A 72,089-nucleotide genomic window follows, 5' to 3' on the forward strand; every position below is an offset into this window, starting at 1 on the left:
ATTACATCAATAGAAAGAGAGGAAAAAGTCCAAAAATCATTATATTCAACAATTCCAACTAAGTCGGTATCAAAAAAAACATATCCAACCATATAATAACACCTACCAACTTGGTGAAAAAGAAAAGGGAAAGAACAAAGAAAGCAATAGCCCATCCACAGCAAAAAGACACCCTAGCAGCAGCAAAATTCCCCACCTCCAGTCAACCTTCAATTCAATTACCCCTGCCTGACGATGCCTGACTTGGCTCAGACACCCTACTAATTCATGCACTGGATAAGGCAATTCCTTTAAATGAGGGACCAATGAAATTCAACAAAGGTGCTATTTTAATAATTTAAATTTTCAGTGTATCTTATTTATAAACAAAAGTTAAATTAATTTAATAATTATAACATTTTTATTTTGTTTTGTTTGTCTCTACAAAAATAAATGGTCTATTTTCATTTATTTTTTCATAAATAAACGTGATAAAATAAAAATATTATAATTATCATATCGATCTAATTTTTTTATAGATAACATCTATTGAGAGTCTTATAAAATGAACTGAAATAATAAGAAAGAAAGAGGCACTAAAATTAGGGGTGTTCGCGGATCGGATTTGTGCGGTTTGCGGTTCGGTTTTGACCGGCCCGTACCTATTCGGTTTGGGAAAAAGTCAAACCGCAACCACCAACATTGCGATTTGCGGTTTGTGCAGATAAGGTTTGCAAATGTGCCGGTGGTTTCTGGTTTAGATTTTTTTCCTTAAAAATTAATTTTTTTTATTTTTTTTACCATTTTGTAAATATTTAATTTGGGTCATTTTCTTCCAATTTTCTAAAATGCTTCAACATTAATAATTAATGAATTAAAACTTATAAAATTAAAAACACAACAAAATTAATTCCTAACACAAACAAATCATTAAAAATATTAAAATCATTCAAAATCATTGAAAATCAAATAAATAAAGAGAGAGAGAGAGAGAGATCTTACAACAATTACAAAAAAATAACAATCATTATCATATAAAAAATAAAAAAATAAAAACACATGTGTGCAGATCTCACTCACTCAAATCCAAAGAAAAACACATATGAACCATTTTTTTTTTTTTTAATTTTTATATTACCCTAATCTAATCTCTCAAATTAAAGAAAAAAAATCATTGAATGATTTTAAATCAAATCTCTTAGTTTTTTTGTATTTCATCATTCATCTAATCTCTTAGTTTTTTTTGAAATATTTCATCATCATAACAATCATCATCTCTTAGTTTCAATGATGAAATATTTCAAATCTAATCTCTTAGTTTCAATGTGTCCAGATTAAAAAAATAAATAAATAATAAATAAAAAAAATTAATGCGGACGGATTGGCCGGGTGCGGTTTAAACCTGCAACCCAAAAATCTGCCAAAATCCAAACCACATCCGATCCTAATGTATTTGTGAAACCGCCCATAAGCATGTAGATCGGATCGGGTATGGTGGTTTGGGCGGGTCAGATAACCCTATGCCCAGCCCTAACTAAAACTATGACACTTTATCTTTTCTTTTTCCTTTTTTTTTTCACTAAAATATAGTTCAAATCTAGTTAGTTATGAATTGACAAAACTACCCTATATTATGAATTACATGTTGTCATTGGTCTCCCTTACAAGGATTCTAAGTAAGCCATCAAAAATGTAAAAATAAGAATATTACGCACACAAATTGCACTGATGTTTTGCAAAATTTTCATTATGTGTGCTCACATTCATAATTACAAACATTTCGTGACATATCGGTACATTATGTGTGCAGATCAATGTTGATATAGAAAATAGAGAGGGCTTCCCCACCCGCCCCTCTTCTCTCTCAATCAATCGATCGATCGATTTCCTCCAACCGTGCAACTTTTTTCATCTCCGACGTGCTCGACGGAGCATTTCCCAATCTCGATAGCTAGAGTCGATGGAAGCACTTCCCATTCTCGATCACCGTCTAGAGTTAGGTTAATGCATTTGGCTCTAGTACCCGGAGTTGCAGATGAGGCGAGTACATCAAGCTTCGAGCGCGTACGCATGCCTCGCGGAGAGTCAACAATAGCGGAGCTAATAAAGCGGAGATGGCATGGGGAAAGATGGTATGTACGTAGCTGCGACGGTCGGCGACAGATACGGTGTCAATGTGGTACTGGTACTGGTACTGGTACCAGCAGATTCGACCTGAACTCATCCAAAGCAAGCCACCCAAGGCATGAAAGAAGGTGGTCTGTGCGTAGCTGCGACAGCAGGCGACGAATACGGCGTCAACATGGTATTGGTATTGGTACCAACAGATCCAACCCGAAGTCGTCCAAAGCAAGCCTGGTACTAGCAAATTTGACCCGAATTCGTCCGACGCACAGGCCCGGCCCTGACCATAGACCCACAAGGCTATGGCTTAAGACCCCTCAAAATATGCTCAAAAAAGAGGCCCCTCCTATTATAATTTAATGTAATATACTAGGTATGTTTTAAGTCCAAAAAAATTTTAAAAATGCCCAAGCTAACTTAAAATAAATTGGTTCATTAAAAAATTAAAAGGCCCAACACTGCGGCCCAACAAAGCAGCAATTTGATAGGCCCAACAATTAATCCAATTCTTAATTCCTAACAATTAAGGGCCAACAGTTAAGGCCCACTTTGACAACAGCTTGAAAGGCCTATCTAATTTCTAATCTTACTACCTTCCCTTAATCTAATTTTCCCTACAGCTTGTTTGATAGCACACCAGCAGCCCAAGACAACCAAGCAACAAAGTAGCAACACATGACAGGGTAGAGCAACAACACAAGTATTTTTTTTTTTTCTATTCAATTAATTAAATATTTGTCTTGTCTTTTGCTCAATTAATTGCTATTATAATATTGGTATGTACATCATCAAGAAGAATTTGTTTAAGTTTAATAATTCACATCACATAATTTAAAAGTTTTATGTTTTGTTAAGTGGTGGTGGTGCTCTTATTTTGAATTTTGATCTAAAAAAGTATTTTGATCTCAGCTCATCATGCCTCTTAAAAGAAATTATCAGTTTGGATTCGCAAAAAAAGAAAAAGAAGCAAAGAGTCGAAAAATTAGTTGAGTGTCAAAGAGGAGCTATTATAATGCTAAGTATTTTTTGTGATTTTAATACAAATATTTTGTCCTTTACCATAAAAAAAAAATTTCATTCAATGAAAAAAAAAATGTGAAAGGCTCCAGAAATTTATTAGTTGATTATCGGCTTTGGGCCCCGAAAATCTCAAGACCAAGCTTGCCGACGCAAGCTATCCAACTCCAAGGTGAGGATGCCGACAATAACAATGGGTTTGAAGTTCTCCCTGTTATTGATGGAATCATTCTGGCCATTAGGGTACTGTGGAACCATAGGGGTTGGATAAGGCCATTGCCACCTCCGGTTGATTTTACGAAATGGTCTCTCCACTATGGACAGTGCGTTCTTCAGAGAAGAAGAGAAAGCAGAAAAGGCTCAACAATGATTAACTTGGGATTCAATGAATTGAACCAGTTTGTGAGTCTTTGTGAATACGTCCTTATTTGGATGAAGAACAGAGGTACTGTTGTTGTTGTTGTTGTTAGAGAGGGTTGAGAGAAGAAGAGATGAATAGAGATGGCAACGAGCTGAGGTAGGGCTGGGGATCACACACCCCATTCCCGATCCCTGAGGTAAAAATTTTCCCGTCCCCAGCCTTGATCCCAACAAGGAACCTATCACCGCTTCCACCTCCGCTCCCTAACGAGGATCGGGTTTTCCCGAGCCCAAAAATTCCCCAACCCAAAAAAAAAAACAGTAAATGGAAAATCAGTTAACAACAACAGCAGCAACAGTAAGTTCAAAAAAAAAAAAAAACAATAGCAACAGTCACGTGACCAGCAATAGCGGCAGAGAGAATTGAATAAATTACTAAAATTCATTGCCTCTTATGAGTAAAGCATAATAAATTTTCAAAAAATGAAACCCCAGGTTAATCATAACAATAAAGAATATTAAACGCAACCCCTAATTCCCAAAACATTGATTCTCACCAAATGAAGCTAACTATGTTTGCTGAGACGCTTCCTCAACTTCTTGTACTTGTATTTGTTCATCTTCCTCTTTCTCTTCTTCTTGACGTTATCAGCCTAGATCGTCGGAGTGTCGTAGCAAATGACGTAGCCGGCATTTGACAGCACTGTAATAACCTCGACCTTTGATTAACGTTAATTCATGGTTAAATAAGCCTAAACAGTAATTAAGATGAAATCTAAATTAATTGCATGTATGTGTTGCATTATTGTGCTTATATCTATTTATCATAGAAATATCTGTTTTTGTTTCTATTTCGTTTTGCAAATTGAAGGTCTTATTGGCATCAGATTACGTAGTTGACTTGATATATGTGTTATTTGAAATTTTTAGAATTTTATGATATGTTTAATTAAAAATCAATTCGGAACGATTAAATTAAAATAATTAATGTCCGATTGATTAGCTTAATCAATAACTTAATTAAAGTCCACTAAGCAAGCCTATATAAGGCCTCTATACCACTTAAGACACATCTCATCTTCATCCTTAAAAGCCCAAAACGTAGGTGGGAGAGAGAGAGAATAAGGAGAATTGAATTCAAACTCAAGAATTGTAGAAGGTAGAAGACTTTGAAGCTTTCAGCTTGAAAACTCAAACAATTAACCATCTAGAGCACAATTAAGAGGCTAAGGTAAGAATTCAAGCCTTTGGTCTTGTTCTTGAGTTGGTGAATTCATGAACACAAGTGTATTGGGTGGATTATTATGAGAAGTGAGCTAGAATGAAGAAACATAGATCATACCATGCAAGCATATCCATTTGAGCACAATATGAGTTTGATTTCAAAGAATTCTCTCATGCATGTGTCCATCTTACCTTTATTTTGAGAATTCATCTTGATTAATGTCATTTCATCTCAATTGTTCATGTTTAGAAGCTTTGAAGTCAAGATTAAACTTGCATGTCATGTTTTCAAAGAGTTGAGTTTTGTTTTGCACAATTGGCAAGCTTTTGGAACTTGATTTTGTGAAATGACTTTGAATTCATGATGTTTGACTGGTTTAAACATGTTTTCTCAAGTTTTAGGGCCCAATGGTTGCATTCTAAGGTTTTAAATTCAAGTTTTGGACTTGGGAATGCAATTTGGAAATCCCAGATTCTGCACTTCCGCTCGAGCAGCAGGATTTTTGCTCGAATGACCACTCTGTGCTCTTACACTTCCGCTTGAGCGACCAAAGTCCACTCGAGCGTGAAATGCAAGCTCCCAGAAGTTTCACATTTTTGCAGACCGCTCGAACGACAAGAGTTGCGCTCGAGCGAGGACCTGGGTCTCACGCTCGAGCGTCCGTCGAGAGTAAAAATCACATAACCAGTACTTTTTCAAAGTTTGCAGACCGCTCAAGCAAAGGAAGTTGCGCTCGAGCGGGACCCTTGTTTTCAGCAAGTTTTGTTAAGCGTTTCCAAGTGCATTTTTGGCATCCTCATTACATCCTAGGCATTCCTAGGCCAAGATTAAGACACAATAATGAGAGTATAGAATAGAAACACCCTAAAAACGAAATGAAATGAGTTATGTTCAATCCATGCGTGTGTTTTAACATACGTATCTGTTATGTTGGTGTAGGTCACGCGCCGTGAGCGATTGAGCCATTGGTCTGCCACCAAGCTATTTGTGAAGCTATCTGTGAGTAATAACTTAGTAAAGTTATGTTCGATATGAAATACTTTCTGAACATTATGATATGGTATGAACTGTTTCTAAATGATACAAAAGGTTATTTTGTGATTATATGAATGATGATCTAATTTTTTGAAATGTCTTTGTAGTATCTGTAGCGATCCTGGTTTTGACCCGACCATTGTTATATTCTAGACTCGGGTTCCGTGGTTTAATATTGTATCCATGTCTTGTTTTCCTTTTTTAAGTCTTTGAATTTGAGTTTTGGAATACATTGGGCGTGTTCGGAGCAGGTTAGTTGCTAGTTGTCAAGTTGTTGTCCAGAAAATTGCTTCTTCGCTTGAGCGAGGTTTCTTGCGCTCGAGCGAGCCTTATGAAATTTTCTTCTTCGCTCCAGCGAGACTTCTTACGCTCGAGCGAGCTTTGAGTGCTCTCAGTATTTTTACCCAGATACAGAATTTCTGGGAAGGTTGAGGTCTTTGCTCGAGCGAGGCTTCTTGTGCTTGAGCGAAGGGTGTGTCTGTAAAACTTCTGAAGGTATGTATTCTGCGCTCGAGCGATGCTTTTTGTACTCGAGCGAGGTCATTTGTTGTATCTGGTTGCTCGAGCGACAACTCCTTCGCTCGAGCGAGTCTCGCGTTTATTAATTCGCAACAGCATATTTTTATATCACTTTTTGATGCCTTTTCACTCCAAAACCCTAATCCGACTCTACCTCTCTCTAAAATCCATTCTCTTTCTATATTTTGACCAAGATCCTTTGATCTCTTCACCTAGTGCCTTTGGAAGAAAGGTAGAGCATCTTGAGAACTCCATTTTCATCTGATTGGAAGTTGATTTTGTCACTTTCGAAGTTTCTCCTCTTCTCCTTTGGATTTCTACACTTGAGGTAGGGATATTCTATACCTTAATATGATTTTTAACCTAGGTATTTGTTGTTATGTATAAATGGTGGGATTTGGGAGGGTTTGGGTAAAGTTAGGGTTTGGTTTCAAAATTTAAAGAGGGGTTTTCCATGTTGGTTTTACAAAATGACTATGGGGCTTATATATGAGATTCTCTAGTGTTAAAATAATGAAATTTAGCTTTTGGGTTGATATTTGAAAAGGGGGGAAATTTTCCCTAATATGAGTTAAATAATTATTTTGTATAAATAATGAAATTGATATGGAAAATGTGAAATTGGGAGGATGTATGAATGAATGGTGTAATTGGATTTGTTAAATCACTCACGTATGGAAATTTGACAAATTATCTGTTGTAAAGATTTTATATCTGTCTAGAAATATCTGTTTTGGGCTATCGGTGGAGGATAGCTATGATTGTTATAGAAATCGCATGAGAATTAAGTAAATTGAAACCTATCTTTTAAATTATGTCATTGAATATGACGGTATGATCAAAACATTGAATATGTGTTATGGATAGTCATTGTATATGACGATGTTTTTAATACATTATATATGTATAATTGTTTGGGATGAGAAAGGGGATGTACTTCATTGTTTGAGAGGAGATAGGGGATGGACTCCATTTAAAATTAAGTTGGCCAGAGTGTCCAGGGTGAAAGTCCTAAAATCTTGTGTATATATGGGTGCCGATTCCCTCAGATGAGAATTCCGTAAAATGGCAATATAGAAGTGTTTGAGAAATGGTTGTATTGAATTGTGAACCACTGAGTTGTAGTCTCATTTTGGTTGATTAGATAACAATGAATTTGGTTAACGGATTAACTTGAAATGAATGAATGGAAATGGTTTAAGATGTAGTTATCTATATTGAGTAATCATGGAAATAATGTAAGTTGGTCTTGAATATTTAACATTTATCTGACACTTATATCTTAGTTAAACCTCATATACTGTGTTAGTTTATCTCTACTGAGTTTTGGCTCACCCTACTTGGGAAACCATTTTCAGGTACTAGTCATATGTTTCCTCCAAGGACATAACTTGGGAGGACTGAGGGCTGAAAGCTCTATTTTTTATATATATTTATGTTTAAATGTTTATTCAAGCTGAGGGCTTTACATGTATAGAGCTTAGGACTCTTCCTAACCAAGTAATATCTTAGAAAGATGTAAGCCCGTAGAGCATTTATTTTGTTGTCATTAACTTGAATTACATATTGTAGATTCAGAATGAATGTTTATGAATGTATAATGCATGTAATATCCTTTTTGTAATAGAAACTCTGATGAATGAAGTATATCATTTTATTACGTTCATAGATCTTATGGAATGGATTATTTGTATTATATTTTGGGGGCGTTACAGTATCCTTAGCGGAGGCCGTCGCCCAGGGGAATAATACTGTGGCTTATGGTCGTAAGGCCCTCGCCCAGGGGAATAATACCATGGCTATGCCCTTGCCCGGAGGAATAATACAGTGGCCCATGTATGAGATATGTTACCCGGTACCGGAGGTTCCATCATAGAACTTGATATGCTTGACCAAAATGATATGTTACACTAAAGGAAGTACCACACATGATATGAATATGAATATGACTTTGTTTCTTATACGAATACGATCATGACTATGTTTCTGTTTTGATGAGAGATTTGAAATCTAAATTTGTTACGTTCATCATTCATTAAAACCTTTACTTTGTTATTATTCACTGGACATCAGCTCACTGTAATTATTTATGTATGTAAGTGACAAGACGCGTGATCAGGCCCAGAATTAAAGGCCTAAGTTCTGTTTTGTCAAGCCATCCATCGTGCCTCCCGAGGAGGTTCTCGTGCATAAAAGTCAAGTTTTGTGGACCATGTCAAGAGTTATTTTGTGTATCACGCTAAGAACATTTATGTTTTGTCTTGTTTTGTTTTTCTGTAATCTAGGCTAAGTCCCTTTTATAATGCTTGCACGACTTTGCTAGACTTATATAGACATGGCATTATATGTGTATATTTTATAAGGTTTTAAATTTCTATCCCATGTATGTCTGCACAGCTCTATAGACTATGAATATTTTGTATATTTGTTTCCGCTGCTCGTAGTTATATGTTCTTTTGTTAAGAGGCATTTGGTAATCTAAGGATTACTAGCCGATTACAACGCTAAACTTATAGAGGCGGGTTTGGGTCGCGATAGGCACTGACCCAGTTGAAAAAAGAAGGTTTAAAGAAAATACAAATAGAAAGCTTAGGAAGATCGGAGGCAAATGAGGAGAAACCAAATCCTCTATTGAGAGAGAGATGAGGAGTTACCGCCGTGAGAGAGGGAATGAAATACCACATCGTGACCGTGTAGAAGAGTGGATGATGTCAGTAAGGGAGGAAAACAATACTGGTGAGAGAGTGAGGAGGAGTCGCTGTTAAAGAGAGCATCAGAGAAGAGAGGCAAAAAAAACGATGGAGAAGTAAAGAGTGAGGCCAAAAAAACCCTAAAGACACACACATACACACACACACACACACATATATATACTCGCAGGGATATAATTGTAATTAACCATTCGGAGATGGTTCGGGGTCTGGGTGATGCGGGACTGGGGTAGGGGGAAACCTATCACCGTCCCCGGCCCGAAAATCGTCGGGGATGTAATTTTGAATACTAGCCCCAGCTCGCCGAGGGTATTTTCGAGAAAAAATCATTCTAATCGGGGCCAAGAGACCGGGTCCCCGTCGGGTCGGGTTTAGATTTCCATCCTTAGAGATGAGGGGAGGTGACAGAATAGAGAGAGATTTCCTAGTATTGGTACTTTTGTTGCCAGATAGGGTTGAGAGATGGGGAGGTAAAGAAGGTGAGAGAACAGAAAGAGATCTGTTAGTGCTAGTACTGTTGTTGTTGGAAGAGGTTGAGGGATGGGGAAGTAAGGGAGGTGAGAGAATAGAGAGATCTGATGGTATTGTTGTTGTTGTTAATGGTGGTGGTTGTTGTTGTTTATTCTTTTTGTCTCAATGAAATTTTTCTGAGACAAAATTAGTGAAGTCAGAGAAATTTCACTAAGTTGAATCAGAAAAATTTTATTGACTTTAGCACTCAGTAAAATTTACTAAGATGAAATCAGTTAAGTCGGTGAAATCACTGAGTTGAATCAGAGAAATTTTACTAAATTTCGCACCCACCTGCCACCCACCACCCACCACCGGCCACCAACTTGCCACCGCCACTCACCATCCACCTGTCACCCACCCGCCACCCACCTGCCACCACCCACCACTACTACCACCACCACCCACTCGCTACCACTCGCCACCGTCACCCACCCACCCACCACCACCACTCGCCACCACCCACCACTACCCACCACCTACCACCACCACCCATCACCTACCACCACCACCCGTCACCTACCACCACCACCCGCCACCACCACCCACTTGCTACCATCCATCACTCACCACCGTCACCCATCCACCCACCATCACCACCCATCACCCATCCGCCACCACCCACCACCATCCGTCACCCACCTGCCACCACCACCCACTCGCTACCACCCACCACCCGCCATCGTCACCCACTCACCCATCCACCACCACCACCCGCTACCTACCCGCCGCCACCACCCGCTATCCGCCACCCACCTACCACTCGCCACCACCCACTCGCTACCACCCACCACCCGCCACCGTCACCCACCCACCCGCCCGCCACCACCAGCTACCCACCACCCACCGTCATCACTTTCCACCACCGTCTTCCGCCGCCACTTGCCACCACTTGCTATTTCTCACTCTTTTTATATTTTTAAACATTTTGTCAATTACCAAACGCATTTGCAGTTTATGTTTTTCTAAAAATAAACAAAAATCAGTTTATAAAATTTTTGTAAATATAAACTGAAAACGTAAACGTTACCAAACACGGCGTTATATTTCATTTAGTTATATGAAAAAATTTATAACCCATTAAGTCCTCTGTCATGTGAAATGATACCATTGCTGATTGGGGGATATAGTTGACTCACTAACATAAATGTAGGCAGGATAATTCAATCACCTTCTCTATTTTGTTCGATGATATATTAAACCACATTTATCAATTTGCTAATTATTCCATTATTCAATCACTTTACCTATTTTGTAAAATCCAATAAATCAAAATTAGTTTAAATTAAAAATCAAATTGAATAATGAAATAATAATAAAAAGAGAGTACTAGTGACTCTAATTTTCAAGCCACCCTTTAAATTAGGGGTGCAACTCGGGCAAGCTCAACCCGAGCAACCTGAGCCCAGCCCGAGTTTTTTTAGGGCTTGGGCAACTACATCTTATAATCTGGACGGGCTTGGGCAAATTTTTGATGCCCGAATTGCAATTCGGGCCGAGCTTGGGCAGAACCAATGGCCAACCCGAGCAACCCGAACCCGAATTGAATTTAATATATTATATAATATATATAATATATATAAATTAAGTAAAAGAGTTAGTCTTAATTTTTTTTTTTTTTTGTTAGTCTTCTATTAAGTAAAAGAGTTAGTCTTAATTTTTATTTTTTATTTTTTTTTGGTTAGTCTTCTACCATTAGATTAGCATCTTTTATGTCTACCCTTAGATCTACCCACATGTTTCTGGACTCGGGCAATTCGGGCTAACCCGAGTTCAAAATACAAAGCTCGGGCCGGGCTTGGGCAGCAATGCTCGGGTTCATGGTCAGGCTTGGGCACTGCCAAATACAATTCGGGTCGGGCTTGGGCAGACCCCCAACCTGACCAAACCCGCCCGAGTTGCACCCCTACTTTAAATGAGATTTCATTCCGCCAGACAACCTTTAGATCTTCTCACAATCTTCTTAGTATCAGCTCAACTCTTTTTTTAAAAGGAATGGATTCCCTTTGGCCCGTTTATTTTTCAACGTCTATTTTTTTCATACAAAACTGATTTGATCACATAACTGTCGACATCCGATCAACGTAATTTTTTACGAGCATATAGTACTCGACGAGTTCTACACATTGAAAACGGTTCGCATTATCGAAACAGGAGCTGTGGTGGACATCTACAGACCCAACAGTACTCTCCAATCCATGATTGGACTCGAGAGAAGCCGTTCCCTTTTTTAAAAGCTGAGCCAATTCAATATTTGGCTGACCTTAAAATTGTTCTTTTAGTTTGACCTTCACACTATAAACTGTTTATAATTTTTAAATGTTCAACAATAAAAAAAAATTAAAAGATCAATAAAAACAACTTAATTGGGACAACATGTAGGCCCACATTTTTTTTTTTTTTCTAGCTTAGTAAATTTTTTGTTAAATGTAGATCGACAGGGTCAATCGACAAGAATTCAACAAAAACTTGACTTAACACTCAAAGCAAGACCAAGCAACTGTATTGAGGTTCCTTATCTTGACAGATTCAAGAATTTCTTTGGAATGAATAATGGCTAATAAATGAGACAAAGAATTGAAGAATAATAAAGATTTATTAAACTTCAAAGTAAAGAACAAGTACACTTACATATATAATAACTACTCTTAATTTTAGAATTCTAACAACAATTCCTAAGAAAGAGAAGAAAAATATGGAGTTTGATCCAATTGTGATTGATTTCTACAATACAGCCATGGATGGTTATTTATAAAAAAAAGTGTAGGAAATAACCACCTAGGTAACCACCAATGACTTCCTATTTTCTCCATCTTCTTCGTTGTGTTGACACTTGTTCTCCATGTCTTCCATTTCATTTGTAACTTCTCTTAATCTCTAGTTGGATAAGAGAGTGTCACATGTCCTACATAATAATAATAATAATAATAATAATAATAATAATAATAATAATAATAATAATAGTGTAGTAGTAATAATTTAAATAAAAATAGTAAGTTTAAATCTTTTAAGATGACTCATGGTCTGAATTGATAGGTTGATAGACCACAATTGACAAGAGGGAATAATTTATGATGCCAACAATATGGCATGAATCAACATTTTAAATGTGGCTATAGTTATTATTTTAAGGTAGTTTATGAATCGACAAACTATAATCGACATGATTAAATGTAACCATAGTTGACACAAATCTTGAAAATTGCTCATGGTTGGAATCGACAAATTACAATCGACAAAAAATAATTTATGGTGTAAATCATGATCTTGACTAAAAATGTGTTGACCATTCTAACGGCCAAGGCTTAAGTCCCAATATTTGTAAGTTTTGACAACTTGGGCTCGAATGGCTACCCGATGTATAATGAACAGAATCCACACTTTAAATAAATGGTAATTTATATGGTATATGTGAATATAGATTTCTTTCTTATTTGTTAATAAATTTAAGCATAATTTATACTTCAAATAATAAATATGGCATGACCCTTTCTTTTCTTTTCTTTTTTAAATATTTTATGTGATCCATTTATGATATTATGATTAAATACAACATATAATTAATATAAAGAAACTCTCAAAATAGATGTGAAAAGTTTCAATTAATAAATGAAAAATAAAACTTATAAGTCTCAATTAATAAACAAGAAAATAAAACTCATACATAGGTGAAGATATTTAAACTATTGATCTCCGAGTGAGTTGACATAACCTTATTGATTAAAATATTTTAATTTTAAAATTTTATATGTAATTAAATAATTCCTATAATAAAATTTATGTCACATGTCTTAAAATTTAAAATTTAATATGTTATTTATTTAAATAATTGAAAGTCAAGTGTGGATATATTTTTTATGCCACGTTATGCTGTTTCATTTCCATTTCCAACGCAGAGCATAGAAGGTTTTGTCGTCCACTAATGCGGCGACGTTTTATTATTATTATTATTATTTTCTATGGTTTGATGTTCATTTTTGTTTTAAAATGATTTTACTTTTTTTTTTCTTTTTTCTTTTGTTTTTTTGGACAATATTCGCTAAAGAAAATGTTTACAACCAGAGTTGGCTCTAAATTTTATGAGCCCTAAATGAACCCATTTATATATTTATCAAAAAAGAAAAAGTTAGAGTAAAATGGTAAATAATAATAAAAAATAATAATCAGTGTGTTTGATTTGAATTTTTTGAATTAAATTTTTTAAAAATTGAGTTTTTAGTTTTCGTGTTTTTTTTTTAGTGAATATTTTTAAAATTTTAAACATTTTTTTTAACTTTTTTAGATTAACCTTACTTAGATGTATCTAAAAAGTAAAAAATTTGTGAAAAAACATTTTAAAAAATTAATAAATACATAAAAATACAAATAATGTACTGAATTGTCAGGTTTTTTTTTTTTTTTGGTATTTAGTGAATTTTTAAAAGGTTTTTTTCACAAATGTTTTACTTTTTAGGTATATTTATGTTAGGTATGTCTAAAAATTAAAAAAATTGCAGGAGATATTAAAAAAATTCAGTAAAAATAAAAAAATACGAAAAATAAGAAAGTAAAATTTTTTGAAAAGTATTTTTAGAAAACTCTAATCAAGCAAAGTGATTCATTACTTGTTATTATCCATCCACACAAAGTTTAGTTGCATCATTAAATTATTTACATAGATTAAGATATGAAAAAATCAATACAAAAATTCAAAAAGGCAAAATCTAGTTATGTTATTTTATATTTTAGCAAAATTCAATTTACAACAATAAGATGAAAACTACAATTCCAAATAAAAATTGAATTAATTACAACAAAATATTACCTAAACTTTACTTTTCTCACATTCTTACTTTGCTAAGATGCGCATGGGTCAATTTGATTCGAATCAATACTAATTTTGGAATCAAACCACTCATTTATACACCAGAATCAAACCAAACCAATCCAAGGTAGCTTGGGTAGGAACCATGGTTCAACTACATTAAGAATAAGTGAATAAAATCAACAATTAATGATTAGAATAAATAATTCATAAACATTTTTTAACATAACACAAACAAAGAAGAACAAAATAAATACTTTTAAATTTAATACAAGCCAACAACTACAAATAGTCATTTATATTGTTTTAATAATCAATACAAAATACATTTCATTAATGCGATCCAAAAATATAAAATAAACTACTTGTCTGGATGAAAATGTTGGAACAATCTTCTGTGTAAATAAAATAATTAGAAATAAATTCAAACAAAATAAATAAATAACATACCGGATTTATTTTGTCGAACCAAATAAAAATTACAAGACTAAGTCGAGTGTGTGACACTCTGTCCTTAAGACAGATTCGCTCCGCTACGGTGCTTACGGTTGAGTGGCGTCTATCTCTCAGGATACAATGATCTTCCAAAACTTGTAGTAGCACTCCACACAAATTTTTATGACGAATCAAACCTTGTGTTCTATACTCTCTTAATATTATTCTAAAACTAATAAGTGAAGAATAAATGCAGTAGAACAAATGGACAGCAAAGAGACCAAATTCAGACTGATTTTCGGATTGGAAAACATGTTGGACAGTGCTGGTATATCTAGAGCCGAACAGGTGCAAAAATTTGAACTGAACAGATGGGTATTTGAATTGAACAGGTGCTGTTTGAATTCAAACAGATTTCCAAACCGTTTCAACAGATAAACTGCTGGACAGTTATACCCGAAACTGTTGGGCAGTTTCTGGAAGTTAAATAACTGAAAACCAGTTTAAATTTGTTGAGAGATTTCGGACAGAAGTTGCCTTAAATGTTGGACAAAAAATTAGAATTCAAATTAGATTAGAATTAAATTTTCGCAATATTATTTTGAAAAAATTCAAATGAATTTTGTCCAAAAAATTAATACAAGAATTGACCCACAACCCACACTCGACATGGCGGTGGCAGCATGCGCGTAGTGGTTTGGGCTAAGGTTCACTTTGTCCATAACTCTCCCCTTCTACAAACTTGGGGTGCCCCTTGGGGCCCAACCCAAGTATTGTAAGCTAGAGCTTATAAACTCGGCAAAACTCTCTTCAAGTTTCAATGTGGGACGAGCCTCTCAAGGAAACCCACATTCAAAACTTAAATGTTCAATTCCACGAACCCGAAAACGACATCATGTTCTCATTCACTCATAAATGATTTTGACAAACCGTCTTCACCGTGTAACTTGCCACGTGACAAAGAACACTTCACCTCTTCGGACCCGCTCTAAAAGACGTTCAAGGCCCACTCAATTTTGAGCTCAAAGTCGGCCCAAAATAAGCCTATACAAACCATTTTTTCCAACAGAAGATGGGATATGAATTCCAATTAGTCATAACTTTTTCCTTATGTATGAATTAATCCGGTACAATCAAGTCTACATTAGTATTTGCAACAGATTAATTACATGAAGACATATGAACATAAATAAAATTTTATATAATATATATAGGTTCAGGTCTCGGATTAGTTCAATGTAGGCTGCCTAAATCGGGACACAACTCAATCCTATAGGATTGATGATTTAAGACCCAAAACCCAACCAATATATTGAAAAAATGAATGAACCCAATTCATAGAGATTGAGTTGGTTCAATTCTCAAATTTTCTATGTATTTTATACACCCCTAACTACTATAATGGATAAAAAGAATTTGGGGCCCCTATTTTTTTTTTCAAAAATTGGGAGCCCAAGGCATAGGCTTCTCTTGCCTCTCCTTAGGACGGGGAGTTATTTAAAATGAAAAACATTAAAGATTCTAAATATTTTACTAAACGTTCCACATGTCTCATATGGGTGTAGGACCCACACTGTGTAGATCTCATGTGGATCCGACACCCATGTGAAAATATCTGAGATCTCTAGCATTACTCATTTAAAACTCTTAAAATATTTATTTATAAATGTGGTTCCAATGACATGAATTATTATTACATGTCACTTGTTAATGTGTTTGAAAATCAACCAAGACCAAACCCTTACCATTTCAGGGTGAATATATTTAAAGATGAAATTTTAATGGTCTCTAGTATTATTCATTTGCTAAATGAGTACAACATTAATGTTTATTTATTTGTTAGTTTTCTTCAAAACAACGTAATTTTAGAGTGGTTGTAAAAAAAATTCCAATATAATATATAGTATATAAAATAGAATTTACCCTTATTTTTCTCTCTCTCATAAATAGTACTTATGTGGCACTCTCTATACTCTTATTTTTTTAAAATGCCATGTCATAAGTAGGGATGTTAAAAAAAAAAGGTGGAATTGGCAAATCGATCCAATCCGGTCTAAATTGTTGTTTGGTCCGATTTTTATTAGCTTCGGTTTTGGTTCTGGTTTCGAAAATAGGTGAACCGTTGAAATCGGTCCGGTTCTCGATCTTAACTGAATCGTTAATGGCTCGGTCCCGGATCTAATTTTTCTAGAACCGTTAGGACCAATTCGATTTGTGGTTTACTCTAAAACCGGATCAATCCGATCAATAAGCACTCAGTCATAAGAGAACTAAAAGTTAGCCATTTTTTGATAATGTTGGGACTTCAGTTTCCTATTAAATGTAAAACTAGGAAACACATTATTAGACGACATGAACAATTTTTAGATCATCATTGATTCTTGCTAAATCAATGCATTCATAGAATTTTCTTATTACTAGCAGTCCATCCGTGCTATGCACGGGTTAAATGCACATAATAATGATAATAATATTTATTAATATTGCATGGATTTTTAGATTGTAAAAATATTTTTTTTATGAATTTTGAAATATATGATAAGAATATTTATTGACAATGTAAAAATTCTTCCATTATGTAATTGAGAGGAAAATCTACTTTACCCTATGATATTGATCTGGAGGGGTGCAATTCAAGTGGCCCAACTTTGAGTAACCTAAGTCCAGTCCTTAAAAATGTTATGGCTTGATCAATATAATGTTAAATTTGGTCATGATTTAGGCAAAAATTTACCAATTCGAATTAAATCAGTCAGGATGTAAGTAACCCGAATTATGATGTTAATAATATATAATATATATGAAATATACATTTTTAAAAACTGATTATTTTTCTACTGCTGAATTAAACCATGTTGCAATGCATTACTGAAATGAATTTTCTTTTTCACTTTCATTTTTTGATTTTTTTTTTTTTTTTTTTTTTTAAACTTTCAAAAAGTGCAATACATTAGTACATGATAAGTCAAAGCTCAAGCTCAGTTCCAAAATAATATTCTTGTGTTTGAATTCAGGCTCTCAATCCTAACCTGAACTCCTTGAGATAAACTCGGACTGTGACTGTGTTGCATGGGCATAGGCAAAGGGCAAATCCCTTTCTACTTCCGGTTAAGCTTGGACATACCATCACCCCTTACCCTCTTACATTTATACATAATTTTAAAGTATTAGAGTTGCATTTACCCGTTCAAATTGTTAAAAATTTTGCCAACAGTTAGCCAATGATCGCTGGCTGAAAGTGGCGCTGATGAGGAGAATATAAAAACTTATTTTGAAAACAAGTGAAAATATTTTTTTTTCCCCCCTTAAAAAATTAAAAATTTTAGAATCAATCAAAACGTTATGAAACGACCCTCTGCCTGTCTGGGTAGTCCAAAGCATTTCTTACTTCATCCATTGAAATAATGCAAACAAAAACATTATTTTATTTTATTTTATTTATTAATTATTTTATGTAACATATAGGAGAAAAAAAAGGTAAATCTACATTGTGCTCGATAAGAGTGAACTCATTCACCAGGCTAACATTAGTCCACTGCTATGAATTACTTCATTCACATAAAATTATACAGTTCCATCTTTTCCGAATCCTGCATTTCGGAGTATTTCGCATACAACAATACATAAAATTATACGTTCCATCTTTCTGCACATTGGGCTGCCAAGCATTCTCCACTTAGCACACTACAGGGGGCATGCATGAATAAAAGTGGGAAAGTAAACAATTCTTTGAATTAAGAACATTAGATAGATAACCCTGCTACTAGTATAGTGTGTTATTTTTGGCCAAAAAATCTTTGTCAACTGGTCATAACAGGATTTCAATCAACCTAAGTTCCCAAATTTTAGAAGTTATCTACAAAAACAAACGGAAGACCATCAAACCATAATAAGCATTATCAATATGTCAAAAGAACAAAAACTCACACAATTACTCCTATTAATTCAATGAAAACATTTCCTCCTACACAATAATCTCAAATTGTAGGTGTTGATATTTAACATACAAGTCACTCTTTGTAAATCAACTTTTACCACTGCAAAATCCTTGACCTTCCAAAATGGAGGTATTTCCGCATGAAAAAACAAAAGCTTTAGTCATCACAAGTTCTCAGCTGCAATGCAATACAGAAAAAAAAAATTAAAAAAAAATAAGATGAGAAAGGAACTTCTGAAACGAGTTAATCACAAAACAAACAAGCAGGCTAGCAATCAGCAACCAAAATTTAGTAAGAAGCACTGCTATTCGAATCCTCAGCTCCTTAGGTTCACTGGAAAAAATGAATTAACATATTAGTCAAAAAAAAAAAAAAAATGGTCCAAGAAACCCATTAGAATGAATTCCCTGCATTAAAACTAGCCTGCATTCACACCATTTCACAAAGAAACCTCCACCCAAATAACAGCAGCAATATGACTAAATGTACATTTTGAGCATTAAAATTATTTGTTGGTGCATTTTAATATTTAAATGTATGTACATAGTCATTCATGAGATGCATTGATCACCTACATATTCCAACATTGAAGATAGAGCAATCCTATGCACACAAAAAATGCCTAGAATATTCAATGTATGGTCCAGATTCGTTTAAGATGTGTGTTTCACCATACATGAGTTTAATTTCAACAACAAATTATCTTTATCAACATGTTTGTTTTGGGATTTCAGAGGAGGGGATTAAAATATTAATCTGTGGGGCTTACAAAAATCATGTATGTTTTGGAAAAGTGTCCATAGGACTATGAAGCCCCACCAACGAGGGGATTAGCAATCCCTTCGGGGACTTGGGTTTGGGAATCTAATCCCATGGGATTAGATGTAAAAAGACTTTATTGCCCCTACTTAATAAAAATCATAAAGTTAAACATTTTTATATATGAGCGCTTTTACATAATTTCATAGATTTAATCCCAACTAATTAATGCTTCCACACAAGTGCACAAACAAGCACAATTTATCTTATATCTCCAACCTAATACCACCACACTAGTAATCCACTCACTCAATCCCACCGTACCAATAATTCCATCCAACATAATGTGGCAAACAAACGTGGCCTATGGGCATATTTCTATGCGTGTATAAGCTATCCATCTATTCATTTTCTAGGCATTGAATTTAACCTATGAATGCAGGTAACTCTTCATTTACCACAAGAATCAATGAATTGGATGCATTAATACATATAATTCATGTATTGATTCTTAATTGGGTCATTAATGATGTTGAGGTCTATAAAGACCCATCTACCTACATCAACCCCTAATGTATATCATATATAGTATTGTAAGCATTTATCAACAATTTGATTAAGAGTGGAAGGCCAAGGTTCAAGAAGTGGCCAAAACAATTGGAGTTAAGCCAAGTGAACGGGAAGCAGTGAAAAGAAAAAAGGTAAGGAAGTGTTTATGCTCCAAGGGTGATCTTATTTCTATCCATCCTCCTCCATCAAATGTGTTTGATGTTCTTAGCTTTTGTGTAGATAATGTGTCTTTTTGTGCATGTAGATAATAAGGTGTCTTTTTGTGCAGATCCTAACAGTCTGCCTAATGCTCTCCTTTGGAAGTCCCCTCAAAGAGAGTGAAATGGGGGGTAATCCAAATGAGGGGGTTTCGAAGGAAGATAAAGACATTGAAGGAGATGTGAGTAATCTAAATGGGCTAGCTCTTCGACAATCTTCACGTCCCAAAGGGGCTTCACAAACCCTTTCAGATGGAAAATTTGTTGTTCCATGGACAAACCCATCTTCAAGAAGTGAGAACAAGAAGAAGCTCCTCGAGAGAATTGCAAATATTAAGCTTGATAAAGAGAATGCTAACCTCTATCAAAATCTAGTCATAAGACTAATATAAGATAGTAGGCATTGTTGCATGTTGTTTGTCGCCTTGGCCTAGCTCTTGGGCTGTGAGTTTTTCAGTTTTATTTTTTTAGTGCTAGGCCTTTGCTTTGTATGCTCTACTTTGATGCCTTGCTCAACCATCTTGTCCCTTTTGGGAGTGTATCGAGCCTCACTATAACATTTTATTTTTTTGGTATATCTAAACCGCTTACCTACCCTTTTTTTTTTTTTTTTTTAATAAGAAAATCGAACTTGAACTCAACTCTTGAGAGTTTTCAGGCCTAAGGAAGGCATTAATATGGTGGAGATTTGGACTAATCCACTTGTGCATGGTTAGTTTGAGTCATATGACGAATGGTCAGACAGTTGTATCCTAGGAGACACAAACCAAAATGGAATGATCTAATGCACCAGTCAAAAGGCTTTGCCAATCCCAGAGGCCGACTTGAATCTCCTTAACTAAAATTATCACGCCGTAGTCCGTTATCCACTATTATTTTATTGATAGTGGATTTGCATAAAGGAAGTGTGGAGTGCATAAGCCAAGCCCCCTTAGAGAGAGCGGAGAGAGCGGCAAGTACTGCATGAGCTCGTAAGTCAAATATGAAACGAGCCTTGTCTAACAAAAAAATCGCTAAATGGGAACCATTCGGATATATGGTTTAGCTGGCTGATCTTATCAACCCCGTCATAGGTGAGCCTCTATAAGGAGGTTCAGAAGTAAGCTGAGTTAGCCAAATCCATAAAAATTTGGTATCTTTTTGTGGTTGAGATGTTTGGCTTATTTATATATTTGGTAATCATAATCAAAAGATTCAAGGGTTGAAGCCAACACTCAAGAAGCTCAATAGAAATATGTAGATCTCAAACAAGGCCTTTTGGTACAACAAGAGAAGGGACCTTGATCACATCCTTCTGTGTAAAGGAGGAAGCTTAAAGGCCAATTTATATCCTTGCTATAAAGAGGTATGAATCCATCATTGAGTTAAAACTATTAATTTTCTGCTAATCTCATTTACCCATGATTATCTTTCAATATTTGTTCTATTGAAGACAAAAAAAATGAAATATTTGTCACAATAGGGAAAACCCAATTTAAAAGAACCAAGGTCACCCTTTATAAATTGTTTGTGCCAAGAGTGGGCATATTGCTCAACTTCAGTGGCGACTCTAGAAATATTGCTAAGAGCTTGATTGAAATTTATGCAAAAAAAATTAAATAATAAAAGGCATTTCAAGTTTTTTTTTTTTTTTTTTGTTAAGGATAGTTTTTTTTAGTACTTCGAAAATAAAATGTAGAATTTCGATATTGCTCACACCACATCAACTTTATTTTATGGATATTAACGAGGGTGTTACATTTAGAATTAAAGATCTTTGAGTGAGTATGCATGTGCAATGTTTGGAATGAGTGCGTTGGGTGTTCAAGATTTGTGTGAATTTGTTCAAATTGTTTTGAGTGGATTGATATATAGAAGGGGGAAAAAAGTTAAGCTATTTAATTTAAACATAGTTGGGTAGTCAACCAAAAGTTGGCAGATTCTAGGGTTGCAGTTAGTCTTCCAAAGCCAAGGCCAATTAGCAAAAGAGGCATTAGATTTTTGGTTAGAGAGAGAGTTGATTTGTTAGAGCCGCGTGGAAAAAAAGGATTCATATGGCCAACCCCATTTGATGGGACTTAAGGCTTGGTTTGGTTTAGAGAAAGCTGATTTGCTAGGGAAGTTGCCATCAGGTGTGTATCTCCAACGGATGGAGTCAGGCCAGCAATCAAACCAAGGGATGGGAAATTTCCAAATAGCATTAAGGATCGAGCTGGGGAGGGGATGAGAAATCCTACTGAAATCCCACCAATTGTTGGTCCAACAGTCCTTGACTTTAAGGGAAAGGTTAGCTTGAGGAAGAGGCCTATGGAGTGTGTTCATGATGGGTCCGATATCTAGCCAGTCATCACTCCAAAAGAGTGTTCTCAACGTTCACTGGCGTCTCCACCAAGAAAACCACTCTTTTTGGGTTAATACCCTCTGCTAGTGAATTTTTGGCACGGCAACAGTATTTGCAAAGGAACAACTTTTAATGCCTAGGCTTCCTAGCCTCTGGGCTTGGTGATTGACTCCTAGTTGACAACCTGAAATTTGCATTTGTCTGGAGTGGAGTGGAACCCTGGAGAAAGTCTCTATTGAGCTTGTTGATGGTATTAGAAACTGAGGCAAGGAGGTGAAAACATTGAGAGACATAAGCAAGGATAGCTTCATTGACGACTTTGATAAGAATGAGTCAACCCGCTTGTGAAAGGGTGTTCCTCCCTCCAACTGGTGAGTTTTGATTGTAATTTTTCAATGATGAATTGGAAATCCTGTTTAGAGGGTCTATTGTGCATGATGGGGTAACTAAGGTGTTTACCAAATAGCCTTTGTATCTACGATGTCTTTAATTACAAACACTTGTTTGCAGAACTTCAGTGCTTTTTAGGCACATCCACAATAATAAAAATAAGTTCAAGAAATTTCACTCCATTAAAACAGAGAAAAACTATGCAGGATCTGAATACGAATAGAAGGTCTCCCGCCCCAAAGCGAGGAAGTGAAGACGAGGGGTGATCAAGTACAACCTTGCCGCACGCCAACCACCACCGTCGTAGGATGAATTTTTCTGTGATTGCCATGGATGATTTAAAAAAGTACCCGCTTACAACAAAGCATACTTAACACAGTCATGGAACTTAAACGTAATGATATAAACCAACAGCATATGGCAATAGGTGGGCGTGTTATGAAATTCTATTTCAAACTAGGTGATGAAACTGATGAATACAGCAATGGAAACATTGATTTGCTTACCCAAAAGAACCATGAATATAAATTTCTCAAAAAGCCTTTCACAAGAGTCTCTGAAAGAGTTTGTGGACACGGTTGAACGTTGTTCAAACTTGAACACGCCATTTCTTCTCCCATCGAGATTGACTGTAATTCCATATCCTGACCTTGCCCAGAAAAAATAGTCAATATCAACCTTCGAAATTATTATGACCTACGAGGGTTTTTTAAGGATTTTTATGAAATCTGGTTTCAAAAAAATCCCCAACCTTTGTTTGATACTGAAGAGGAAGGAGTTTCGAGCCTATTTTGGCCTAGGCAAATCAAGAATTTATTGTGCACAATTGAATATGTTCACAATAAGAAGGCGTTTCATGGAAGGTCAAATTGTGTTTCCAACTATGGTATGGTTGGAGATGAAATTCATCTCATCAATCCTGGAATAGATAGATCAAAAGTGCCAGATTACTTTGCAATATGGTTATTTTAAACTTGTTATCTCGAATTGCTAGGTTCATCTCGAATTGTAAGCATGATAGAATTTGCAAACGTTAGGTATGTCTTCGAAATTTAATTTGGACTCTAGATCAACATGTGAATATTAAGCACATTCTATCTTGGCAAGAGGATTTAATTGCTTAAGCAAGATTTTCCGAATTCTATAAATTTATTATTGTGAATTTCAATTTGCAATCATAATTGTACTTATATTGTTGAATTAGATGATGGATTGCTTAGGATGATTTTAGTTATTTGACTATTAGGACTGGGTTCAATTGCCATGTTCTTGTATTTGCCATTCATCTATGTATAAACTTCAATATCTTTTCAAGTTAATTTGCTATTGTTATTGATTGGTTTGTTGTTACCTTATTATATGAATTGGCTTATGCGGGATTCTTGGAAATTGAACTATTATATGGGTGATTCATTCGTTAAAACTTGTGACATACGAGCTAGTTGTGGATATTAAAATTTGATCTTTCCTATTAAATTTGTCAAAATGCTCCCCTGTGATGTTAACTTGCTCTCAACTTTAACAAACTCTACTTGGCATACACCTTTAGTTTCTATTATTTTCTAATTGATCATTTGCATTTTCTTAAGGTTCTTAATTAGATTATTTGAGAAGTGATCGTATACCTATTTAGAAGTGATCATATACTCGTTTAATCGTTTAAGGGCCGACAATTGTGAATGTTATTTAGTATTCCACAAAGGGGATATAGCATTTCATAGGGTTTCTTATTATTTTATAATTCTATTACTTTCTATCACTCTTGCATCCTTATGGATAGGGGTGAGAGATTTCAGTACTATCAAGATTGGTCTAATTATTTCAAATGTTCAACCACAGATGAATGTTTTGGGACGAAATAGATAAACATATACCAATTCTTTTGAAACATTGAGCTTCTTTAATTGAGGAAGATTCAATTTTATATGAGTTTTATACTTCCAACCAAGCAAAACCATATGAGATCACGTCCATTCAGCACCTTCAACGGTTCATACAAAATGTAATTAAACATTTTAAAGAACATGAATCAAAAAGGGTTTAATTACATTTTAAGGACGACGTCCCTTTTTTATTCATGTTCCTTAAAATGTTTAATTACATTTCGTATGAACCGTTGAACGTGCTCAATGGACGTGGTCTCATAGGGTTTTGCTTGGTTGAAAGTATAAACCTCATATAAAATTGAATCTTTCTCAATTAAAGCATCCCAATGTTTCAAAAAAATTGGTTGAACATTTGAAATAATCAGACCAATCTTGATAGTGCTGAAATCTCTCTCCCCTATTCATAAGGATGGTATGTTTTTTAAGATGCCCAATCCTACAAGAGTGATAGAAAGTAATAAAATTATACAATAATAAAAAACCCTATGAAATTCTATATCCCCTTTGTGGAATACTAAATAACATTCACAATTGCCAACCCTTAAACGAGTATATGATCACTTCTAAACAGGTATGCGATCACCTCTCAAATAATCTAATTAAGAACCTTAAGAAAATGCAAGTGATCAATTAGAAAATAATAGAAACTTATGGTGTATGCCAAATAGAGAAGAGTTTGTTGAAGTTGAGAGCAAGTGAACATCACAGGGGAGCATTTTGGCAAATTTAATAGGAAAGATCAAATTTTAATATCCTCAACTAGCTCGTATATCACAAGTTTTAACGAATGAATCACCCATATAATAGTTCAATTTCCAAGAATCCTGCATAAACCAATTCATATAATAAGATAACAACAAACCAATCAACAACAATAGCAAATTAACTTGAAAAGATATTGAAGTTTATACATAGATGAATGGCAAATACAAGAACACGGCAATTTAACCCAGTCCTAATAGCCTAATAACTAAAATCATCCAAGTCAATCCACCATCTAATTCAACAATATGAGTACAATTATGATTGCAAATTGAAATTCACAACAATAAATTTAAAGAATTCGAAAAATCTTTCTTAAGCAATTAAATCCTCTTGCCAAGATAGAATGTGCTTAATATTCACATGTTGATCTAGAGTCCAAATTAAATTTCGAAGACGTATCGTTTGCAAATTCTATCCTGCTTACAATTCGAGATAAACCTAGCAATTCGAGATAACAAGTTTAAAATAACCATATTGCAAAGTAAAAACATAATAAAATTATAACCAATTTGAGGTACTCACCCTTCAAAATCAAATTGGTCCAGGAAGTAAAGGCCAATCAGTGAAGCCATTGGCAGGGTAACCCATGTGGTTGACCAAAAAATCCCTAAATGCCAAGATATCTGTGCGGGTTAAGTTGTTTAGGTCACGATCTGGCACTTTTGATCTATCTATTCCAAGATTGATGAGATGAATTTCATCCCCAACCATACCATAGTTGGAAACACAATTTGACCTTCCATGAAACGCCTTCTTATTGTGGACATATTCAATTGTGCACAATAAATTCTTGATTTGCCTAGGCCAAAATAGGCTCGAAACTCCCTCCTCTTCAGTATCAAACAAAGGTTGGGGATTTTTTTGAAACCAAATTTCATAAAAATCCTTAAAACCATCGTAGGTCACAATAATTTCGAAGGTTGATATTGACTATTTTTCCTGGGCAAGGTTAGGATATGGAATTACAGTCAATCTCGATGGGAGAAGAAATGGCGTGTTCAAGTTTGAACAACGTTCAACCATGTCCACAAACTCTTTCAGAGACTTTTGTGAAAGACTTTCTGAGAAATTTATATTCATGGTTTTTTTGGGTAAGCAAATCAATGTTCTCATTGTTGTATTCATCAGCTTCATCACCTAGTTTGAAATAGAATTTCATAACACGCCCACCTATTACCATATGTTGTTGGTTTATAGCATCACTTTTAAGTTCCATGACTGTGTTAAGTACGCTTTGTTGTAAGCGGGTACTTTTTTAAATCGTCCATGGCAATCATAGAAAAATTCATCCTACAACCAAAAAAATAGACGCAAATTAAACAAATTTCAAAAAAAAAAAAAACAAGGAGTGGAGAAAGGGAACATGAACAGTGGAGGTGCAGGGAAGAGAGAGAAGTTGGAGGGGCATGGGCAGTGAGGGATAACAAGGCAAGAGATGGAAGAGTCGGTGGTCACTGGTGAGCAGAGATGGATGAGGCTAAGAAAGAACACCTACAACGATGGTGGTCGGCGTGCAGTAGGGTTGTGCCTGATCGCCCCTCCTCTTCACGCCCTCACTCTGGGGCGGGAGACCACCTATTCGTGTTCAGATCCTCCAAAATCCTTTGTGATCTTGGAGTGGATGTTTATAATGTTTAGTTGCAAACATTCGTCTCCCCTGCTCCCTTCTTGCTTCTCTGCAACGCTTCACTTCAATACTGTTTCGAAGCCCTGTCTCTTAGGTCTAACACGTGTTGGGCTGGGAACATTTCACTCTTCATGGGACCTTCTTCTCTCTTTGGTCTTCTTCTATCTTTCTCTCTCCTCTATTCAAACCCCACACCCAACTCACCCCCTCCTCCACATTCCCACCACCCACCATGAACGAGACATTCACAAAAACACAACCACGTCGCAGACAAGTAAGGAAATTAAATGAAACTTACGGCAGCCATGTTTTCTATTCTCCTTACTTTGTTTTCACTCAGAATACCAACCCGATCGGATTTTCCCTAGAGGCTCCTCCATTGACGGTGATCGACCGATACCTAACAAAGACGACGATCCTCTTCTAGTAGCTCCAGTGTGACATAGCGTTCGATTATAAAAGGAAATCTAACTTAGTTCACATTGGCTTCCTTCTATTTTCCTCACATTCATACAAACTTCATTCACATTTTTTTACAAAAAAAAAAACCAAAAAATCTTTCTAAACAAATAGAAAATTGAGGAAAACCAGAAAAATTGCCAAAAAGAAAAGAACAGAAAATCAGAAAAATTAAATGGAGTGTATTGAGCAGACCCAGATTTTCACTTTTACAAACAAATCTTTGATAATGGAGAAGTTTATTGAAGGCAAACTAAGAAGATAACTTTGGAGGGTGTATATTGCAGGATGGTGGGGCTTCGAGTCTACAACCGCCACTGTTGCTAGATATACTCTGCCAACAGTAAGATTGACGTCGATGGGATGTAGGAAATACGAAAGTGAAGAGAGCCGTTTAGGGAAGAGGAGTAAGATGTGATTATGGGACGCCGATGTTTGTTAATCTCAGCCAGCGTCGCTGTCACTCCGTTCTTCTATTTTTTTCCTTCGGTCGTCGATGGAGATTTTGGTGCAAAAGCTTGAGTTTGTTTGCCTCTGTTATGTGAGAAAACTTCTTTTCGTCCAACACTGAACTTAGTTCTCTCTCCATGATGTGGTAGCTTCTAACCCATTGGATCTGTTTTCTCCACATGTTACCATCCTATTCACGTGTTACCATCATTCTAGCTATTCGAGGTCTGTAACGACATTTTTTCCTATAATCAAGCTGAAGATTGGATTGAGATTACATTACAATCCAAAGAACAACTAAAATCATTATATTAGGACCAAATGGGAGTACAAGTACCACATATAAGATTTATGGGTAAAAACCCAAAGAACACCGAATATCATAATTTCAATATTGATTGTAATTAAAACTTTTGTTGTTTGCACCCCCAAAAAAAAATTAGTCATTTTTTTAAACCATTATATTCAAATATATAAAAGATAAACATATTAGAAGTCAATTATTGCAATATATTTTAAATAAAATTTCACTCCATCAATTTGGACTTTAAATTTACAAATTAACCAAAAAAAATGTTAGATAAGCACATAAGATTTATATATATACTAGCGAATAACCCGTGTCTAAAGGCACTACCAACACAATTTGATTGCAAACCACCCTCTGTCATTGACGAACATAATTTTTTTGAAAGAAACTCTAATTTGACAACAAAATGAACTCATCTCGGTAATAAAAACAACCAGAAGAACAATAAGATAAGTATGAATAGCTTACTATAATATCATTGAATTAGATGATTTTATGGTTTGAATCTGAACACCACCAAAAAAACTCAAACCTATGTTTAAGAGCGATAATTGCATGTTTCACAATTTTCTGCAATGACGTTGTCATAGCAACAAATGATCTTATTCCAGTTTGTTTTGTAACTAATCAATTTGTTCTGACCCCATCATTGGCTGAAACACATGAAAAATAGCATTAAGCGAAGATTCCAAATATGAATGTGAGAGAGAAGATTACACTGGTTTTACATAGTGAAACCAAACAATAAAATGATAACTCTTGTAAAGAAGTCTTCCAACTTGAATCAGGGAGCAAATTTCAACACCAGCAACAATACAAATTATGCAAACCTCTCCAAACACTTTGATCTAGATAGTAAATTACCACAATGAAGCAAACATAGAACACACATTGATGAACTTGCCATTTCTCCAATTATCTAAGCTTTGTAAATGGATCAAATAATTAAAATTAAAAAGTCCTTAAAAAAACACAAACAATTCATTGCAAAATTCAAGAAAAAATCAAAATTGTGTCACGACTATTAGATTAGTCCAAAAGACAATATTTTTAATCATTGAAAGACATGAAGAGGCCAAAATCGTACATTCCTAGCAATGCATGAAGCAACACATAACAAATTAATTGAGAAAAAGAAATAGAGATGATATGAAATGCATAGCATGTATTGGCCACAATAAACACTAAAACTAATTTGGAAACAAAAATGAATCTAAACACTAATCTTGCAAGCAAAAATCAGTTTTTTACTCTGATATAAAGGACCCAACCAATCATCACTTCACATATAAAATCAAACGTACACAGTGCTTCATATACAAATTGTAAGAATCAACAACATAACTGTAAATAAAGCAATTAAATTGGATATGGTTTCCTCCTTTGAAGCACTCTTTTTACAATTGAAACCTTCTTAGATACACATAAAAATCAATACCAAAACAATTGAAGAATCTAACACCAAATTTAACTATACTAGCATATGCCCATGCCTGAAGGCACGGTGCAAATAATATTAGGATTAAGATATAATTGTAATGTATACGTATTATGTTTAAATTTATGAAAGTTGTAGCATTTTTTTATAAAGATCATGAAAAAATATATAAAATATTATTCTTCTTAAAGAATTTGTAACAATTTTACTTGTACCACATGATCTACAAAACTTAAATAAAATAATAACTTCCCCTAGTGTATGCCTCCCATGCCTAAGGCACGGTGTAAATAATAATGAGATCAAAATGTAATTAAATATAATTTCTGAAATTTGTTACTAAAATTTAATAGAACCGATTTTTTTTTAATGACGTTAGGTTTCTCAATAAATATATGAATAACCAAAGCTGCTTGATATTTTTTATTTTTTTAATAAAAAAATAAATTATCAATATTTCAACAATCCTGTACAATTATTTAAACAATCATGTGCAATTATTTAACGAAAGCTACTTTTTCTTCTCTTCTTCCACTTCTTTTTGCTTTTGTTCTTTTTTGAGCAAAGAGTTTTGTCTCTCTTTTTCCTCTACGTCTCTCTCTTCCTATTTGAACTCCATTGTTGCTCACGTTTGAGCTTCGAATGAGAATCATAACCCAGTTAATGAAACATTAAAACACATTAAAATCACAAACCCAAACCCAAATCTTAGAAACACAAACCAAACATAATGAAACCTTTCAAAAATCAAAGCACATTTTAAAATGAAACCCATTCGAAGCAGATCAGAGAGAAATTTAAAATTCCTGGTAACTTCAAAACAAATTATAAAATCATTATTATTAAAATTTATAATAATTGATCCGTGTGTCTACATGGATATCAAAATGCTTTAGACATGGAACAAACATGCATTATGGTCCAAGAATTTTTTTATTTTTTTTTCTATTCAAATAGTAGGGAGTGAATACACCAATTTATAGAAAATTCTGAAAATTTATAGAAACAGAGCATTGAAATTGATAGAAAAATTCAACCAAAAAGTCAACAAACCCTATACCAACACTTCAAACAACAAAAGCATGAGATTGAACAAAGAAAATCAGCGAACTTGAATTACTCAATTACTCAAAGGGGTCAGTGAACCCTATACCAACACTTCAAACAGCAAAATCATGAGATTGAACAAAGAAAATCAACAAAGTTGAATTCCTCAATTACTCAAAGGGAGAAAGGGAGAGAAAGAGAAATCAAATTATCTTCGAACAGTGGTACAGCGATGATGTGGTTATGGCTAGAACAAAGAAACCTAGAAAAGGAGAGCCATGAAAATCATACACATACAAATGTATAAGTATTCTAAATAAAACAGGAAATAAAACCCCAAATTCAATTGCCTCGTATCCATTTTAAACCCAGATAAGCAATCAAACCTTGAAGCCTCAGGTTTGGTGTTGAACGATTATACACAATTGACGAATTGCGCGCGCGCGCGTGTGTGAGAGAGAGAGAGAGAACTTAAGTACCTCTGTTTTGGGATTTGAACAAACACAGCCACAAAGAACAGGCACTATATTAGTAACCCAAATAAACTCCAAATGTAGAAAATATAATATACAGATTTATATGGGAATCCAACCGCTAACCATACCTACTGTTTTCAATGGAGGTTAGTGGACAAAGCTGTAGTGGTGCATTGGCAGTGAAAAGACACGGGTAGTGTCTACATGGATAACAGAATGCTACAAATTGCACAAATAATATACCACCAAGAGAAAGATACTTGGAAGTATAAAGCAGCAGATACAATAGATAATAATTAGTTTCCATGTAACTCTTCCTTGTATTAGGGTTGTGCCCTTAAAGAAGAGGACTTCCAAATATTGTAGAAGGCATTTTTGTTTCTTTAGCACGCCTAACAATGCCCAATATTGTATATTGGTCCTGAAGAATTAAATCACCTTTTCCATCTTACACCATGTTCATCATCTACTAAAATTTTTCTTCCATTTCAAAATTTGACTTCCATAAGGCACGTTAACTGGTATCCTAGCCAAGTGGCAACTTACCATTATGGAGTGAACAACATGATTTAAACACCACTATAAAAATAGTAAAAGCATTAAGGCAATTCAAAATGAAGTAATACAGTACCTACAATAAATGTGATTGCAACCTGCTGGTAGTTCAACCACATGGCTGCAATTCACACACTGGCACCACAGATTCCTCTTTGCAAGAGTTTTCAGCTTCTTATCTTCTGCACATGGATGAGGATTTAAAATTTTGAAATTATTGCAACTCACGGTACTATGCCAAGGGGCTTTGCAGTTCATACAGAACAATCCTTGAACAAACATGCATTATGGTCAAAGAATATTTTTTTCTTTTCTTTTCTTTTCAAAGAGTAGGGAGTGAATACACCAATTCATAGAAAATTTATAGAAACAGAGCATTGAAATTTATAGAAACATTCAACTAAGAAGTCAACGAACCCTATACCAACACTTCAAACAGCAAAATCATGAGATTGAACAAAGAAAATCAGCGAACTTGAATTACTCAATTACTCAGAAGGAGAAAGAGAGAGAGAGAAATCAAAGAAATCTGGAACAAAGAGGGAATAAAACCCTCTTTGTTGGGATTAGTCTTATGGCCTCAAAGAACATCAATTTAAACCATAGAAAGAAAGAGAGAGAGAGGGAGAGAGGTACCGCTGGGGGTTGAGAAAGGGAGAGAGAAATCAAAGAAATCTGGAACAAAGCGGGAATAAAACCCCAAATTCAATCGCCTCAGGTTTGGTGTTGGGATTAATCTTCTGTTTTGGGGTTTGAACAGACAGCCACAAAAACATAAATTTAAACCATTATAGACTTGAAGCATAGAGAGAAAGAGAGAGAGGGAGAGAGGTACCGAAGGGGGTTCGAAGCAGAGAGAGAAAGAGAAGACGGCGGCGTCGATGTAGAAGACGGCGACGTTGATGATGATGACGGTGGCTGTGGTGGTGGTGAAGCCAATCGAAGCACAGTGGGAGGGTTGCGACTTGAAACCACTGAGGAACCAACTCGGTGAGCCAATCGAAGCACAGCAGCAAATGGAAGGGTTGCGACTTGAAGCCACTGGGAGAGAAGGGGGGAAAGGGGTAGAGGCAGAAATCGAGACCGAGTTCGAGAGGTAGGGTAGGAAAGAACAGAGGGAGAGAGAGAGAGATAAAGAGGGAATGGGGGGCCAATTTCCCTTACTGACATTTTGAATATTTTAGTCTCACTCTAGGGTATGTTTTCTACTTTATTCCCAATATAGGGTGAAACGGTTTTGCCAAATTCATTTTTTTTAAAACGGCTTTCCCAATGTCGTTTTTGATGAATAAAACAATAATAAAATTTTCCTTCGTAAAAACGGTTTTCTGAAGTCATTTTTACTTAACGTCTAATTAATTTTTAGATTATATAAAACAATTTTTGTAAAACCGTTTTTATTTTTATTTTATTTTTTTCCCAATTTTTCAACATAATATAAATAGGAATGACAACGGGGCGGGGCGGGGCGGGGCAGGGACTACACTCCCCGTCCCCGATCCCCGAAAGTGATATATTCCCCGTCCCCGTCCCCGATCCCCGACGGGGACCCCTCGCTCGGCCCCATCCCCGCCCCCGATCGGGGATCCTGACCCCGAAAAATCCCCTATTCTTTTTCTTTTTTTTTTTCTGTAAAAATCTGTAAACATCCTAATCTATTTGTTAACATATTTGCAAATTAAAAAAAATCTATAAACATCCAATTCAAACACATTTGTCCACATATTTTCAAGTTAAAAAAATCTGTAAACATCCAATTCAAACATATAAATGCTTCTAATGTCCCAATTCAAATCTGTAATATTATCTTCCATTTCTGTGTGCAGATAATATTTTAACAGATCAATAACAATAAAAACAGATAATAACGGATAACATTTTCCATATTTTAACAATAATAAAATATAATATATATATATATACACATATTTAACAGATCAAGAACTCAGAGATCAAAATCCCTCGAAACAGAGGTCAAAATCCCTTGACAGATCAAGAGAGAAAAAAAAAAAAAAAAAAAGAGGTCGAAATCCCTTGACTATTCATGTATATATAACAGAGGTCGAAAAAAACAGATATATATATATATATGTATGTATCTAAACCCTATATCGAAATCCCGAGAGAGAGAGAGAGAGAGAGTGATACCCTTTGAAAATCGGCGGTGACGGAGGATCGCCGGTGAGGGAGGAGTGGCGGTGAGGGGCGGCCAGCCGTCGTGACTCGTGTGTGAGAGACAGAGAGGGAGGCTAGCGGCCGTGAGGGAGGAGGATCTGTGAGGTACGAGCGGCGGTGAGGGAGGATCGGGGGTGAGGGAGGATCGGGGGTGAGGGAGGATCGGCGGTGACGATCGGCGCCGTCGTTGTGTGAAAGAGAGAGAGGAAGGCAAAACCCTAGATAGAGAGAGAGAGAGAGAGAGAGAGCGCGAGAGCAGACGGCTCTGCGTTGTGTGTTCAGTGTGTGAAACAAAACCCTACACGCGCACACACACATATATGTTATATATATAAGCAGGGGCCAAAGGGTAATTTCACGTCGGGGCAGCCGGGCCGGGGCCGGGGCCGGGGCTGAGCTGAAACATGTTCCGTCCCCGGCCCGAATATAATTGGGGATTTAATTTTTAATATCATTCCCGACCCATAGGGGGTATTTTTCGAGAAATAACCGCTCAATTCGGGATCGGAGGATCGGGTCCCTGTCGGGCCGGATTCCGATTGCCATCTCTAAATATAAATTGCCACAAATAATGTAATTCAGAAAATGGGTTTACTAAAACCGTTTTCTAATACGGCTTTCCTAAAACCGTTTTCATGGATTTTTTTTTTTCTTGTGTTGTCTTTGTTTTGGTGAAAATGTAATTCAGAAAACAGGTTTACTAAAACCGTTTTTTAATACGGCTTTCCTAAAACCGTTTTCATGTAATTTTTTTTTTCTGTTGTCTTTGTTTTGGGTTAGAAGGTGTAATTCAAAAAAAAAAATTCACTTTACTAAAGTCGTTTTCATGTATTTTTTTTTTTCTTTTGTCTTTGTTTTGGGTTAGAAGGTGTAATTCAAAAAAAAAAAATCACTTTACTAAAGCCTTTTTTATGTAAATTTTTTTTGTTTTTCCTTTTGTCTTTGTTTTGAGTTAAAATGTGTACTTCAGAATTTTTTTCACTTTATTAAAGACGTTTTTATGTAAAATTTTTTGTTTCTTCTTTTGTCTTTATTTTGGGTTAGAAGATGTAATTCAGAAATTTTTTTTTTTTTTGCTTTACTAAAGCCGTTTTCATTTAAAAAAAAAAATTTCTTTTGTCTTTGTTTTGTGTTAAAAGGTGATAATGTAATTCAGAAAACCGATTTAATAAAACTGTTTTCTAACCGTTTTCATTAATTTTTTTATCTTTCATCTTTCTTTTGTGTTAGAAGGTGATATACATGCTTTACAGTCCGAAGCACACCCACACACTCTGCACTTTGATGAACAACGACGAAGGATGCGACGCAAAGAGCACCGTGGAGGAGGCCAAGAATTACATGTTAACAACAAAGGATGCGACCCATTAATATAGACATGCATTGATATACAAAGCTTCACATTCTTCTATTCATCAGAGTATTTCATTACAAAAGTATTACATGTTAACAACAAAAGTAAATGCCCTACGGGCTTACAGCTTTCCAAGTTAACACTTGGTTACAAAAGAGAGTACTAACTCAATTACATATTAAGCCCTTGGCTTGAATTTACATGTAATACATCAAAAGAAATAAGACAACAAAAGTGTGTCCGCCTTTAGCCTCCCAAGCTAAATCCTTGGAGGTGGCATGCTACCTGTACCTGAAAATGATATTCCCATAAAGGGTGAGCCACAGCCCAGTAGAAATACACTAAACCAAATATGGACAATGACTAAAAGATTAGCAATTGATAGATTGGTCAACACTGATACTTTTCCTTATCACACTTTACAGTTTCATGACATACAAGTCCATGTTACAATCCATTTTCCAATTCCTTTCAATTCTCAATTTATAACCATGGCTCAGAACCTGGCCAAACAACTTATATGAGACAATAACTCATATTAAGCACTTTCCCATTTCACAATAGATAAGCATACTAGCTATATCACACATCAACAGATAAGCATACAAGCTATATCATCACTTCCACAGATATGCATAAAAGCACTATCACACTTCCAATGACAAGCATATGAGCTCTGTCAACACATTATTAGATAAGCATATAAGCTCTATCTATGGAGTCCATCCCCTATCTCCTCCCAACAACATCCGGTTTAGAGGTCCATTCCCTATCTTCCCCTAAACCGTGGAGTACATCCCCTATCTCCTCCAACACACACAATGCATATAAACAATAATTATACACATCACCACACAATACATAAATTTAATGTATTTTTTCAACTGTCATACTCAATGACATATTCCAGTGATTAGTTTCAGTTTGCCTAATCATCATGCGTTGTCTACAACAATCAAGACTATCCTCCACCGATAGCCCAAAGCAGTTATTTTTATACAGAAAATAAATGCAACAATGGATATATAATCAACATTTCAACTAGGTGAGTGATAAATAATCCAACCACACCCTTTAATCCCATATCTTTCCAAACCAATTTTTCATTTCCCATAATTAATTATGCAAATTAATTAACCAATGTAATTAGGGCATTTTTCATAATTAACATTACAACCCTTAGGTTTCATTTTCATTAATGTTTTAACATTAATTTCACTTTTTCCATGCCAAACATGCATCTAGGTTTTATATAGCCAAAACCCCAACTGTTGTAAAAATTTACACCAAGGCCCCCAAACTTTCACAAAATCACCAAACCAACCCCAACATCTCAAAACACTAAAATTTAAAGACAAAGCTCATAAAGAGGAGTAGGATATCCCTACCTCGAAGTTAGAGCTCGGATGGAGAAGAGACCAAAACCAAAAAGCTCCAAAGACCAAGATTCTCGGATCAAAATAACGCCCTCGACGATCCACACAACTTTTACAAAAGCCGAAGAGAAGGAAGACACTCTAACTAGATCAAACCCTATAGAGAAGGGAGTTTCTAGAGAGAGAGGCTCTCAAAAAAGGTTTTGGAAAAAGTAGGAGAGAGAAAGAAAAGCAAAAAGTGATTTAAAATCACCCAGCGGATAACTCATATACGTATGACCCGCTCGAGCGGAGAACACAACGCTCGAGCGCCAAGAACAAAAATCTGGACACGCTCGAGCGCAATAAGGCTTGCTCGAGCGCCAAGACACAAGAATAAAGCACTTCCGCTCGAGCGCGAAAACCAATCCGCTCGAGCGTAGATTTCCACCTCCTAGAATTTATACCCAGAAAGTACTACCCGCTCGAGCGCAACCAAACCCGCTCGAGCTCCACCGCTCGAGCTTAAACAAACCCGCTCAAGCGTAAAAATCACATCTGCAGAAGTTTTGCAGGAACACGAAATACTGGAGGTGTGCAATCCCCGCTCGAGCGCAAGAAGACCCGCTAGAGCGGACCACCTAAAAACTGAACAATAAGGAATTGAAACCAAGGCCTAACCAACCTGTAACAACCCTGCTCAAAACATCCTAAAACTCAATGAAGTGGAATTAAAGGACGACAACAAGATAGATACCACTACCAACTTCACGAAACCGAGTCCGGAATACAACAGAACAGTAAAGGGACAACCGGGATCGCTATAATTTTTAACATACGAATTGTACTTTTTTCGTTTTTTGCTGTGTATGTAACTTGTATGTAATTTGGTGTCTGATTATGAACAGGAACTTATGTAATGTAAATATTGGGTTGGAGTTGATGTTATTGTGATTCAATTGGTTTCGCTTATTTCATATGACTAATGTTGTGCAATGAATGAATGAATGGAAAGGTTGTTTGTTTTATTCAATTGGTAGTGTATTTTTTGTAAGAATAAGAACGTTATTTATTATATTCAATGAATAATGGTTACATTTTTGGGTTGTCACGATTGAAAAGATGAACAAGTTGAGAAAATGTGTATTTCCCCTTAAATAAAATTTTGTCAACATTTTTGTAATAAAACTTAATACATAATATACGAAGTCATTAATTTACTAAATACTCATACGGGCATGAAAACAACAAAACTGAAGTTGCAAATGTAATGGCTTTAGGAAAGCCGTTGTCACAACCCAAACCCACCCTTATAGGTTTAGCGTCGTACCCGACCAGTAATCCGTAGATTACCTACGCCTCAAAGACAAAATTTCAAAATATTTAATTTTACCGAGGCCTGAAGCGGAAGCAAAATAAAAATGATGATGTCCAACGAGCTGTGCGTACATGATCCACTGCAGTAATTACAATATTTTTACATACTTTCATATATACATGTACGAAGGCATACTTTATATCATATCTCACACACTACGTAAAGGACTTCTAGCCAAGTACAAATATTATCCCAAGCTTGACAAAACAAAACAGAATAAAGCCTCTACATAGAGGCACTCTTGGATGGCTTGACAAAGAGGCAAGCTCCCGGGCAAACTCTAATGTTGATCCTCCAATTGCTCACCTACACTTATATATATGTAAATAAGGAGTGAGCTAATGCCTAGTGAATAATACCAAAGTAAATAGATTATATGAAGGAGATCCGTAATTAAGTAAATCACATTAATACATATTACAAATAAATCAAAATCAAAATGATCTCAAGACCAATCTATCATGCTCAAGGTGTGTCAGAGGGGCATAACGACCTCGAGTCCAAGTTTGCATTTACACAGAACGACCTCGGGTCCAAAATACTTGTCCAATGATATTACAGAACAACCTCGGCCCAATCATAATACAGAACGACCTCAGGTCCATCATTTCCATATTCATATCTATGCGCATGTTTATACTGAACAACCTCAGGTCCAATACTCATTCGTAGACCAACTTTAGATCCAATGGATCCATGTACCAAGGACCACCGATCCTCCTCATCATATTACAAAACGACCTTGGGTCCACCATTCTTATATTCATAATTATGTGCATATGATTGTGATCATATCCATACTCACATTTAAAACGACCTTTGGTCCAATCAATTCTTTATTTAAAACGACCTTTGGTCCAATTTGTATATAAGATGACCTTTAGTCTATCTTGCTAAGCATTCCAAATGGCCTTGGGCCCAATCTGTGTCCTCGTCATACATGCCAAACGGCCTTAGGCCCATTTCTTACGCATATATAAATCCCTTTACATACTTTATTACAAATCAAATGAATAGAATACTCATTCATAGCGCAAATTCATTGAGTCAGAAATTTACTACATAGGTAATATTTAGAAAACAATGCATACATAAAAATATCTTTACTAAGATTTTGCTCACAGTGCTCTGGTGCTTGATTCGTCCTTGTGCTTGACCCTACATAATTCATAACACATTCGTTCATATTACAATTCATTCCGTTCTTTAACTTATTTAACATTCTTAGGCTTCTTTCATGTTCTTTGATTCATTTACAATGTTTAATGCATGCCTAAGAGTGCTTTGAAATGAAAGAAGGTAGGAAACGAAGTATAGAACAATCTTTTTAAAATTTCTGAAACAGAGCTCTCCGCTCGAGCGCAGCTACGGCCGCCCGAGCGGACCCCTTTGGTCTGTAAAAGTGCTGGTTTCTTGTATTTTACGCTTGAGCGAGACTTTCGATGCTCGAGCGAGAAGCCTTGCAAAATAGGATTCGCTCGAGTGTACACTTTGTCGTTCGAGCGACAATACAAATTTCTGCAAAACTTCTAGGAGACGCTCGAGCGGCTCTTTCCACGCTCAAGCGGACAAATCGAATTATGGGTTTTCCAGAATTCTGTTTGAAGATCGAACTTGATGTTCAACGGTCCAAAGCTTGCAAGTTGATGCCAAAAACATGGCAAAACATTGTATAACATGAAATCACCCTCAATCTGAAACTAATTGTTCAAAATCATGAACTATTGTCCCAAAATCAAGTTCAATTCATTCGATTCTATGTTCATAACTTTGAGACTCATGCATGTATGACCTTACATGCATTCATCATCCTTAAAACATGCAGTCAGACCTCATAATCTCATTATTCATGTGTGCATGTCTCAATGACTACCAATTCAACTTGTTTAACATGTCTTACACTCAAACATGGAGACTTATAGCAATTTGTTACATGCATGTACAATTTAATCACAATTTCATCATTTCCAACTCAAATCTTGTTCTTAACTTCATATCCTCTTTGAATTTACTTGGCTATGAATTTAAACTCGTGAATGTGAGTTCAATTACTCACCTAGAGGTTTCAACCTCTCAAACTTTAGCTTGATTTTCAAATATAAATTATAATTTATTTCCATATTTGTCCGAATTTAAATTTAATTCATATTCTTTATATCAAGCCTTATTTTAAACCCACAAATTCTAAAACATGAATTGAACTTCCAAAATATAATTTCAAGACTTGGGTTCATACATGGCTTGTCTAAAAACACATCAACTCTTAATTAGTCAAGAAAATATGATCAATTTTAAATCATTTATATCAAAACTCCTTTAATTTAAAATTTAGGCTCATTTGTTCACAAACTCATAATTTGCCAAAGCTTATTTCTTATTTCGTCAAAACATAAAATCAATTCTAAGAAATCTATTATGCATGATATATGTAAATATAGACTTAAATACTCATAGAATTCCCCCATGCATGTAGCAATAGAGCTTGATTTCATGCAAGATTATAAAAATCAATCTCAAAATAATTACTTTCTAAATCAATTTTCATAATCATGAATCTAATTTAATTTCATCATCTTCTTGCTAATTTCCTTTTAATTACATGAAATTGAACCCAATTATTTCTTAAATTAAATTTTTACATGGATTTCTTGCAAGAATTAAGCTTAGATTCCTTACCTAAAACTTTAATTTGTTGAATCTCTCGAGTTCTTTCTTCAATTTTCCAGCACAAACTTAGATGATTCTTCTTCCCTCCTTGATCTCTCTTTCCCCCTCGCAGTTCTCCTTTTGAGCTTCTCCAGCAAAAAGAAATGAGTTCAACCTCACTCTCTCATTTACACATAACACATATGCACACCTCTCCATTCAACACGTGCACTCACCTCAGATATTGAGGCTACAGCGCAACACTTCACTAGGCACATACATACACAGATTTCTTAGTACACCCACCCAAATTTCTCAGCGCACCCACACCCACACCCACAATTCTAATTTGTTCCATAATGTAATTTGTGGTTAGGATTAATGTAATTAAGTAACACTTAATCTTAATAAATCTTAGTTAATACATAATTAATTAATCATAACTAATTACAAATCCCATATAATTTAACTAGTCTTATTGACTTCTATTAGAGCCCAATTAATTATATTTAATTTTTTTCAATCCGAATCAGATTTTTAATCAAGCTCCCAAAAAGCTCCAAATATCAAATTGAACTTATCACTATCCTCCATTTTACTTCCTCGAATCATCTATGTTTTCAATTTCAGATCAGACTCAAAATTTCCGTTAATGACTTACATATACAAATTGGATACCTCATAAATAGATTTAATCCATAATAATCACAATTTCTCAAATCTTATAACATAATTAATTTAATTAACTCCAATTTGGACCCAATTAATCAATTTTTGATTTTACTAAATTGAACCAAATATTAATTAAACTCCCAAATGGGTTCATATTTAAAATTCAATTGATACAATTCATTAATTTCACCTCCTTAAGCCATTTGGGCCTTTAATGTCTAATTCCAAAATAAATCCTTATTAAAATCAAATACGAATCAAACTCCAAAATTCTCATAAATCCCAAATTACCTTAAAGTAACAACTAATTAGAATCCAATTCTCCTTAATTAATTAAACATAAAATCACAATATAACTCACATAATTAAACATACAAATTCATATCAAACACATAATCACATGCATAATTAGGTATATTATGGATTGGGTTATCACAGCCGTATTAGAAAATGATTTTAGCAAACCCGTTTTCTGAATTACATTATTTGTGACAATTTATATTATGTTGAAAAATTGGGAAAAAAATAAAATAAAAATAAAAACGGTTTTACAAAAACCGTTTTATATAATCTGCAAATTAATTAGACGTTAAGTAAAAACGGCTTTAGAAAAACCGTTTTTACGAAAGAAAATTTTATTATTTTTTTATTCATAAAAAACGGCATTGGGAAAGCTATTTTAAAGAAAACGGGATTGGCAAAACCGTTTCAGCCTATATTGGGAATAAAGTAGAAAACACACCCAGGAGTGGGACTAAAATATTCAAAATGTCACAGTCAGGGAAATTGGCCGGAATGGGGAGGGAGCATAGAGTGTTTGGGCGGGAATCAAACATCATCCGAACCATTGTAGTTTATGAGAATTGATCTGAGTCTTTAAAATTAAATGTGTCTGATACATTTTATATATTTTCAAAATTCGTTCTTTATTATATAAATATTTATCTCTATACAAAAAATAACACATAAAAATTCAAATTAGATGTATTGGGCATCCGGCCACGTGCACTAGTTTTATATATATTAGGGAATGGATGGAGGGAGTCGTGAGTCTCATTACTAATCCTATTTTAAATTAAGTGTACGGGGAGGAAATAATTCTCCTCGTATAATCCTGTTGACCAAGTCCACGCTCCTCCGTACGACGTCGCTTTATCACCTGAAAACACAAACGTGAGCTAGCCGGCGGGTGTGTGTCGGAAACCTCTCCGATGCCTAAGTCAGTAAGCTTGACAAATAGACAAAGTTTTATGCTCTCAGAAAAAATTATGTTCAATTACCTCCTCCAAGGTGGTGCTTGTGAGCTTTTATAGGTTTCGAGTGGCATAATCCTAGTAGGACTTTTATTTCTCCATACAGAGTCCTCCTAGGATTCATACTCCTAAGGATAATGCTTATCCTTTTACACCCTCCCCCACTGCTTAAACCAAGTGGGATGGTTTCCTCCATGGCCGAACTACCATTTGACCGAAATAAAACTGGCTATGCAGAGCTACAGAGAAGGCCAAACTGTCCTTAGCTCGGTCTTCTCCTCCAACTCCTTATCTCGGCTTTCCCCTGTTCAACCATGGTGTGTTTAGATCAATCTTCCAAGTAGCAAGTTCTGACCGACCTAACCATAATATGTCACGACCGGACTAAATGCAAGGCCGGACTCACTTCAAACTGCCACCGGACCGGAGTTGCTTTACACATTCTTGAACCGGAGTAACCACACCTCTCCTGGGCCGGAATAACTTCACTTCTCCTGGCCGGAGTATCTATACCTCTACTGGGCCGAAATAACATTACGGCTTCTTACCGATTCCTTCACTCTTTGGGCCGCAGAGCCCAACTCTCAGCTCGGCCCAATTCTTTTCCAAAAATTACCCTCTCAATTGCCCCTTAATTTCATCTGCATAGCATGATTGAGATTACAAATCCTTCAACCGAGCTGAAGTTCTACAAGCCTTTCCAGCCGAGATAAAAACCCTTCAGTGTATCCAGCCGAGCTAGTTTTACTCCGAACTCTGCTTTATCCGGTCAAAACGTCTCTTCAATCACGACTGTAACGCTTCCCTTTCCCTTGCCACGTGGCGGGCCCTGATAGGCCGTGAGCTGTTATCACGCCGCCTTCGTACTTCGAACTTTTTGAACAGTCCCGCCCCTTTTTGCCGCCTTTTTCTCTCTCCTTTTTCACAAAACAACCTTTCTTTTTCTTGAATTATTCACCTTCCATTCTTCATCTCCTCTCTCTGTGTTCTTGCCGTTCGTGTTCTTTCTTCACTTTTGAGAACTGATTTTGCTGCCACTTTCCCATCATCAGATCCCTCTTTTTCCACCTAGTAAGTAGACTCACTCTGCTTCCTTTATTTTTGCTTTCGCATCTGTATATCTTGTTTTGTATGTTTTTTGCAAACATTTTCTTTCATTTGTCGCTTCGCCTCTGTACTTTTAGGGAAAAATAATAGCAGAATTCATACGTGCATGAACTTCTGTAAAAAACTTGCCTTAGATCCAAAACTAGGTAGCAACCGAACTAGAATCCTGTTTGCATTAAATAGGTAGATCACTGTAGTCAATAACCGAATTAGAACTTGAAAGTTTCAAAGGGTTACCAGAGCCTGACTCACTTTAGCCGAAATAAGATTACCGAGTTTTGAATATATCAAACTAGGAACCTCGGTTTTCAACCGAACTAAGCTTTTGGGGCCAAGCCGGCTTTCTTAGTTCCTAAACCGAACTCAAAAAGCCGCCCCTAGAGGCTTAACCGAAGTAACTTTATTCACACTGCAACCGATTTAGGCCTTGGGGCTAAACCAGCTTTCTTAGTTTTTTAGACCGAACTCAGAAAGCTGCCCCTAGACGTTAAACCGGTCTACCGAGCAAACTGCTCAAACCGAGCTACCAAACCTTTTGATGAACCGAGATAGAACCAGTTTTTCTTGAGGCCGAAGTAGGGCTCTTATACCTTGCTTTTAAATTGTAGCACGGTCCAATGATCAGTGCTTTAACCCCCCTCTGTTTTCTACTTTGCAGACTTAGGTTACCCAGGCACTCCTGCGTGCGCTCAACCGAGCTACTGAGCACGATTTTTGCACCGATATAAGTTATAAGTAAATTATACATCAGATGGGTAAGTATAGGTATCTAGTTGAGACCCCTGGTGGTATGGCCGAATTTAGGAAAGATTACCAAATTCCTGATGACGTCCATCTGATGTTGGCCAAAAAAGATGTTATTCCTTGGGAAAAAGAAGGCTTCGTCCCTTTTACCCTTCAATCCATAATAGAAACCGGACTACGGTTTCCTGTCCAACCGTTGATCTGCGAATTTCTTAGGCAGACTAGATTATGCCCCACCCAACTGTCCACTAATACATATCGCATTATAATGGGAATAGCCGCACTGAACCACCAAACCGGACTAAACCTCGGCCTGGCCGAAATTTTCTATCAATACTCCATCGGCTCAAAAGATGCTGGGTGGGTCTATTACCTTAGAATTCGCCGCCGCCGAGAGAAGATAGTTAAACACACACCGGACAAAGATCTTAACGACGATGATTTTTTCTGGGTCTCTGGGAACTTTGAGGATTTTCAAGCCCAAATTCCTGGCCGACCTATAAATTGGAAAAAGGGAGAGCCCAGTAATTTAACTTCGGTCTTCTTCCTTGTATGTTATTTTGGTTTTTTTAGTCTATTAACCGAACTAACACTTCTCTTTTTTCAGATTTCGCCCACCTCCGTTCCCTATATAGCTATCCCAACCTTGCGATTTTGCGAGCCGCACTACGGTGTAAAGAAAGGAGTTGGGCCAAGCTTTTAAACTTTGAACCGACCTACCGATATAGCGGTCGTCGAAAGGCTCGAGTGACCGATCTCCTTCTAGAGGAAGCACCTGAACCGGACCCAAACTTGCCCGAAATACGACTTGTCCCATTAACAGCTGAAGAAGAGATGGCGAAGAAAAGCAGAGTGAGGGCCCTTCTGACCGCAACAACCAGGGCCGAAGTGCAACCATCCTTGGAAACGCAGCCTGCCGTTGTGGCCCTCCCTTCTTAGCAGCCTTCTTCATCTCGTCCTTCCAAACGTGCCCGATCTACATCGACCGAACAGCAACTTGTCGATGAGGTTGAATCCATCCCCCAAAGTCCCCAACCTACCCTCCAACCGGAGCAAACTGACCGAGCTGAATCTCCGAAATGGGCTCCGTCGCTGACCTTCAACGACCGAGACATCAAAGCTACTGACTCGGTTGTGGCTGAAAAAGATCACCAATTGGCCTTTAACCTGGCCAAAAGTGTGTGCCTCCCCAAGGACATGGAGCACCACTTAAAGCAATTAAACACCGAAATGAAGTCAATTCGGTCCACATCGAAGTCCATGATCTTGGTAAGTAGCTCTGTCCGTTTCTTTTGTTTAATTTCCAACTTTTACTTCGGCTTAAGAGAAGTCTTTGTTTTGTCAGGCCTTACAGAAGAACAACATTACTTACAAGAAAGTCCAAGAACTCAGAAAAACCACAAGGCAGGCAATGGCTGAAGCCGAAGCAAAAGCAGCCGAGCTAGAAGAAGCCGAAAAGAAAATGGCCGAGCTACAAGCGAAGAACGGCCGTCTTGCCGATCTGGTTAGTTCGGCCGAGGCAGAAAGGCAGAAAGCGGCCATTGCTATGAAGGACAAATATTTACGGGAGTTGGTGAAGCTTGAGAAGAGAAAAGACACCGAAATAAACGAACTAAAAAAGAGCGTGGAGGCGGCCGAAAAGCAGGGTTACAAGGAGGGTTACAAGAAGGCGGAGGAAGCTTATGTGAAACAGTGCGATGCTGCCAAGGAGTTGTTCTTCAAGTGCGGTTGGAGGGCGGCCGTTGAGAAGCTCGGTCTTGATCCACAGACCGAGGTTTTCAACCCTCCAGCCTATTTTATACCGAGCTCTCTTGCGGACTACGCCAATTTTCTGCAACAAGAGTTTCTAGAGGAGTCAGAATCTGATGACTCCGCTTCTGAAGATACTCCGGTCGATAATGTGGGCTAGCCAGTCCGGTCGGTGCCCACTGTGGAAGACCTAACAGTTGATCTTCCCAGTGAAACCGTGATTCCAGCCGAAGTGACTCTCCCCATTGTGAATGAGCTCCCTCAAGAAACCGGTCTTCAAGTTGATGGTGAAGCAGCTTTTGATGCTGATATTGAAGAACTTTTTTCCTGGTTTTTTCTCCTTTTTTTTGTTGCTTTTTGCCGTTGTAACCGAACTATGAACCTCCTTTGTAATAGTTTCAATGAATGAAAAATTTTGCTTCAACTCTTGTTCCGGTTCTGATATGTATGCCTGTACTTTGTAATGCTTCAGTTACTCCAACTGTTATTTCGATTTTAGGTGGTTAAACTATACTTGCCAGCCAACCACTCCTTAGCCGATATGTTTACTTCGGCTGAGGAGTACAAAGTATTTAATCCAGCCAATCCAATTTCAGCCAAACCCTTACTTCGGCTGAAGAGTAACAAGTGTTGGTTTATTCCGGCCAACCACTCTTCAGCCTTGCACTTACTTCAGCTGAAGAGTAACAAGTGTTGGTTTATTCCAGCCAACCACTCTTCAGCCTTGCACTTACTTCGGCTGAAGAGTAACAAGTGTTGGTTTATTCCAGCCAACCACTCTTCAGCCTTGCACTTACTTCGGCTGAAGAGTAACAAGTGTTGGTTTATTCCAGCCAACCACTCTTCAGCCTTGCACTTACTTCGGCTGAAGAGTAATAAGTGTTGGTTTATTCCAACCAACCACTCTTCAGCCTTGCACTTACTTCGGCTGAAGAGTAACAAGAGTTGGTTTATTCGAGCCAACCACTCTCCAGCCTTGCACTTACTTCGGCTGAAGAGTAACAAGAGTTGGTTTATTCCAGCCAACCACTCTTCAGCCTTACCCTTGCTTTAGCTGAAGAGTAACAAGTGTTGGTTTATACCAGCCAACCATTGAAGTTAGTTTTTCCAGCTAACATATAGTATTTGGTTATTTCGACCAAATGTCCTGCAGCCTGGATCCTTATCCTGGGCTTAGGAAGGGTGTTGGTTTATTCCAGCCAACCTCTAAGTTAGTTTTTCCGGCTAACTTAGAACAATGTTTGGTTATCCCGACCAAAACGACCTGCAGCCTGGATCCTTATCCTGGGCTTAGGAAGGGTGTTGGTTTAATCCAGCCAACCTCTAAGTTAGTTTTTCCAGCTAACTTAGAATAGAATGCTTGCAATATACTTAATCTTTACTAAAGCTAACTTTTACAAGGAATAATTTGTGCTAAAAAGAATTTCTCATTTTATTGAAGGAAGAAAAAATTACATATGTTTGAGAAAGAAAAGCTAAAAGTAAAATAACTTGAGATTGGCCGTATTCCATGGCCTAGGGATTGCCTTGCCATCCTTGTCTTCTAGGTGGTATGCCCCTTTGCCTGCTAACCCAACCACCTTATAAGGACCTTCCCAATTTGGGCCTAACTTGCCGTCTCCTGGGATCAAGGTGTTTCCCATTACTTTGCGTAGTACCCAATCCCCAATCTTGAATTGTCTTGGATGCACCTTTTTGCTGTATTTTCTGATTAACTCTCGTTGGTATGAGGCGATGTGGACTAGTGCTCTTTCTCTTCTTTCTTCTGCAAGGTCGAGTTCTAAGGCTATGGCTTCTCCATTTAAGTCTGGATCAAAATTTTCGCTTCGAATTGTGGGGAGGCCGACTTCTAGTGAGATCACTGCTTCCATTCCATAGGCCAAGGAGAATGGTGTTTCTCCAGTTGATCGCCGAGGCGTGGTGCGGTAAGCCCATAAGACGTGAGGAAGTTCATCTGCCCACTTGCCTTTTGCTTTCTCTAGCCTTTTCTTTAGTCCATCCAAGACGACTTTATTTGATGCTTCAGCCTGCCCATTTGCTTGAGGATATGCCGGTGTAGAATTGTAGAACTCTATCTTGTATTCTTCACAAAAGCTTCTAAAGATTCTGCCGTCGAACTGAGTTCCATTGTCTGAGATCAGTGCTTTTGGTATACCAAACCGAGTGATGATATTCTGCCAAACAAACTTCTTCACGTCTTTTTCTTTGATTGACGCCAATGCTGCTGCTTCCACCCACTTTGTGAAGTAGTCTGTTGCGAGAAAGAATTTTCTGCCCCCGGGCGCTGCTGGAAGTGGTCCTACTATGTCCAAGCCCCACATTGCGAAAGGCCATGGGCTAGTTAATGGTAGGAGTTCTCTTGCTGGTTGATGTCTTTGGTGCGCGAATTTTTGGCATTTCTCACACTTCTTTACATATTTTTCTGAGTCTGCTTGCATATATGGCCACCAATATCCTTGCGAAATAGCCCTGTAAGCGAGCGACCTTCCCCCTTGATGACTTCCACACACCCCTTCGTGTATTTCGAACAAGAATGCTTCTACTTTGCTGGGATGAACGCACTTGAGGTAAGGCCCAGAGAATGACTTCTTGTATAATGCCAAAGATGGAGATAGCCAAAATCGCTACGACTTTGCCCTTATTTTGTTGGCTTCTTTTTTCTCTTCTGGTAGGATGCCGTCTCTTAGGAACAGGATGATGGGATCCATCCAAGAAGGGCCTAATTCTGCGCAACATACTTCTTCTGCTTCGGGGTCTTCTATGCTTGGTCTTGGTAAGAAGTCGATGAGTAATGGATGAGGGATTGATGTATCTGCCATTGAGGCAAGGCCTGCTAGTTCGTCCGCTCGACAGTTTTCCTCTCTGCCAATTTGTTCTATTCTTACTACATCAAACTTCTTGATCTCTGTTCTGACTAACTCTTGGTACTTGGCCATTCTGTCATCCTTTGCTTCGTATTCGCCAGAAATTTGGTTTACCACCAGCAGAGAGTCACTGTATACCATTAGTTCGGTTGCCTTCATGAAGTGTACTGACTTGAGTCCTGCGAGAAGCGCCTCATACTCCGCTTCATTGTTGGATGCTGGGAAGCCAAGGTTGATTGCTTGCTCTATAACCAGGCCGTTTGGAGAGATGAGGACTATGCCAAGCCCTGCACCATGTCGGTTGGATGCTCCATCCACAAAGAGCTTCCACATCTCTCCAACGAATAGTTTCCAGCAAGTGGAAGGATCAGATGATGTCGTGAGGTCAAGAGTGGTGTTTTCTTCAAGGTCCATGTTGGCTGTCTGCCCTTCGTCTTCTGCTTGAACTGCTGGTGAGCCTTTGTTTGTCTCCTTCTTGTTGTCTTTAGTATAGTCTGTCTTGGTGCTTGATTGACTACCTTCTGCTAGGGGTTGCGCTATTCCGGCGTCAACTTCTGTCCCTAGTTCGGTTGTGTCAGTTAGGTCGACTGGGCAGATATGATGACTTTTAGGAGTAAACTCTGCGACGAAGTCTGCCAAAGATTGGGCTTTTATTGCGGTTTTGGGTTGGAACTTGATGTCGAATTGTCCCAACTCCACTGCCCACTTCAAAATTCGCCCACTAAAGTTCGCCATTTCAAACAGAGCTTTTAGTGGAAAGGCTGTGAGGACGACTATGGTGTGGGCGTGAAAGTAGTGCGCCAATTTTCTGGATGCCATCATTAATGCTAATGCTAGTTTCTCCAAGGGCAAGTACCTTGTTTCGGCTCCCAACAATGTCTTGCTGACATAAAAGATGGGCAAGTGTTATATTCCTTCTGCACGGACCAACACTGCGCTGACTGCGTGCTGAGAGACTGCCAGGTACAAAAAGAGTTCTTCACCAGGTACTGGAGTAACAAGTAGTGGTGGGGAAGACATGTACTCCTTCAAGCTTTCCAGAGCTCGGTCGCATTCTTCATCCCACTCAAATTTGGCTTTTAAAGATTGGAAGAACGGTCGTAGTCTGTCTGATGACCTGCTTATGAACCGGTTGAGCGCAGCTGCCATACTAGTGAGATGCTGTACTTCTTTGATTGAGTTTGGTCTCTCCAACTCCTGAATTGCTTTAATCTGAGAGGGGTCTGCTTCTATACCTCGGTTGGTCACCAGGAAGCCCAAGAATTTTCCAGATCCAACTTCGAATGCGCATTTGGACGCATTGAGGCGCAACTTGTGTTTCTTCAGGATCTGGAACATCTCGCCTAGATCTTTAAGATGGTCATTCTCATCCTTGCTTTTGACCACCATGTCGTCGATGTAAGCCTCCATTGTTCTGCCTAACAATGGTTCAAACATCTTGGTGACCATCCTTTGGAATGTCGCCCCTGCGTTCTTTAGGCCAAAGGGCATGACCTTGTAGCAATATAACCCCCTTGGTGTTGTGAAGGATGTGACCTCCTGGTCTGGTTCATGCATGGCGATCTGGTGGTAGCCTCTGTATGCATCCAGAAAGCTAAGTCGGTTATGCCCTGCCGTCAGGTCCACCAGTTGATCTATCCTTGGTAGAGGAAAGCTATCTTTTGGGCACGCCTTGTTGACTGTTTTGTAGTCGACGCAGACACGCCATTTACCATTCTTTTTTGGCACTACAACTGTGTTGGAGATCCATCTTGGGTAGTGCACTTCTCTTATTGCTCCTGCCTCCAGCAGGTTGCCTACCTCTTCTGCCACTATTTCGGCGTGGTGGAGTGCCGATCTGCGTGTGTGTTGGATGACTGGTCTGGCGGATGGGTGGACATTGAGTTGGTGACTGATGAAGTTTGGGTCAATACCTGGCATGTCGTAGGGGGTCCAGGCAAACACTTCGATATTAGAGGTCAAGAATTCCAAGACCTCTAATCTCTCAGTGCTGGACAACGATGACCCAAGCAAGAAGAACTTATCCGGGTTCTTCTCATCTATTTTTACCTCCACCAAGTCCTCCACCGCTTTCTGATCAGCCTCTTTGCCGACGTCCACGAATAGTTCATTACTTTCTGGTTCTTCCACCGAATGAACGTATCCTTTGGCAGCTCGGCTTCCATTCGCTGTGGCGAAGCATTGTTTTGACATGATCTGATCGCCATAGACTTCTTCAATTATGCCGGTGTCGTTGGGGAACCGCATTACCTGATGGTATGATGACGCTACCGAACGCATGGCATGTAGCCATGTTCTGCCCAAGATGATGTTGTATGTGGAGGGGACCTTCAATACCCAGAACTCCACTTGTTTTGTTACACTCCCTGCTCTGACTGGAAGGATTATTTTGCCGACAGGCCACTCTGGCATGGAGTTGAATCCAATCAGGGGAGAAACTGCAGGCGCCAAGTCTTTGTCTTGCAGCTTCAGTTGCTTGAATGTGTCGTAGTACATGATCTCACATGAACTACCCTGGTCAATCAGAATCCGCTTGACGTCAAAATCCTTGACTCGGAGAGTGACGACCAGCGCATCATTGTGAGGACAGTATATTCGATCCAAGTCCTTATCCGAAAAGGACATGACATTTGTTGCCTCTGTCTTCCCCTTCTTGGTGGCAGGTTGGGTACTTAACACTTCCCTAAAGTGCTCAGCCTTCTTGATTGATCCCCTGAGCTCGCATACACACTCAGGTTCAAAGACTCCATGTATTACATTGATGATGCCTTGTGGTGGGGCGTCGATTGGGATTCTGTTGGGATGGTCATTATGATCTTGGGGGGCCGGTTGCGTCCCTCCTTCAATGTATTTGTCCAAGTGGCCAGCTGCCACCAATTCTTCCAAGTGCTGTCTCAGTGGCGTGCAATTCTCAGTTCGGTGCCCCTTTTCTTTGTGGAAGGTGCACCGTGATCTGTCGTCGTAATTTTTCTGAGCTTCCCCTAGCTTGGCTGGCCACTTGACAAAAGGCTTGTCTTTTATTTCGCTCAGAATCCGATATATTGGTTTTTTGAACACCGTTGTTATGGCAGTGCGGATTCTCAACCATCTTTTGTCTGGGTCTTCTCCGTTATCTCATCTGCCACGCCTGTTTTTATTCTGCCGATCTACTGCATTGACCTTTGCTGAGGTCTTCTTTTCTGGTACTGCGGTTGCACCAGATTTTGCTTTGGCACGTGCGCCATTGTAACAGCGCCCGCGTGGGCCTCATGCTACAGTTCGGACTCGATTTTGTGTCACGGTTCTTAATCTGAACCAAAGAGTCCAAATCTGGCAAATCGTTTTGAGAAACAGATTTTTGAAAAAAGTAGTGCCAAACATGGACTGCTTTGCCAGATACAGAGTCGCCACCTAAATATTTTAAAATGGGGGAATTTAGGAAACCCTGACTCGGTGCCGAAGGCCACATGTCCGTCATCACCGGAGTTGTCTCGGCTCGGGAGCTTGGGTACGATCGGGGAAGGTCAGCTATGAGCACCCCCTTTCGCCCGGTCCGAAGACCGGCCTCTACTAACCGTGATATCCATTTTTGAAAACTTTATGTGTTCTTATTCCAATTATTAGCCTAGAATTACTATGTTATGCGTGCAGCAAACAAGTATAGACTAGATTGCCTAATTTGGAAATAAACATTGCATATCCGTTCGGTTTAAAAATGCTTTGGAATTTGCTACTCGCAAGTAGGCTAAAATACGGATTTCAACGAGTTTTTCCAACTCAAACAATCCAACCTTCACCCACAGGCATTCGAAACAGTTTAACACATAAGCATCTAGCCACATGTTAAGCATGCTGTTATGGCAACATTCACACTCGTGCGATATGCTAAAGCGGAAATACTTACATAGTACTCCGTGCCAAAACAAAGAACTTGTTAGCAATCATGCATGATCCAAGTCCATGTGAAGTGCCTAATGCGTCGCATACAAAATGTCGCTAAGATAGGCTCGGCTAATCCTAGACATGTCATGTGAAAATGCACGATTATCACGTATTCAGTTTGAAAATTGAAGTATTGATACAATTAGCGTGATGTACCGAGCCTAATGCATGCAATACAAATGCATGGATGCACACATGCATAGCATAAGGTATGCTAAATTAGACGTGACCTAATACTAACCATCAAAGCAGGTAAGTAAAAGGGAAGAAAGAAGTGGGGATTGGAAGACATTCACACACCCACACACACTTATTACAGATTTGCCCTCGCTCGGAGGGACCGAATAAATATTACAAATTAACTAACTACGCAAGCTAATTAATATTACAAATTAACTAATTTAATTAAAAAAATTAAATTAAATTAATTAAAGCAGGAAAGCGTCTCGGGAAACGCGCCACCATGCACAAGCTGCCTCTGTTTTCCTTCCTTTCCTCCTCTGGAGGCTGTCAAAGCCTCAGGACTACATCCTTGGACAGAGGGGATCACCACCGGCTAGATGAAACTTCCACCGGCAGTGTAGTATGGCCATCGGCACAAAATAGGGTCTGTCGGCAGAGAAAATTGTGCCGGTCGGCACATTACACTGCCGGTCGGCAGAGTATTCCTGCAGAACCTGCAACTCACAGCAACAAAGGGCAAAACAAGGCATGGCAGCATATTTCAAGGTATGTATGCATCAACCATGTCTCTTATCATTGTAATGACTCAAAGGGACATGTGTCTCGGTTCTCGGACCACCAATCACGCATTTCCATGCATGATGGCCCAAAGAACCAAGTATGCAACTTTGGTTTCAAATGCAATGCACACCAATCAAACAAATTAGGCCCAATTCCTATCACCAATTCAAGGAACAAGGCGTGCATGCAAGATGCAATGCAACCTAGGCATACAAGCTAAGGATGCAACATGGCATGGCAAAACACTTATGCAAGCATACAAGCATACATAGGGCAATGCAAATGGATGGCAAGATGGACTTATACATGAATTAGGCAGCTCTAATAAGGCCTAAAACAGTGGCCATAATGACCAAAACAAGAAGCCAAAACACATGCACACATACACATGATGGAAGGCCTACACTTGGACACAATTTAAACAACCCTCAAGCACACTTAAAAGGGACAAACGAGAGCAACTAGCATGCAACCTAAGCATTGAAATCATGTCATAAAATGATGTCAAATCATATTAAGCAAGACAAGCAAATGCATGTAAGCATGGTCCAAGCACTTGAAGCAAGTCATGAAGTTTTGAAGCATGTTTATCATAACAAACATGGCATGCATTGAACAACCTAAAACAGGTTTTTAGCTCATAACATGAGGCCCAAAAGACCACTTAGATTGCGTCTAGATGGCTCAAAGACAAAGGCATGCAAAGGCACCAAAACATGGAACATTGCAACATATGCTTTCAAAGCATTAAAGAGGCATGCAAGGCAATCAAACAAGCATGGAAATGGGACTGAAATGACATATAGAATGATCCCAAATCACCAAAACAATGCAAAGATGGCATGCTACACATGCACATACTCAAGGCCAACAAGCCCAAATGCAAAGGAGCCATATAATGCATGCTAAAATCGACCCAAACGACTATGGACAGATCTAAAACATGGCAAAATAAGCATATAATCTTCACAAATACAAGCCTAAAACATGCTCCAACGAAGGCTAACAACCTAGACATGTTAAGGCACAAATATGGCATTACAAGGCAACTATGCTAAGCATGCATGAGGTTCCAAAACCAACTTGAAATCATGTTATATCATGGATATATAAGCATGAAAAACAAACCAAACATGCTCAACACACACTCAAGCATAGGCTTCTTTAAGAGGCCAAAATGTGCCCTTTTCAAGGACAACAAGGAGAGGGGGTGGCCCTCTCCTTCTTGGGACTTCAAAGCATCATCTTCACCACTGAAATCCCTCAAGATTTCAGTGGTGAAGAGACCTCAACACCAAAATCCCGGAGTTAACACAAAATGGCTTAAAATGAGGCCTTTTGAGGCCTAAGGGTGGTCAACACCCCTCAAACAACAAAACACTCTTAATAAACAATAAAGAGGGCTTAAAAATAGAACTTTTTTATGTTATACAATAATCACAAAAACAGCTCTAAGATAGGTATAAAATTGATGCAAGAATGGGGAATAAAGGTGTAAGTTTCTTACCCTTGTAGTCCTCTTCAACAAGGATGCTCCAATGGCCTCCTTTGGCTCCAAATCAGTCAAGAAACTCAAGAACAACCCCTTAGAACTCTAATCTCAAGAGGAAGGTGAAACACTAGGTGTTTGTGTGCAATAGTAAGGCACAAAACACCTAGTGTGCAAAATGGGAGGGAAAGAGAGATAGATTGTGTATGTCTAACCCTAACCCTAGAAAACCAGAGCTCTCCTCTGTCTTTTCTCTCTCAAAAATGTCTAAGCCTCTCTCTTTTTGCCTTAGAGAGGGCTTCTCTCTATAAGCCTCTTGTAAAGCTTACCAAACAAGCTTTGCAAGAGGGAGATCCCTCCATACACGTGTATGGAGGGGAACAAAAGTTATACAGCTGTCCAAAAATATCTGCAAAAGCAGATGAACAGCAATCGGCCGGCAAAAAATGCCATCTTGGCCAAACAAAGTGCCGACCGGCACAAAAAAGTGCTGACCGGCAACAAATAGTGCCGACCGGCAAACTATTTTGCCGGTGGCAGCAAAAACCAGCCGGTGGCATCTAGCCACTGCCGGTGAAGGGTGGGGATGGTCTACAAGCCCCACCCTGCCTCTCAAAGGCAAGATGCAAGTGTTTGGTGCAAAACCAGACACTAAACGGTCGAGTTCGGAGATCCTGAGGTAAGGCACGCGAGCCGAGGCTTCCGGGAACTCCAAACGAACACAAACATGGATAATCACCGAGTGTTCAAACGGTGACGTCCAAGTCTTGAGGACGGTCAAAAATGGGGTGTCTACAGTTGCCCCTCTTTGACAGAACTCGAAAGTCACAACAATGACGGGAGTGAATGTCAAAGCCCAGAGACGACCCATTTTTGACAAGGCCGAAGACTTAGACAAACATGCAATACAAATAAGATATGCGCCCGGAGGCAGGGGCAAAATGCAAGACAATGCACGGAGCCGAGCATAACTTATGATCATGCAAAGAAAGCTGTAATGAAGCAAACATGCGACAATTTTAAGCTAGCATACCAAACTACACTACAATGCAGAAAGGATGTAAGAGAATTATGGAATTCTCAAAATGTCTCACTCGGGAGATACAATACCTGTCCGGTTCGTCTGGTCGCACCAGCTCCAAATGAACCGTACATACAATATCGTGCCTGAAAAGAAAACAAACTTAACAGGTACAATATTGTTAGCAACATGCATGACAATGCAAAATGGATGCAAGACGATATGCAATATATACAAAACAATGTATAAACAATGCAAATGAAGATGCAATGTAATTGAAACAATGCAAGCTACATGCAAAGCATTTGGATCGTGATCCAATCACGAGCGGTTCGGAACCACACCTATGTCAAATAGATTGATGGAGGTAACAAGTCTGTCTACCATAGAACGGTCAACTGAACTATGAGTATTGTAGACAGACGCAAGAACAAGTATTGGGTGGAATGACACAAGTGGGGAAACAACCCGCTGGAGGAAGGACTACGATCCTAATGCCGGATGCAAAAATTACACTACAATGTAATGGGTGGATATGGCACGCAGGCCAAACCAAATCTTGCCTAGGAAAGGCATGTATACATACAAGCCATGTGTAACACAGAAAAGGTGCTGCAACCCTCAACCAACATATCAACGTGGAATCGGCGCGATACACATACAGAACTGTGTTCTAACATGAAAAGTAAGGGCACATACCAGACCAAGCTCAACATGGAAAGGCGCAAGCCAAAGGCGGAAGGTGATGCAATGAATGCATGCAATCTACAATGCAATATCTACAAATATGCAATGGAATGGATACAATGGATATGGCATACAAGCCAAACCAAATCTTGCCTAGGAAAGGCATGCACACATACGAGCCATGTGTAACACAGAAAAGGTGCCGCAACCCTCAACCAACATATCAACGTGGAATCGGCGCGATACACATACAGAACTGTGTTCTAACATGAAATGTAAGGACACATACCAGACCAAGCTCAACCTGGAAAGGCGCAAGCCATAGGCGGAAGGCGATGCAATGAATGCATGCAAACTACAATGCAAATGCATGACAATGCACTATGATGCAAAGACTATGATTGCAACTTTCCCTATCTTACCAACAGGGTGATATACTAGGTTGGTTCAGTATCCAGAACTGAGGCGTAGACATGCCGCCTCAACCTATGGAGCTTCCATACAGATTTCAAGCCGAGGGTAAACCCCTGGGTATTTAAACCAGACTTTAGTCTCGGAACTCCCGAACCTTTGCGTTCTAGGCATAAGCCGTTTGAACTCTAGTTTCTACCGTCCCAGTTGGTCTTCTAGGAACTCATCGCAAACATAGGCAGGTGGCTTTACTAGACCACCGAAAGTCGTTCGGGCACGACGAACACCAAAGGAATTGCACCTTTAGAGGATTTAAGGTCTCCTAGACCGGGATGCAAAATGTATGCATGACAATGCATGTTTTTTTTTTGTTTTGTTTTTTTTGAAATACAAATGATGCAAGTGATGCATGTTGCATGAAATGCGCGACAACACGCGGCTTTCGAAGTGCACGATAATGCGAACACTAAAGGTCTTACACCTTCCAAGGATTTAAGGTCTCCTAGACCGTACGTGTTTAAGGTCTCGCCAGACCATGCGTGTTTAAGGTCTCGCCAGACCGTGCGTGTTTAAGGTCTCGCCAGACCGTGGGGTATTGCACGACGGCATGATGCGCAAAATAGCGCAATGCGTTAGGTAACGCGAGTGCACAGGACAGTGCGATGGAATGCATGCAAAATGCAATGAGATGCGCAAAACAGCGCGAAATTGAAATGCACAAAACAGTGCAGTGCGCAAAATAGCGCAAAGAAAATACAATGCACTAACAAGTGCAAGTAAGGTGCGCAAGATAGCGCGAACAAAATGCAATGCACAAAATAGTGCGATGCGCAAAATAGCACGAAGGAAATGTAATGCACAAAACAGTGCGATGCGCAAAATAGCGCGAACAAATGCAATGCACTAACAAGTGCAATTGAGGTGCGCAAGATAGCGCGAACAAATGCAATGCACAAAATAGTGCGATGCGCAAAATAGCGCGAAGGAAATGTGATGCACAAAACAGTACGATGCGCAAAATAGCGCGAAGAAAATACAATGCACTAACAAGTGCAAGTAAGGTGCGCAAGATAGCGCGAACAAATGCAATGCACAAAATAGTGCGATGCGCAAAATAGCGCGAAGGAAATGTAATGCACAAAATAGTGCGATGCGCAAAATAGCGCGAACAAAATGTAATGCACTAACAAGTGCGATGGAGGTGCGCAAGATAGCGCGAACAAATGCAATGCACAAAATAGTGCGATGCGCAAAATAGCGCGAAGGAAATGTGATGCACAAAACAGTGCGATGCGCAAAATAGCGCGAAGAAAATACAATGCACTAACAAGTGCAAGTAAGGTGCGCAAGATAGCGCGAACAAATGCAATGCACAAAATAGTGCGATGCGCAAAATAGCGCGAAGGAAATGTAATGCACAAAATAGTGCGATGCGCAAAATAGCGCGAACAAAATGTAATGCACTAACAAGTGCGATGCGCAAAATAGCGCGAACAAAATACAATGCACTAACAAGTGCAAGTAAGGTGCGCATGATAGCGCGAGTGAATGCATGTTCTATGCAAATGAGGTGCATTTTCTATGCAAGTATGGAAGAGTGCATTTTCTATGCAAAAGATACGAGCATTTTCTATGTAAGAAACAGGAGCATACTCTATGCAATATTGAAAGCAAATTCTATGCAGAATCGAAAGCAAGCATATTCTATGCATAAATCATAACAATGCACGGCACGCATGAAAGTGCACATTCTATGCAATGGAAGGGCATCAAATATGTACTCTAGTGCCTCCGATTTACCTTTCGGAGGACTTGGTAATACGCTCAGCTCAAAAGGGGACACCCTGTTTATGTTGGCGAGAGATAACATCTGTTGCTGCTTTAATTGCCATTCTGACTTGAAGCAGGCTTACACTTGGGGTCGAGATACACTCATACTCCAGAGAAATGGCGAGGTCTGGGAAGGTGCACCTGAAATGCAGTCTCGGATCTTGCCAAAGCTGGAACACCCTAAGATGCTCCAAATTTTCTTTTTCTTTTGCTTTGCAGTCTGGAACCTACATAGCTTCAGATAGGCCCTTGTTCTACTGTTCACACTTATCGGGGGTGGACCCTGCAGTTTTATGAAAGAACGAATACTGTTTTGCACAAATGTGGAGAATGGCACAGCACTCTGAGCACAAGATGATTTTTTTTGGAAATTGAGAAATGAGTTCTTAACCAGGTATTGAGCCGACGACTGAACACAGCGAGAAAGACTCAACAACGGAAAACAAAAGGTAAACAACCTAAACACGTCGAGACACGCTCGGAACGACTCAAAACGAGAATCGAGACAGACAAAATAAAATACAAGACTCAAATGTGCACATGGAGCCTGTTTCCCCGGGTATTGTTTCCCACCCTTTCTCATTTGTGATTCTCGCATCGCTCGGCCCTCAGGCTCTGTTTTTCTGAAAAATCCCTTTTCTCACTTTTTCTCTCATCGCACATCTCTCTATTCTTCAATCTCTCATTTTTCATCCCTCCCCAGGGTGGTTGATGAATAAACAGGAAGTTGCGGGCTCTTGCCCCTGGTATTTTACCAGACTCTTGTTCACAACAGTAAGTTTCTCCCACAGAGGGGTTGTGCTACAACTGGGTGTGTAGCAAATCTGCAGCTAACATCGATTGATGATGCCCTGCTGGGGAGTTTGGACGTGGTTAGATCTGTCCAGATGAGGGAATGGAATATCTCGCCCCATTCCAGTTCGTGCTTCGTACTTGACTTGATTCCTCGTTGCTTGGAGGATGAGAGAGCTTTCTGCCCTTTTGCGGTCAGCTTCAGAGGTGCCCTTTTTCTGGCAGGTGCCCCTTCTTGGCAAGTATGTTGGAAATGGGGAAAAGACAAGAAGCCTGACTCAATTGTGCCCCTAGTTCATCATTTTGACCATTTTTTTATTTTGTTTTCTACGAAAACAATTTTTGACCAATATGAGAGTTAGATTAACACACTTGTTTGATTTTTGATTTGAAATCATGCAAGTCAGGCTATGAGCACTGAAAATTTTCCTTTTTGGGTCCAAGAAATGGTCCAGTTTTTGGAAAAGATGGAACAATTTTTGAGAAAAGTAGTCAGCTTCAGTAAAAATTCTCAAAAACTATTTTTGCAAACGGCCAATGCTTAACAAGCACGGAACCCACTCTTGAGATGCACAACCTCGGATTTGGAGGAAAATTGGCCCCTTTCTCGAAGAGAGCTACATGGCAACGGAAAGTTGCCCCTTGTTTGCACGGCACCGCAGCGCGTTGAATGGCAACGGAAAGTTGCCCCTTGTTTGAATGGCCCCGTAGCGCATTGTAATCAGTCCTCAGAGCGATGATTGCAACCGAACTCCCGGATACAGAAAAGACAAAGATGACTAGAACCATCACATGGACACAGTTGATTTTGAAGTGTTTCAGGGCTGGACTTCAGAATGAAGTTGCCTACGTATCCCAAAGATGGGAATCAAGCCTTACGTAGTTCGGGGTTAAGGTACACTCGGGTATTTAACCTCTCCTTTTTAGGCTCTAACTTTTTCCAAGGCGCCCGATGCGGGTTTTCGACCTTGCGAGCTTTGTTTTTCTTCTCTTTTTTTTTTCAATTCTTTTCATTTCTTTTCTTTTAATTTCTTTTCATTTCATTTCTTTTTTTTGATTTTCTTTTTTGTTCTTTTCTTTGCATTTTTTTCTTTTTTGTATTTTTCTCTTGCTCTAACTTTTGCCTGGGTCGCCCTTCCGGGTTTTCGGCCCAGCGAGCCTCTCAAAGGGTAAAAGTGTCACAAATCCATGCCAAATGGTTTTAGGGTTTTGAAGCCATCCGTATCCAGGAGAGTGGCTATTGATTTGCAAGAGGACTCATCTTCGGCTCTTCGAGCACGTCTGACATCTTTGCCCCTAGTTTGAAGGAGGGCTTCTGATCTAGCTTTACAAGCTTCCTTTGATCTGATCTTCTTGATCTGACTTTCTTGCCTCTTGTCCGAGGGCTGCTTCGAATCTGGCCACACAGGCCTCACGTTGTGGTTGACCGTTGAACGTTCTGAACTCAGGTTCAAGGTTTGAAAGTGAGGGGTCGAATCTCGAGGCTGAGAGCGATCCTAAGCTGCACAATCTCAAGAGTGATCCCACACAAGTCTTCGCAGGACTGCGCAAAGTATTTTTTGAAAATTTTTTAAGAAAAGCGACAAATCGCTCGCGCCGAAGACAGTGTAGAACCAATCTGGATCAAGCCAGGGTCCTTCTCAGTACTCACATTAACAAGCATGATCTCAATCATTAAGGGCTTAGCATGCCTCTCTTTCTCTCAAATGATCAAAATTTTGCAAATCCCGAGGAATTCCTTCCTCTTCGCTTTCGTCGCAGTGTTCAAAAAAAGTTTTGAAAAAAAACTTAGGTCGATATAATGATTTCAAGGCACAGAAAAGGCAGGCGAAGAGCACTGTCATTCCATTCAATACTTCCGGCACAACTGGCACACGGCAGAAGCAAACACAAGAGTGTGAAAATCATCGCTGTTCCATTCAAATCTGTTGGCATAACTGGCTCCAAGGCGGAAACAGACTCAAAAGAAAGCAAAAAGACAAACACAAAACAAAATAGTGATGCCCGAGGTAACACCCCCGGAATCACCCGACTTCTGCACAACAAGACTGACTCGATACAACAAGACAGACTCAACAGGACTGACTCGACACAACGAGACAGACTCAGAACAAAACCACAAAACTGACTCAACACCAAAGTCAGAAACTACAAAAACCAACATTCGCAAATGCTCAAAACAGTGCGTGCCACACGCCACATCTGGAGTAAACTGAGTGCCGCCCACATGTGGTCCAACCTCTGATCACACATCCGTACTATCCCCCGAGTTCACTGATCCAGTGGTGATAGACTTTTCTGAGTTGGTGCAACGATGACCTCATTGTCAATCAGATCTTGTATTTCGTGGCGAAGACGGAAACACCTATCAGTGACATGGCCAACTTGCTGATGAAAGGCACAGTACTTGGCCGGATCATGGGAGGAAGGAAGTCTATCTGGCAGTGATCGCGGCTCCAGGGGTTTCAGATCCCCCTCTTTAATCAGGACGCTCAAGGCCGCTGATAGAGACATGTACAGTGGTGCGAACACCCTCTGGCCTCGAGGTGGGTGTTTTGAGGTTTGTGGAGTTTTGCTGGATGCACCAGCAAAGGGATTAGCAGGCATTGACTGGGTTTGCTGATCGTTTCCGAGCACGGGATTAGGGCTGAAGGGAACATTCCTGGTACAAAGGCCCTTCTCCCGGCTTGCCCCTTGATTCAGAGTGCTCTCATTCTGAGTGGCGAAAGTGTCATCCACAGTTTTTGTGACAACCGCAAGGACTTGCTCTTTGTTCAGTCCCTCAGCTTTCAAAGCCTCAATGTCCCACTGAAGGTGTTCATGGGGACCAATGCCTGCTCCTGCCTTGTTCTTACCAGTCGCTTCCACTTTGTCAAAAGATTGGCCTTCTTCCAATGCAACCCGTCCCAAAGTTGGGGAGCCTTTAGACATGAACTCCCTGGTACGTGATATGGTTGATGATGGGGCCAAAACCCCAAAGGCCAGATCTGCCACAGTTCTCTGAAGATCTTCGATCATCCTCATCAGTTCAAATGTAGTAGGCTCACGAGCCTGGTATAGCTGGGAGGCCCAGACCGGGTGCGCAACAGGCAACCTGGGCGAATGTGGTGCACCACCATCGATCTCGCCCTGCAAACTGATTCCTTGACCTAATGTGGCTGTCATAACCACAGTCTCTTCTGAATTCTGCGCCATCATAAGTCCTGCCTCGGCAAAGGGGAGACACTGGCTATTCTGTATCAACTTTGCGACTCTCTGAACCTTGAAAGGAAAAACAGGCAGCATTTCAGCCCAAAACGGATCAAACACGGGTGTAGCCGAACAACTATACCCTACTGCTGATCACTGTTCCCAAAAATCACTGTTCCCAAAATACTGAATCTGATACCCGCAGATAACTGATTCTCAATTACTGATCCCTAACAATACTGATTCTGGTGCCCTCGGGCCTGATACTCAAATGTGCAAACTGGTATATGCATTCCTGTAGAGATACACTCTAAAAGCACATAGCAAGTAAGAGAGAGCCAAAACACCCCTATGTTGGGGTAGGGTTTCCCTGTCCTATTTTGTCAGGAGCTAGGGTTTCACTACGCACACAGCGGTTTCAAACAACTTAGCATCGGGTAAGCAACCTGTCCTACTTTGGAATGGTCACTATGGATTCCGAATATGCACTAGGTCGAATGGTCAAAAGGGTGCCCCGGTAAACCGGGGTTTGTGTTCCCATGCTGTCAGAGCCCATAGCCGGTCAGCCTTATGGACATGTCTTGACAAGACAAGCCTCCGGCAAACCGTTCAGGAATGGCAGATGGCAAACACTGTGTTCCTAGGCGCACCAATGCACATGCAATGCAAAGAAACACATAAATGAGATCAAAACAGGATATCACGAGTTCAAGTCAAGCTCTCTAAAATCCCCAGTGGAGTCGCCAGAAACTGTAACGGCGCCCGCGTGGGCCTCGTGCTACAGTTCGGACTCGATTTTGTGTCACGGTTCTTAATCTGAACCAAAGAGTCCAAATCTGGCAAATCGTTTTGAGAAACAGATTTTTGAAAAAAGTAGTGCCAAACATGGACTGCTTTGCCAGATACAGAGTCGCCACCTAAATATTTTAAAATGGGGGAATTTAGGAAACCCTGACTCGGTGCCGAAGGCCACATGTCCGTCATCACCGGAGTTGTCTCGGCTCGGGAGCTTGGATACGATCGGGGAAGGTCAGCTATGAGCACCCCCTTTCGCCCGGTCCGAAGACCGGCCTCTACTAACCGTGATATCCATTTTTGAAAACTTTATGTGTTCTTATTCCAATTATTAGCCTAGAATTACTATGTTATGCGTGCAGCAAACAAGTATAGACTAGATTGCCTAATTTGGAAATAAACATTGCATATCCGTTCGGTTTAAAAATGCTTTGGAATTTGCTACTCGCAAGTAGGCTAAAATACGGATTTCAACGAGTTTTTCCAACTCAAACAATCCAACCTTCACCCACAGGCATTCGAAACAGTTTAACACATAAGCATCTAGCCACATGTTAAGCATGCTGTTATGGCAACATTCACACTCGTGCGATATGCTAAAGCGGAAATACTTACATAGTACTCCGTGCCAAAACAAAGAACTTGTTAGCAATCATGCATGATCCAAGTCCATGTGAAGTGCCTAATGCGTCGCATACAAAATGTCGCTAAGATAGGCTCGGCTAATCCTAGACATGTCATGTGAAAATGCACGATTATCACGTATTCAGTTTGAAAATTGAAGTATTGATACAATTAGCGTGATGTACCGAGCCTAATGCATGCAATACAAATGCATGGATGCACACATGCATAGCATAAGGTATGCTAAATTAGACGTGACCTAATACTAACCATCAAAGCAGGTAAGTAAAAGGGAAGAAAGAAGTGGGGATTGGAAGACATTCACACACCCACACACACTTATTACAGATTTGCCCTCGCTCGGAGGGACCGAATAAATATTACAAATTAACTAACTACGCAAGCTAATTAATATTACAAATTAACTAATTTAATTAAAAAAATTAAATTAAATTAATTAAAGCAGGAAAGCGTCTCGGGAAACGCGCCACCATGCACAAGCTGCCTCTGTTTTCCTTCCTTTCCTCCTCTGGAGGCTGTCAAAGCCTCAGGACTACATCCTTGGACAGAGGGGATCACCACCGGCTAGATGAAACTTCCACCGGCAGTGTAGTATGGCCATCGGCACAAAATAGGGTCTGTCGGCAGAGAAAATTGTGCCGGTCGGCACATTACACTGCCGGTCGGCAGAGTATTCCTGCAGAACCTGCAACTCACAGCAACAAAGGGCAAAACAAGGCATGGCAGCATATTTCAAGGTATGTATGCATCAACCATGTCTCTTATCATTGTAATGACTCAAAGGGACATGTGTCTCGGTTCTCGGACCACCAATCACGCATTTCCATGCATGATGGCCCAAAGAACCAAGTATGCAACTTTGGTTTCAAATGCAATGCACACCAATCAAACAAATTAGGCCCAATTCCTATCACCAATTCAAGGAACAAGGCGTGCATGCAAGATGCAATGCAACCTAGGCATACAAGCTAAGGATGCAACATGGCATGGCAAAACACTTATGCAAGCATACAAGCATACATAGGGCAATGCAAATGGATGGCAAGATGGACTTATACATGAATTAGGCAGCTCTAATAAGGCCTAAAACAGTGGCCATAATGACCAAAACAAGAAGCCAAAACACATGCACACATACACATGATGGAAGGCCTACACTTGGACACAATTTAAACAACCCTCAAGCACACTTAAAAGGGACAAACGAGAGCAACTAGCATGCAACCTAAGCATTGAAATCATGTCATAAAATGATGTCAAATCATATTAAGCAAGACAAGCAAATGCATGTAAGCATGGTCCAAGCACTTGAAGCAAGTCATGAAGTTTTGAAGCATGTTTATCATAACAAACATGGCATGCATTGAACAACCTAAAACAGGTTTTTAGCTCATAACATGAGGCCCAAAAGACCACTTAGATTGCGTCTAGATGGCTCAAAGACAAAGGCATGCAAAGGCACCAAAACATGGAACATTGCAACATATGCTTTCAAAGCATTAAAGAGGCATGCAAGGCAATCAAACAAGCATGGAAATGGGACTGAAATGACATATAGAATGATCCCAAATCACCAAAACAATGCAAAGATGGCATGCTACACATGCACATACTCAAGGCCAACAAGCCCAAATGCAAAGGAGCCATATAATGCATGCTAAAATCGACCCAAACGACTATGGACAGATCTAAAACATGGCAAAATAAGCATATAATCTTCACAAATACAAGCCTAAAACATGCTCCAACGAAGGCTAACAACCTAGACATGTTAAGGCACAAATATGGCATTACAAGGCAACTATGCTAAGCATGCATGAGGTTCCAAAACCAACTTGAAATCATGTTATATCATGGATATATAAGCATGAAAAACAAACCAAACATGCTCAACACACACTCAAGCATAGGCTTCTTTAAGAGGCCAAAATGTGCCCTTTTCAAGGACAACAAGGAGAGGGGGTGGCCCTCTCCTTCTTGGGACTTCAAAGCATCATCTTCACCACTGAAATCCCTCAAGATTTCAGTGGTGAAGAGACCTCAACACCAAAATCCCGGAGTTAACACAAAATGGCTTAAAATGAGGCCTTTTGAGGCCTAAGGGTGGTCAACACCCCTCAAACAACAAAACACTCTTAATAAACAATAAAGAGGGCTTAAAAATAGAACTTTTTTATGTTATACAATAATCACAAAAACAGCTCTAAGATAGGTATAAAATTGATGCAAGAATGGGGAATAAAGGTGTAAGTTTCTTACCCTTGTAGTCCTCTTCAACAAGGATGCTCCAATGGCCTCCTTTGGCTCCAAATCAGTCAAGAAACTCAAGAACAACCCCTTAGAACTCTAATCTCAAGAGGAAGGTGAAACACTAGGTGTTTGTGTGCAATAGTAAGGCACAAAACACCTAGTGTGCAAAATGGGAGGGAAAGAGAGATAGATTGTGTATGTCTAACCCTAACCCTAGAAAACCAGAGCTCTCCTCTGTCTTTTCTCTCTCAAAAATGTCTAAGCCTCTCTCTTTTTGCCTTAGAGAGGGCTTCTCTCTATAAGCCTCTTGTAAAGCTTACCAAACAAGCTTTGCAAGAGGGAGATCCCTCCATACACGTGTATGGAGGGGAACAAAAGTTATACAGCTGTCCAAAAATATCTGCAAAAGCAGATGAACAGCAATCGGCCGGCAAAAAATGCCATCTTGGCCAAACAAAGTGCCGACCGGCACAAAAAAGTGCTGACCGGCAACAAATAGTGCCGACCGGCAAACTATTTTGCCGGTGGCAGCAAAAACCAGCCGGTGGCATCTAGCCACTGCCGGTGAAGGGTGGGGATGGTCTACAAGCCCCACCCTGCCTCTCAAAGGCAAGATGCAAGTGTTTGGTGCAAAACCAGACACTAAACGGTCGAGTTCGGAGATCCTGAGGCAAGGCACGCGAGCCGAGGCTTCCGGGAACTCCAAACGAACACAAACATGGATAATCACCGAGTGTTCAAACGGTGACGTCCAAGTCTTGAGGACGGTCAAAAATGGGGTGTCTACAGCCATCCTCTTCTACCCTGATGTGCTGATGCACTCTCTCCATCAGGGCTTCCATGGTAAGGGGTGGCGTCATGGTGATCGAGTCCCTTAGTCTGTTTCCGACTGGAAGGCCTCTTTTATACTGCGCAATGGCTAGATTGGTGGGGCAGTCTCCAATCTGGTTGAATGTCTCCCAGTAGCGACTGTTGTAAGATCTGAGGGTCTCTTTTTCACCCATGTCGATGGAGAGTAACTGGTCTATCTCCACCGGTGTTTTAGTGTTTGTTCGAAACCTCGTTACGAACGCTTCTGCCAATTGGGCCCAGGAGGCTATGCTGCCCTCTGGGAGCTTCTCGAACCAAGTCAAGCCGAGGTCGCCAAGGCTTGATGGGAAGAGTATGCACATTAAAGCCTCGTTTCGCCTGTACACAGCCATGACTTGGCGAAAGTGGCTCAGGTGTGAATACGGGTCCGTCTTCCCTTCATATGTAGTGAATTTCGGCTGAAGGAAGCCTGATGGTAGGGGCGCGTTTTCGATTGCTGGAACAAACGGCGAAGTCTGTAGTCTTGCCAATGCCTTGTCCGTTGGTTCGTAGGCCAGTCGCGGTATTGGCATTCCAACCTCGACGCTTCCATGCATCCGAGGAGCCAACTGTTGTAAGGCCGAAACTTGGTGTGGATCCTTTGCCCTGGCATCCTCCTTGCATCGTGCTTTTTCTTCGAGCACGGTTCGTAAGTCGGATGACCTGGGCAGCTCTGTTTGTCTAGATCTGGTTTGGTGTGAATGTGAAGGCCAATACGTGCTTCCTTCAGTGTATGATCTTTCGGATCTTGTCCTCTCAGACCTGGAGTGACGAGTCCTGGAAGATAAGGAATGAGTGTCGCCTGTCCTGAGGCTTCTGCTCTCTCCTTGGGAAGGTGTAGTATTCCTACTACGATTCTCTGAGTGGCGAGGGGGCGTCTTGTGCTTGCGCCCCTCTCCTGTCGCCACATCCTTAGTCTTCATCTGGCGTTTTAATGCTTCCATGTCCGCCGCCATCTTCCGAATTAGTTCATCTTGTTCCTTCACGCGATCTTCCAGGGCTTGAGGATTAATCCTCCTCCTTTGCCTGTCAGGACTTTGAGAGTGACGAGGGCTGCTATTCCGCCTTCCCCTGCCACTTCTCCTGGAGTTATGTTGTTGGGGCTCCAGATCTGCCATAGGAGGGACAGAGGGTAATCCTTCTCGCCTTGCGCCCCCGTCTGGAGTTAGCCCGTCGACGGCGGACTGCGGTAGTTCTTCAATGTGTGCCATTGATTTGAGAAAAAGGAGAAGCTTAGTCAAGAGGTTTTTGTTCTTGTCTGTTCTTCCCACAGACGGCGCCAATTGTACGGGGAGGAAATAATTCTCCTCGTATAATCCTGTTGACCAAGTCCACGCTCCTCCGTACGACGTCGCTTTATCACCTGAAAACACAAACGTGAGCTAGCCGGCGGGTGTGTGCTGGAAACCTCTCCGATGCCTAAGTCAGTAAGCTTGACAAATAGACAAAGTTTTATGCTCTCAGAAAGAATTATGTTCAATTACCTCCTCCAAGGTGGTGCTTGTGAGCTTTTATAGGTTTCGAGTGGCATAATCCTAGTAGGACTTTTATTTCTCCATACAGAGTCCTCCTAGGATTCATACTCCTAAGGATAATGCTTATCCTTTTACACCCTCCCCCACTGCTTAAACCAAGTGGGATGGTTTCCTCCATGGCCGAACTACCATTTGACCGAAATAAAACTGGCTATGCAGAGCTGCAGAGAAGGCCAAACTGTCCTTAGCTCAGTCTTCTCCTCCAACTCCTTATCTCGGCTTTCCCCTGTTCAACCATGGTGTGTTTAGATCAATCTTCCAAGTAGCAAGTTCTGACCGACCTAACCATAATATGTCACGACCGGACTAAATGCAAGGCCGGACTCACTTCAAACTGCCACCGGACCGGAGTTGCTTTACACATTCTTGAACCGGAGTAACCACACCTCTCCTGGGCCGGAATAACTTCACTTCTCCTGGCCGGAGTATCTATACCTCTACTGGGCCGAAATAACATTACGGCTTCTTACCGATTCCTTCACTCTTTGGGCCGCAGAGCCCAACTCTCAGCTCGGCCCAATTCTTTTCCAAAAATTACCCTCTCATTAAGAATGGATGGTGGGAGTCGTGAGTCTCATTACGAATCCTATTTTAATAATTTAAGTTGTTTATTTTGTTGGGTCAAAAAAAATTAATTCAATTCAATAATTATAATGTATTTAATTTATTACATTTGTTACAAAAAAAGAAAAGAAAAGACACTAAGTGTTTTTTTAAGAACAGACCATTAATTTTTTTAATAACAAATGCTATAAATTGAATAAGTTATAATTATTATATTGTTCTCTTTTTTGTGGATCATATACACGAAGGATCCGATAAAATGAATTGTTTGGACATCGGCAGCCCTTTTATCAAATCACATTGTATCTCAAAAAAAAAAAAAATGATAAATGTAATTTAAAGTATAAAATTGAATATAAATATGATTTGATGAAAAGGCTACTGATATCTGATCAATTTATTTTTTTTACAGGCATATTCTACTCAATGTTTTTTAAAAAATGAACGATTCGAATTATCAAAGTGATTTCCGAAATAGACCCAATTGGCAACACAACACATGCTCTCTTTTTAGGCCATTTTTCTATCGATTTTATGGCCTTTAACATTTAAGAACATCCATAATGGAGTTGTTAAGAGGTGTGCTAACGTCAGCTGTTAATATTTTAGCTAGTGAAAGACTCAAATGATGCTCTAACAGAGCTGTTAAGCGTTGTGTTAGTGTCAGCCATTAGTGTCATCTGTTAATTTGTTTGTTAACTGCAGCAAGCCTTCTAACTAGTGAGAGAGAGAGAGAGAGAGGGAGAGAGAGAGAGGAGAAAGAGAAAGAGAGAGAGGGGGGACACTAGGAAGTGCAGTGGGGTCGTCTGGCCGGATGTCCGGATCCTTGCTGTTCTAGAAGCTATTGCTATTTTTCTAGATTCAAATTTTGGGTTTTGTGGTGAGGAATGTAATGATGATAGTAACCGGTGCAACAACAGCAACCAATGAGAAATTCTAGATTGGTGAGGTATCAATCTGCGTTGAGTTCTTATTTTACAAAGCTCATTAACATTAGTGGTGGTGGTGGAGAAAATTGTGATTAATTTGTTAATCCTCGACCTTCAAGTTCAGAAACATACCAAATTTTTGCTAGATTTATGTCGTGTGGTGGTACACAAGACTCAACTCCTCACAATCTATGTGATATTGGGCAAAATTCTTCAGCAAATAAAGCTTTCCAACCACAATTTGTTGCAAATTTGAGGCAAGAAACTGACAATTTTCATCATCATCATTATGAGCAGCAACAGCAGCATCAACACAACAATGGTTATTTGATTTATTATATATATATATACTCCTAATACATATCTTAACACATTCATTGCACCACCACTTACTCTATAAAATTAACAAACTTTTAACACATCTTAACACATTTTTTTGGGTTCTACTTTTATCACTTTTTGACATATAATACACTTTTTTAACTATCCCAATGTAGATGCTCTAAGACAAACAAAATGAGATGGCCATGTGAGATGCCAGTAGAACTACTATTCATTTGCCATGTGAAATCATGTTGGTCACACAGAGCATTTTAGTAAGGAAAACTTCACAAAAATTGTAACAAAATTATTCTAAGAGAAAGATTAGAGCTACACATTTATTTACCATAAAAGTTTTATAAAAAAGTGTGTGATTATCTCAAGACTTTTAGAATAATATTTCGTAACTCGAAATTCCATTGCCTCAAATGGCTCGATTGCCCAAAACGACGTCGTTTTGGGTAGTTTTTTTTCCCCTCTTATATCTTTGAAATAGAGGAAAGAAAAGAGAGAAGATAGAAGAAGAGAAAGCGAAAGAGAGAGGAAGAGGGAACAGAGAGAGAGAGAGACTCCACCCATCACCAAATCACAACTGTTCGACCACAACCAGTCGACGTCGGACGCCGCCTCCGATCTCCGATTCTTCTCCACCGCCCAACCAGAACCAGTCACCGCCTCCGATCTCCGATTCTTCTCCACCGCCTAGCCACAACCAGTCAACATTGGAGCATGAGCTCTGTATACACATAGATCTGTGTATGATGATGGTGTGTTGAAAAAAAAAATTCAGATTCTACAATTTATTTATATATATATATATTTTTGTTATTGTTGGTTGTTGTTGATGATGATGTGTTGTTGAAATTTTTTCAGATTCAACATTTATTTATTTTTTTTTATTTTTATTTTTTATG

At 38.9% G+C, this 72,089-nt stretch overlaps 1 long non-coding RNA gene across 2 annotated transcripts; it reads right to left on the minus strand.

Moving 5' to 3' along the window:
- Positions 1-18,593: 18,593 nt before the first annotated feature.
- On the minus strand, positions 18,594-34,403 carry LOC114296097 (uncharacterized). 2 transcript variants are annotated; one of them, XR_014343505.1, is made up of 4 exons: positions 34,055-34,385; positions 31,983-32,088; positions 18,940-18,990; positions 18,594-18,834 (listed from the first exon to the last, which is right to left on the minus strand). It is a non-coding gene; the product is annotated as an uncharacterized LOC114296097 (long non-coding RNA). The 2 variants fall into 2 exon arrangements; XR_014343504.1 differs by lacking the exon at positions 18,940-18,990 and having other exon boundaries at positions 34,055-34,403.
- Positions 34,404-72,089: the final 37,686 nt, after the last annotated feature.

This window comes from Camellia sinensis, chromosome 11 (genome assembly GCF_055761805.1).
Source record: "Camellia sinensis isolate YWXY chromosome 11, ASM5576180v1, whole genome shotgun sequence".
Taxonomy (NCBI): Eukaryota; Viridiplantae; Streptophyta; class Magnoliopsida; order Ericales; family Theaceae; genus Camellia; species Camellia sinensis.